This window comes from Trichosurus vulpecula, chromosome 5, assembly GCF_011100635.1.
Source record: "Trichosurus vulpecula isolate mTriVul1 chromosome 5, mTriVul1.pri, whole genome shotgun sequence".
Classification (NCBI taxonomy): Eukaryota; Metazoa; Chordata; class Mammalia; order Diprotodontia; family Phalangeridae; genus Trichosurus; species Trichosurus vulpecula.
In genome coordinates, this window is record NC_050577.1 from 172,658,672 (window position 1) to 172,730,760 (window position 72,089).

At 36.1% G+C, this 72,089-nt stretch overlaps 1 pseudogene; it reads left to right on the plus strand.

Moving 5' to 3' along the window:
• The first annotated feature begins 38,914 nt into the window (after positions 1–38,914).
• LOC118849624 lies at positions 38,915–39,407 on the plus strand (annotated as a pseudogene).
• Positions 39,408–72,089: the final 32,682 nt, after the last annotated feature.

Below are 72,089 nucleotides of genomic sequence, written 5' to 3' on the forward strand. Positions count from 1 at the left end.
TGCTCACGTATTCAGGGCGCTAGGGCCCCCTCCGCCCGGCTTCTGGTCTGGATCGTCCACGCCGCTCAGGCTGGGCTCTGCTCCATTCCGTTCCCAGCTCCCAGCTCCCAGCTCCCAGCTCCCAGCTCCGTGTGGAATAGAGCTCACCCAGAGACCATCCGGGCTGTCCTGGGCTGGAGCCCTGCTTCCCTCTGCTGTTCTGTGGGTTCTGCCATTCTAGAATTGGTTCAGAGCCATTTTTATAGGTTTTTGGAGGGACTCGGGTACGGAGCTCACTCTAGTCCGTGCTTACCAGCCGCCATCTTGGCTCCGCCCTCCAATCTAATTTTTGTAAGGTAGTATTTTCTTCAGTGGTCTTTTGGACCTCCTTTTCCATTTGGCTAATTCTGCCTTTCAAGGCATTCTTCTCCTCTTTGGCTTTTTGGAGCTCTTTTGCCATTCGAGTTAGTCTATTTTTTTTAAGGTGTTATTTTCTTCAGTATTTTTTGGGTCTCCTTTAGCAAGCCATTCACTTGTTTTTCATGGTTTTCTCACATCATTCTCATTTCTCTTCCCAATTTTTCCTCTCCCTCTCTAACTTGCTTTTCCAAATCCTTTCTGAGCTCTTCCATGGCCTGAGACCAGTTCATGTTTTTCTTAGAGGCTTTTGATGTAGGTGTTTTGACTTTGTTGACTTCTTCCGGTTGTATGTTTTGGTCCTCTTTGTCACCAAAAAAAGATTCTGAAGTCTGAGTCTAAATTTGAGTCTGTTTTCGCTGCCTGTTCATGTTACTAGCCAACTTACTTGACCCTTGAGTTTTTCGTCAGCATATGACTGCTTGCAGAGTATAGAGTACTTTGTCCCAAGTTTAAGGGGCTGTGCTGTTGTTTTCAGAGTTATTTCTACACAGCAAGCTCTGCCACACCAGTGCTACTCCTCCCCCAATAACTGCCAACCTGGAAGGGACTCAGTTCTAAGATAGCTTTGTACTCCTTCTCAGATAAGCCACTTAATTCCTCCCACCAGGTGGGCCTGGGGCTGGAAGCACCTGCAGCTGTAGCTCTGTAAGAATCCTCAGAGCTGCACCACCCCTGCTGCCTCCCGGGTGGTGGCCGAGCCATGAACTCTTTTCACTCTGTCCCCCGCAGCTTTTCCCACTAACCTTCTCTGTTGTCTTTGGTGTTTGTGGGTTGAGAAGTCTGGTAACTGCCACAGCTCACTGATTCAGGGTGTTAGGGCCTGTTCTGCCCGGCTCCTAGTCTGTTTGGTCTGGGCGGGGCTCACCCTGGGCTCTGCTCTGCTCCCAGGTCCCTGCGATAGACCTTACCCTGTGACCATCCAGGCTTTCCTGGGCTGGAGCCCTGCTTCCCTCTGCCATTTCGTGGGTTCTGCAGTCCTAGAATTTGTTCAGAGCCATTTTTTAGGTGTTTGGAGGGACCTGGGGATAGGGGGAGCTCACACAAGTCCCTGCTTTCCAGCGCCATCTTGGCTCTGCTCCGCTATCAAATTATTTTACTGTGACAGAACAACATGTGCACATTTTTCAGTTAAAAGTTCTGACAAGCATTTAAAAAAAAACTGACTTTAAACCTTGCTGTAACTAACCCCATAAGATTACTTTGAATTGAAGATCACTGCTTACAGATACTATCACTTTCAACATTCCTCATTTCCTCTTCATATCTGGCATTGGTCATCCCTCCTTTCGCAGTAGTTCATCATTTTCAATTTAAATACCTTCTTTTTTTCTATCTCCTGTTGTCTGTGACTGGTTTTTCCATTACTAGTATTTTTTTTTTCTGAGTTATTTCAAGTTTTAGTTTAAATACATTTGTCTTTATATATCTTCAGTGTATGTCAATATCCTTTCAAGTTTATTTTATTGATCAAAATTTATTAATCTTGTTGAAATTTTAGTATAATTATTTAGTATATAAATTCAGTCCTGTCTATATATCCAAGAGCACTTTATGAATATATATATGTTCATATATACATATATATGTGTGTGCGTATGTATGGATATATATTTTTTTCTTTCCCTTCTCCATTATTCCTAAGAATGAAAGGACTCAGGAGAACAAAAAGAATAATTGCTAATTAGTTAGCTGATTAACTAGAGTAAGATTATTTTTTTCTTGTTTTTCTTTTATTTTCCTCTGAACATGTCTTTCCTCTTAGCTTCTCTAGTTCTATTAATGACAACAACTTTTCTCCCTCTTAAATCTATAACCAGGGTTTGGCAATTGGGGTTTCTTCTCAGAGTCCTGAAATTCAGAGAGCACTGGGTCCATTTAAATTCTTCAGTAGCCAAGAGACAACTACACCTTGCCCTTAGCATGAATAACTAAAAATAGGATGCTATTATATGATATGCATGGCCCACTCCCAGGTGCTATGTCCCAAGTAACCAGTTCAGCCAGTGTGTATCACTTTCCCTACTACCTGCCCCCACCATATCTTAAGGTATCCTTTGCCTTGCCTGTGTTTCATCCTGCTCCAGGTTAAAAAAATTGCTGCCTTTGACTCTACACAATGTCACCCAAGATCAAAAGTTCTCTTATCTTCAACTCTTCCCTCTCTTTTCCTGTGCTTTTCTTTTTGCCTCTGAAATTTCTTTTATTGCCCTTGTTCTCTCTCCTTGGATTGATGCCACTCTAGTCCAGGGTCTCAAATCCCTTTTGCCTGCATTATGGTGGTAACTTCCTTCTTATTTACTAGCTTCCTTCAGTCAGTCCCCTCTTCATACCATTGTTAAAGTCTTTTTTTATTTTAGGGTTTTGATTATCCTTCCCAAAAATCCTACATCTCTTATAGCACCTAAAGCATTGTTTTCCATATGTTGGATATACAGCATTCAAACTCTACTTCAGAGAGCACAATGGGTATGGGCTGGCCATTTTCTTCCAATGTCAAACATGTTTACCTAAAAAAACTATTTTATGGAGAACTCACACAAGGAAGGCACTCACATGGAGGTCAGCAGAAGTAATACAAAGACACTCTAAAGGTCTCTGAAGGACTTTGGTATTAAATACAAAACATGGGAGATACTAGCACAGGATCATCCAGCATGATATGCCTGCATTAAAAAAGGTGCTCTCCTGTATGAGCGAAGCAATATTGCAGTAGCTCAAAAGAAACATGAGAGGTAAAAATTTAGAAATATTTCCATTCCAAATGTTCACACAGGCTATTTGTGCTCCACCTATAACATAGCTTTCTTAGCTCATATTGATCTTATCAGTTACTTTGGGATATATTTTACATTGACTTCAACATGACATTATTTTGGTCCTCTTCAAGTACGAAGGATAACAACCAACTATATCAGTAAGTTGAGTTTTATTAAATATCTCTATTATTCATAAGGTTATTTAAATATTTTTGAAGTTAACCATTTTGTAAATCTAGATTCTCTAATTCTATGAGTTAGAAAGACTGATTTTTTTTAAGAAAAATTGAAAAAGTAAGAAGAAAGGAACTGGTTTGCCTATCTTGTTTATTTGTTCTTTGTAATGCATTTCATTTCCAAATGTTTATTGATCAGTAAGTAATCCATACTATATCAAAGCACTCTTTTTGATGGAAACACAAAGAGGAATTTCAAGATGGGGGGACCTCATCCATTTTCAAGGAGCTGCTCCCACTCAATCTCATTGTGCTAGCGCAAGAAGATGAAACCACAAAAATAATCACAGAAATTCAGATTTCAAAGGGACTTCAAAAGAAGTCAAGTTTGAGAACAAATCACCAGAAGGATCAAGTATACCTGAGAAGTGGATGTTGTTTTGTTTTTCTCTTCTCTTTTTTTTCTTAAAGCCCTCAAGTGAAGGGAAACACATTATCTATTGAGGTAGACCATTTACTTTTATGCAACTTGAATTGTAGAGAAGTATTTTTTTCTTAGCTCAAACTGAAATTTATTTCTTTGAACTATGGTTCTGGACAATTTTAACCCCCAAAATCCTTCAAATATTTAGGATCATTGAATAAAATCATAAATTATTTAGGTAGAAATGACTTTAAAGGCCACCTAGTCAAAGCCTTTTATTTTGCAGGCAAAGAAACTGAGGCCAAAAGCGGTTAAGTAACTTGCCCAAAGTCACAATTGTAATAAGTAGAATATAATAATAATAAGACTTTCACTGTCCAGATTGTATTCTTCTTAGAAGAGAAAAGAGAAAATAAGAGCCTTTTCTCCATTGACAATTGTCCACTCTGAGCATATGTAGATTTCCTGTTGTTGTTCAGTCATTTTCTGGTTGTATCTGACTCTTCATGACTCCATTTGGGGTTTTCTTAGTAAAGATACTGGAGAGGTTTGCCATTTCTTTCTCCAGTTCATTTTGCAGATGAGGAACTGATGCAAACAGGGTTAAATGACTTGCCTATGGTAACATAGGTAGTGTCTGAAGCTGGATTTGAATTCACAAAGTTGAGTCTTCCTGACTCCAGGACCAGTGCTCTATCTACTTCATCAATTTCTTCATCAGTCAAATTCACAGAATTTGTGAGTTGAAAGGAAGATCAGAAGCCAATTTTTACAAACACGTATTTAAAGTTGAAAGAGTTTTTGGCTGTCCTTTGTTATTCTCAATAGACTTTGTTCATTTTGAGCTTTACTTTTCCTGATAATAAACTTATAGCTTCATGCAAAAATTTATTCATTTTCTCTTCCTTTCTTTCCTTTCATGGTCTGTGCATGGCTTTAAAAATAAGTAAGTTGGTTGGTTAGTTACCTGAGTGACACCCACATTAGTTTCTTTAGAAAATGTCCTTTTTTCATCTTCATCAGAATTTCATCTTCAGAAAGTCATTCTTGAGAGTTTCTATCACTTCCTTAATTTATTCCCCCTATGGAAAGTTACTTCATATAATCTTTCCTTCTTGCTCTGAACATTTCATAACTGTTCTTCTGAAGTCTAAGGCACATGTGTGAGTATTCCCAACTTTTCTCCCCTTCTCTACCACAAATTCTGACGTTCAGTTCTCTCTCTATTAAAAGGTTCCTATCATCTCTAGTCCCAGCATGTTCTTTCTTGTTAGCTAAAATGAGATCTTGAATATAATTTTAATTATATTTATTTTCCTTTCCTTCCTTTTTTCTTTTATTCCTTTCCTTTTCCTTCCTTTTTCTTCCTTTCTATTCCATTCTTAGTGAGGTGGCTTCCTTTACTCTTCATCATGGATCCCTTGAAGTGAAGGTAGAGTTCTAACAATCAAGTACATGGAGGAGGAGGAAATTAAGATGAAGAGGCACTGAGGGTAAAGTCAAAGAATTTAAGAGATGAGTCAGCACCTCTTATACTCCTAAAGAAACAGTATAGTAAGGTGGAAAGTATGCTGAATGTGGAGTCAGATGATATGGCTTCTAATTTTAGCTCCATTACTCACTATTTCCGTTATCTTAGGTAAATAATTTCACTTGTAGGGCCAATAGTTTCTTAATAAGTAAAAAGAAAAAAAAAGTTGGATTAAATGAAATTTGAGGTCTCTTTCACATCAACATCTCATTTCTATGATTCGCCTTGCCCAGCCCCATTTGAGAATGTCCGCTGAACAACTGGATCAGATTCCAAGATCACCTCAGATATGAAATTGTCTGTTGAATGGCTTCCTGACAAGATTATTTTATGAGTTATCTATATGTTTAGGTCAATATCCTTAATCATTGTCTAGGAAAAAAATGAAAAAAAATTCAAATGGCAAAACAACTTTTTGTAATCTCAGAACCAATATGTTATTCTGGGGCATGCATATGCTACTAAAGAAGGGTTCCCTGGGCGTACAACAGAAAGGTTGAAAGGCAGATTTCCTTAGATATTTCAGAAAAGAATGCTCATTGTTTGAATCAGAGAGTTACAATGAGTTTATATTAGATTGGATCAAGTATAAAAGAGCAAAAAAGCAATAACAGCCAAAAGCACAAAAACCCCACCTTCGTTGCAAAAGCTTATCTCAGTGCTTATTTAGAGTTAATATTGGAAAGAGTAGCTTCTGTGTTTTGCTGAAAGGTTCCAGAAAAACAACCAGAGAAAAATATCAGCTTCTCTGAGTTATATTAGACAAGGAGCACATATTGCTTTTGAAATCACAGAGGAGCTGAAGCATGTTCTTCCATGTCAGAGAAGATGGGTGTTTATAATTCATCTTGAAGAGGTTATCATCACATCTGTGCAGAGGTAGGGGGACTATAGTTTTTCTACACTACCAGTAATATCAGACATAATTGATGTATTAATTTGACTGAATTGCTTTTTAAATTTTTAATAAGGTAAAACTCTTAGTATGGTAGAGGAAAATGATTAAAAACGATATCGATAACACTTTTAAGTGTTCTAGTCAAATGAATATTCTTAAATGTTCTAGTCAAATGAAAACTCAAGTCTATTTGTCTATAGCAGGAGAGAGTTCTGGGGAAATTGGAACGATGGTAGGTCATGGACCTAGACCTTGAAGGTGCCTCAGATGCCATCAAAACCAATCTCCTCATTTTATAGAGGAGAAAAATAAGGACCAGAGAGATTAAGTGATCTGTCTAAGGTCATTAGGTAATCAATGAACTGAGCTCCTCTAACTCCAAAGCCAGGTAGACCTCTTTTCATGGTACCCAAAGATGTGGGTGAAAGAATCCCCTTACACAATCAAGGCAGCTTAGAAAGACTACTTACTGTTTTATCCTGTGTTAGAGTGGAAAGGGTTAACACTTGGAACAACATTGAGGCCTTATATAACCAGGATGCTGTTATAGCAAATGAGGTAATACCATCTTGCTGAGACAGGGTAAAGAGGTGGCTTAGAAAGGATGAACTCAAGCTGGAGCCAAATCTAAATTAATTAACTTCAGCCACACTGAAATTCTATTGTGGGAAAGCAATGGCTGGGACCAGAACTGCAAAATGTCATGCAGGCAAAAGAGTAAAATAATTAATATATATCTTGCTGTGATGCTGATATCTAAAGCCGTAACGTTTCCTAACCCAGGGTCAAATATAAGTTACAATTAGTTGCAACTTTTTAAGAGCTTTGCAGGTTAGAAAATCAATTCAAAAATTCATCCTTAGGCATTGAAAGTAGGAAACTGTTCCTGCTTCATTTTGAATCACCCACTCACCAATAAATTCAAAAGCATAACATAGTGCTGGAAAAGCCAGTTGTATCCTATTTTCTACAATTCTTACCATTAGGTCAAAAAATTGGTCTTCCTTCTTTCAGAATTTTTGTTTTGTATGAAGAAACCTTCAAGTGCTAAGAATATACTAATTACAAGAGTCACAAACATGAAAAACACAGAGATGCCATCAAGGGGCTTCCTATATTCTAGGAGGGATATGACATGTACAGAGATCAATTGAATTCCAGGAGTAAAGGAAAGATCTCAGCAAAATGCTATAAAAATTTTAAAGAGAGATTTTTGGCTAGATATAAAATTAATGATGTGGAGAGAACTGAAATACAGAGAAATGCTTAGATGGAATGATAAAAGAAAAAAACAAAAAACCATACTGGACATGCTGTCCCCATTGTTGCAAGAAAATATTGTATCACAAAGCCACATTTAGTTCTGTCTACAAAGCAATGTAGGACTGTAGACAGTAAGTCCTTTATGTAATGGCTGCAGATAGCTACCATAATGAAAGTCCACATGCAGGTGAACAAAGGTAGGCGTATTCATCTCAAAGAAAAGTGGAAGAAGCTGGGTTATAGAAATACTTCGTATTTTATACTGCTTTAAGTTTTGGGGAAAAAACTTTTTTCATAGCAACTCTATGATAGAAATAGTGCAAGAACTCTTTTCTCCAGATAACTACCTAAAAACTCCAAGACTAAAGATAAAATCCAATATGTGGCTTTTAAAAGCCTTCATAACAGGACTTTTTTCTCTCTTCTTATACTTTACTCCCTTTCCAAATCTGCAGCACTGATTTTCTTTTTGTTCCACACAAACATGACTCCTTCTCTGGACTCCCTTCCTTTTTACTGGCTCTTCCTTATGCCTGAAATGCTGTCCCTACATTTCCTAGTTTTCCTGACTTCATTCGAGATTCAATTCAAACACTACATTCTGTAAGCGCCTTTCCTTCCACCCCACAATGCTAATGATTTACCTTTGAGATTACTCCTCATTTACAAAGTCACGTAACATATATTTACATAGTTGTTTCCATGTATTGGACCATAAATCCCCATTCATGTCTGAAACATTTTGAAAATTGATCCCACAACTTCAAAATGGTTACCTTGTGGTTTGATCTGTGTATACTTGGTCTATTCTAGCAGAACTTCATATTATTTTCTGACTTGCTATCATTTCCACTCTGATAGATCTGGGGGAAACAAATTACACAGCACATTTCTCAAAATGTTCATTGTATGATCTAGCTTAAAAGGTCCTTGATTATGCTTTCTGAAAATATGTTTTCCTTTTACACTGTTTGCCTATTTTTGAAGTGATCCTGCTCATAATCTTGTCATCCTCCACAAGGTTTTGCAAATGAGTTAGAATGTACCCCTTAATAGAATGTACCTGTGCCTGGCATTTATAAGAGATTAATAAATGCTTGCTAACTGACTGACAACCACTGTTATCAGCAGACCTGTTCCACCATAGTTTCATGTGACTTGAAGTCTGTATTGGGTTGATCAGTCTCCTTGCTGATCTGACAGTCTGCTATCTGATAATGATTCCACGTTCCCTTCTTGTTGCTACTATGTGCATCTACATTAAACACTATGCTGTGGACTTTTTGTCTCAAAGTTTCTGGATTTATTTGTCATCCTCAACTAATGTGCTATATCTTTCCATTAAGGGAAAATGTTGTGTTCTGACAATCATCTTTAAAGTAGATCCCAGAGGATTTCAAATATAGCTTCTTTGGTAAAACAGAGCCTTCACATACGTACACATGGAACTTCAAGTTGGGGGTCTGGAGTTTAAAAAAAAATCTCAAAAGCTTTTATTTCTAAGAGGAGATTCTATCTATCCTCAAAGCCTTGGCTACAATAATCATTTCATTCCAGGACAGAACTATGAGGAAATAGAAAAGAAATAGATAACTAGTACCTATAGACTTAAAACCATTATTTTTGTTAAGTTCTTGCTCCCTAAAGATAGGGCCTCTGTTAGAAGCTTTAGGCTCAGGGTCAGAAATGCCTTCTAGTTTTCTGTTTAATGTTAGACAGGTAAATATTATACATATATTCAGCGATGTTTTAGACACTACCTTTCCACAGGGCAAAGGCTCCCTTGACTTTGAGAGTTTCAAATATTCTCAGTCCCATCATTCTTTTGATCTCCTATGCACATGAATTGATGTGTGCATACTTGCCTTCATATCCTTTTTCTCCGTAGCTATCATTTCCACTCCCTCGTACAGCATATCTGAGAAAATGTGTTCTTACAGTACAAATGTTTAAATGTTCATTGTATGATCTAGCTTAACAAGGTCCTAGACAATGCTTTCTGAAAATGTATTTTTCCCTTTACCACTTTTTGCTTGTTTTTGAAGTGATCCTGCTCATAATTTTTCCTCATCCTCCACAAGGTTTTTCAAATGAGTTGGTATTCTAAACTGATGATGTCTGTCATGTCTTTTTGATAAAGAGATAATTGTTGACTGTTTAAGTTGGTTTCTGGACTGTGAGGGCCTCTTTGTTTTGTGGTAAGGGCTTTAAATAGATTAAGCTTTTTTGGAAACATTCATTGTCCATGCTTGTATCTTGCTATTTTATTATCTCTCATTGTGTGTTTTTTTTAAATAGGCAAACTTTTAAGTTCTTATAACTTCATGTTGTATATTCTTATCTTAATTTTTTCCCAGTTTGTGGTTAATTCTCTCTTTTCTCTAAAGACTCCATTGTCTACACACAGACAAAATCTATCTTCAAATGCAGTGTCTAAAATGGGACCCAGTACTCCATATGTGGCCTGACTAGGGCAGCGTGCAGGGCTGTTGTTATATACCTTTTCCTGGATGATATGTATACTAAAAACACTTTATTCATTTTTGGTCACAACATGCTGTTGATTCATATTGAACCTGTTGTACACAACACCCACCCCCATTTCTTTTTTTAAGTGAATTTGGTCTAGACATATGTCTCCTATCCTATATTTGTAGTATTATTTTTAAAAATCTAACTTAAGGACATTTTATTTTTCCTTATCAAATATGGTCCATCTTTCCAGCTTGTGGATGCCAAAATGATGATAATTTGTATTATCATTGTAAACCACTTTGTGCTTTACAAAGTGATTTGAATGCATTCTTCTAATTAATACTTATAACAACCACATAAGATAGATGGTAAATAATTATAATCCCATATTGACAAATGTTGGTTGAGTGACTTGCCTAGGATCACAGTATTATTGAGTGGTAATCTTGAGTAGAGTTAAATAAACGAAGGCCTTCTGAATCTAGATCCAATGTTCTTCTCCATTACAGCAGCTGCCTCAGACTCAAGGCACCCAGACAAATCTCCTGAGTATGGCCTACAACAGATGCAAATGTAATGGCAAAATGTTTAACAAAATAAATGAAGACAATGCAACAGAGATAATGTTTTGCTATTTTCTAAGTCAATATGCACTGAGAAGTGATCTGTTTACATGACTGCCTTACAGCATACTATAGATCCCACTTTTATTTTATATGTATGATTTTTTAAATTTTGCAAATAAATTATCTTAAATTATTATTTCATATTCTACCATTTCATAAATTGTTTTATAAATATTGCCTTCATTTAATAAATATTTTAATTCCCACTCTCATGTTGATGAATGTAATAAACATGCTAATTATGTATTTATCCACATCATTGATAACAAGTCCAAGAACAGTTGTCAATTAATCAATAAACATTTACAAAGTGGCACTGAATCTTAAAGAATCTTGAAATCTTCCTCCAGCTGGAGATTGGACATTCTGTTTGATATTTCAACCAGTTTCAAATCCAGCTAATTATATTGACATCTAGTCCACATTTCTCCATAATTTCCACAAAGATATCATGAGAGACCTTGTCAAAAGCCTTGCTGAAATTCACATTTTCATATCCACAATATTTCTGCATGTCCTAGAAATCTAATAACTCTGCCCATAAAGGAGATGTGATTATACTGGCATAGCTTCATCTTAATAAACCTAGGCTAGAGCACACTGCTCACTGCTTGTTTGTTTTCTCTAAGTGCTTATAAAGAATCTCATTAATTGTCAATTCGAGAAGTTTGCCAGGTCTTGACATCAAATTCACTGGCCTGTATAGTTACAATGAGTGAGCGTATTACTCCTTTTGAAAATTTCTCTGAACCTCAATCTGTGAAATAGGAATAGAATATAATAATTCTTGGCCCTACCTCTCAGAAATATTGTGATGAAAACATTTTGTCACTGTAATGGAAGCTACCATTAATTACATACAGTCTTCATATTGGAATACAATGGGATGTGAATGTTATTATTTTATCTAGTTCAAAATTGACTCAAGTTTCAAAGAAATACAGATTCTCAAATTTCAGAATGGTACAACCAATAACTGAACAATAATTTTCTTGACCACTCTAGATGTCTTCAAGCAGAGGCCTCTTTCTGGATTTGAAAGTGGGGATTCTTGTTGTGTATGTTTTAGACTAGAAGACTACTGAGATTCTTTCCAACTCTTTAAGTTCTTTGATTCTGAGATCCTCTGAAAAATTCTCACACCATAGTCAATCACAATCTTTCCTTGATCAAGTCCAGCGAGAGGTCATCTAGCTAATTAGTCAGATGGCTAATTAACTGGGCTAATTAGTATAGTAAATAATTAGTAAATTATCTCCAACAGATCATTTGTTCTTTAACTACATGGCCTCCGTATTAAAAACTGGTATTTTGTCACAAGCACCCAGAGCAAGTATTTGTCAGAGACTGTCTTCCATTGGAAACCAAAGAAGAGTTGATTATGACAATATAACAGTTTAATGGAAGAATTGAAATATTTAGGTTAAAAGCTAGTTAATGTGTTGATGTAACTGAAACTCATTTATCCAGACTGATACTCCCAGAGTGTTACTGCTGTCTCCCTTAATAGACTGAGCACATGTGTCTTTTCAGTCACTGAGGAAGAAAAAAATTATGAAAGGATTGTAATTATAAATGAGTTATAGAACATTTTAAAATAATATCAAAATCATTTTATAAATTGTAATTGATTTCTAAAACTTATCACTGTCATCTAAACTACTACAGACCATGAAATAAATGACCCATGTGTTGGGGTTGATTTGTAAATATGAAGGGGACAGTCATGCATTTATTTTACTTGGAAGTGATTACATGACTATTTCCTCAATATAAAATTGTGGCATATTAGCTATATGGACAAAAAAAGGGCACAATGAAGAGAATAAGAAAGGGGGGAGTGAAGACAAAGGTGAAGTGCAAAACTGTGATGAGTTATGTTCTTAATGAAGCAACACATTTTCATAACTCAAAAGTTTTACTTATTTTTACACAATATGGGGGTATCTAAAAGGATGGCACATTATGAACAGAATGTATTTTGGTGGGGTTTGGGCTTAGTCAGGACAATCTGTCTTAAGTGGGTCCTGAAAATGTCAAAACCACCAGAATTTCTTAATTCGGTCAAGTACCAAGTCTAATAAGGACTACAGAGTGAAGCAGGAAAAATCTACCAAAGCAAATGTATTTCTGAGTGTAATGCTGTTTGGCTAAATTTGAAAGTTAAATTCAGTCAAAATAGTAAGTTGTCTAACCCTATTTAAATGTCACCTTCTTTAATATATATATATACACGTATATATATATATATATATATATATATATATATATATATATTCCAGTGTAAATTTAATTCCCCATCTCCCACCAGAAAATATACTTAACAATAACAATCAAAGATCAGAGATTTAGACCTAGAAATGACCCCTTAGAGTTCATATAATTCAATATATTATCTTATAGATGAAGAAACTGAGGCCCAGAGAAGTTAAGTGAATTGCTCAGTGGTCAAATAGTAACGTCCACTATGAGGAGGAAAATGATGAATACAGACAATCATTGATTTATATGAACTGATACATAATGAAGAAAGTAAAACCAGGAAAAGAACATATATAATGACTACAACAATGTAAATTGAAAGAACAACCCTACAGCTGAAACTGAGTTCTGTAAAATTAAAATTAAAGCTAATCCCCAAAAAAGAGATAGAGTAAGGCAACTCCCGCCCCCAACAGATAATGTCAGATGTTTATGATGTTTTGGATAGTTTTGCTGTTTTTTTAAGTCTTTTTTAAACAAAGTTTAGCTCTCTAGAAGGGGAGGAGTGAAGGAATACAAAAGAGATTGTAGGAGATATAAACACCAAAAAAGTTTACTTACAGAAGAAATAATATACACAAATTAGCAATGATGACATCTAGCTTCTTTCTAGATAAACCTATTCTTCTTGTGAAGCAAGTACGCAGTTGATTTTATTTTGCTGGAGGAGTATGGGGGTTATGAAATGTTTGAGCCCACTCAATTCCTGGTGAACTAGAGAAAAACCCTGATCCCTGTGCCCCATAAGTCTGGTTCTGCATATCAAGCAACATGACAGAGTGAAAAGTACATGTGACTTGAAGTACAGAACTCAGGGTTTGAATCCAACTCCAGGAGTTACTTATCCAAAGAATGATGACAAATTGACACTCATAGTGAAATTGCTCAATCTATGCTTGGAAACCAGAATAAAGGAAATTCTCTGGATTGGTGAATTGAGAATGTAATGTTTCTGATTTTCACCAAGTACCTTGGCATAAATTGTGACTTTATGTTCCTTGGTACCATCTCCATGTTTCCTGCTTTTCACTACCTTCTAATGAGGTTGTTACCTACCCTGCAGGCCATATACTCTTTAAAAGAAAGATTGGTGGTCCTTAAAGAAAGAATTTAGAGACAAATTAAAGCCTTAAAAGGAATCTACTACTGATATATTTGGAAAATTTTAAAGTAAAAAAAAAAGAGTGGAGCTTTGGCAAGAATAGTTCATTTTATATCCAGAACAAGTACTTATAGACTCAATTGGGAGGTATGCCTACAAACTTTTCCCTGACTGCAGAGGTTATCTTGCAAAATCTATGATGAAAATGTGGAATTAATTTTCCCTGTTTCTCTGAGTACTTGTTATTAGTCATAGAACTGGAACTGAGATTACACTGGAGTTTTTCTTAGCCAATCAGACAAATGAAAGAATAGTTTTCCCCATTGGAGTATTTTGGAGGAAATTCTTGAGAAAATATCATTGTCATTTAATGAATCGAGATATTAAGCCATATTTATTATTGGAGACAATGTGTATTTAAATATTAGATTTTAAAATATAAAAATAAATGAAAGTCTTTCTGAGTGTGGTAGAATACATGTACCTATAATACCTACTAAAAGAAGCAGAGGTTGGTAGATTACTTGAACTTAGAAGTTCTAAGATGGAATAGGCTAAGCCCATCAAATATCCATACTAAGTCCAGCACCACTATAGTGAGACATTGGAAGCAGGGTACCATCAGGTTGCCTAAGGAGACAGAAATGACTGTGGATCATAAAATAGAGCAGGTCAAACTTCCATGTCAATCAGTAATGGAATCAGGTAAGTGGCTACTACACTTCTAGATGAGATAGGAAGAACAGATCTCAAAAACAAACAAAAATAAGAACATTAAAATTCCTGTGTCATTCCCATCCTCCCCTTTTGTCAAAGTTACTTTTCTAAGAGAAGTTTCAGTAGCACTGATCTTTACCAGTTCTCCATTTCATGTGTGTGTGTGTTTGTGTGTGTATTTCTTTTTTTTTTTTCCGTAGCCTATATACTCTGGCTTTCTGAGTGAGGTAGGCTACATCTCTCCCTATGAGTTCTAGGGTTTACTGAGGGTTACTATATCTCTTCTCTAGTTCCATTAGCTCTTGCTGCCACCAGTTACATCTCCCCCACTTCCCTCCCCTCCCCACCCATATACACATACACACCTAGTGCTAGGGCCTAGTGGCTAGCACTGTAGTATAATTTGGCCAATTAAGATCAATTAGATTTTGCAAAAAGTATTTTTATTTAAACATATGGCCATAACAAATATACAATCATTTACCTCACACTTATAGAGCATCTCCTACCTTAGTGGTGCCAAATGAAAATGAAAACCTCTTAATCTAATTAGGGCAGCAGTGTTTTAGGCCTCAGATAAGATATTGGATACTTCTGCTCCATTCTTCATCGTCTTAGTCTCTGGAGGAGGATTCTCAAAGTTTAACTCAGTTTCTACATTGATTGGAACCATCAAGTTCATATGTAGATGTAGCCTCTCTGTTGAGTTTCTTTCTCAGTTTTCATTGTCCTGGTGTTCCAGATGTTAATCCAAAAAAAAGAAAGAAAGAAGGAAAAGAAATCACTCCATGTTCCTTGAGACATTGATACGGGACAGTTTGGAATGCCAGGATGCTGAGGTGCTCTCCAGACCATTTAAAATCAAAAGGTCATGGAGACTCCATTATCTTTTATTCAAAAGGCAAAAGAATAAACGTAGAGACAAATTACATATGTGAGGGCAAAATGGCCGCGGATCAGACAAAGTCACAAGGCTTCCAGTCTTCTATCATATGCAATAAGCAGATTAAAACAAAGTTTTTCAAGATTCACCAACATATTCTCAACATTTTTCATCACCATGTTTTCAACATCTGTCTTGTGGAGAGTAGTTGTTTGTTTTTTAAACCTTTTGATTTCTTTCTGGATTGTTCTAGCTATATGTAAGTCGACTAGAGAACAGAAAGAAATATATAGATCATTCCTTCCTCACTCATCAAATATCTCTTAAATGTCTCATGAAAAATGGGCTCTGATATCAGTGTTAATACCAGACACCCTGTGATTCATGCTTGGTACTCCTGGTTTAGATGTCAGCTTCTAAGTGTATGTTTACTATTCCTATAAACTATGTGACTCTTCTTAGGCAACTAAATGCTTTCCAAGAGAAATTTAAATAGTGATACATAAAATTTAGGAGCTCAAAGACCTGAGTATAAGTATAGCCAGTAATTCCCTTTGTCACTTTGGTCAAATCACTAAACATCTCTGAACTTTGATTTTCTTATCTATAAATGAAAGAGACCTCATGGCTTCTTAAGGGTCTTCCTGTTTATAAATCTATTATTCTATGAGTATAGGTTTTCTGAATAGAAAGGGGAATAAGAGATCAATTTGACATGAAATGTTACTATCATTGTGTCCTTAAATACTATCAACTCATTTCCCTAAATTTAAAGATGAAAAAATGAGATAAAAAGGAACAAGAAACCTGCCCAAGATACAAACTGAGATTATAATTTTCATTTTACCGTATTTTCTTTTTTAAATCTTGAACTGATTTTTCTCCTGATCTCCAACATAATTCTGGGGCTCCATAGCTCTTTAATTCCCTGTACCAGCATCAGAATCACAACTTCAGAATTGGAGGGGGATTCAGAGGCTTTCAAGTTCAGCTAATATCCACAACATGCTCAGCAAGTGGCCATTGAGCCTTTGATCGAAGATAATATATATATAAAATTATTTACATATCCTTAAAGCACTCTATAAAGGCTAGCATTATTACCAAATGAAAATTGGCTATGAAATATGAAACAAAATCAAGTAATTTACCTTTAATTTCAAAGTTGTCCCTACTGTCTTTCTACAATTGCAACTCAATCAAGTTGAAATGAAGAAACTGGTTAGGTCAAATTGTTGTGTCTTGTTCAAATAATTAAACTATGAGACAAAGAACATGGAGGCTCAATTCTATGACCCAAACCATCATTCTGCTGTCTCTGAAGAAAAGAAATGACAAAAGTTCATAGTCCACTATCTAAATTACTAATAGACCCAACATTTATATTGTGCTATAGAATAAAATGGCTTCCTGAACTTCCAGATTATAATTTTGTGCATATGTTTGTGGTATGTCCTCAAGTTTGCCTGTCTACACTGAACAAATTACATGGATATTTTTTGAAATTTTCCATATTTTCTACTATGCAAATGTGACTTTTGTCTAATGAAGAAATAGAACACAAATATTTAAATGGACTTTTGTAATTCCTTTGCAGAATTTTTTTCTGACATTTTTGTTATGATAAGTCCCAAGAAATTCTAGGCACATATAGCATATTCTGATTCTATAATGAGATTTTTCTGAAATAAATTATTTAACAAAAAGGTAAAATAGCAGAGTTAGAGATTATTTTCTTCTTTCCTTAATGAAAAACAGAAGTCTGCTCCTACTACTCATTGAAACTTCTTTTTCTTTGTAATTATTAAAGTAAGCTTCCAAACATTTCCATTCAGTCATTGCTGTGGTTTGAAAGCACACACACATCATCTCTCTCATATGTACTCAACAAATTACAGAAAGCATTCTCCCTTGACTATCCTCTTCATCTGAATAAAATGTCTTACCGAAGAATCAAAAGCAATAGGGAATCAAGAGAGCCTCCTAAGGGGTGGTATTATTCATTATAAAGCTTTTTGTTGTGATGGTGTTCAGGCCTTCTTCTGAACTTGGACTTGCTCTTACTTTACTGAAACCATATACCAACAACAGTGAGATGGCTGATATGGAAGAGGCTAAAAAGTTCAGTCTGTTGGGACAGGGATTCATTTCAGCCCATCAGTGTCCGTTAGTCTACTAAGTGGTGACATAATCCCAAATTCGCATTCCCAAGAGATTGGCTCTCAGGCTTTCTCCTGTTTGCTGACCTTACCACAAAAGAATGTCAGTTTCTGCAGTAATTGAGGAAAAAGGTTTTCAGGTCAGATTATCATTTCTGAAATGAATCGCTTAACATGTAGAAGAGTGTCAGATCTTAGCTTAAACTTCTGATCATGAATTGTCTTATTTTCAAGTAAATAAATACATGAATAAGGACATGCCTCTTTGCTTTGGATGTTATATAGGGCAGATTTATACATTTGGTTTCCATCTGATGTGTATTTTTTTTTGTCCCCATAGGCTGTAGTATGGGGGGAAAATAGTACTGGGAAGTGACATATGAAATTTAAGTTTATTTTCTTGTTTAAAATTAAACTGTTCTGCTGTTTTCCCATAAAGTCTAAAATTTTTAGAATGTTACTTTTACTTTAAATCTTACATATATCATGATTGAGTTTACTACATTGTGATATTAAACAGTGATTATTAGCCATATTAAATGTTGCCTATATTCAATGAATGTCACTAAGCCTAAAGGAACATATGAAGTAAATGCAAGCTATAGTATTAGAATCTAAGCAGTAACGGCAAAAAGCTCACAAGGTTCACCTATGAGGATGAAACTAGCTCAGGTTTGACAATGTCTCTCAAATATTTGGGGTGGGGCAAAAACTCAAAGCACATTTCATTACATGCCTTGTTTCAAGATAAACTTAGTCTGTATGTTTTTCATAAATTTACACTAAATTCATTGAACTGACATGGGGGGCAGTTATTTCATGTCCAAGAAGGTTTTGAGCCGTTGTTACATCACTAATATCTATGTGTATATATGCAATCATTTAACTGTTTCATATGGGTACATGTCTTGCTAAGGGGCAAGAACTGTCAGAGACTGTAACTCTCTTTTCTTTTTCTTTTTTCTTGGAGGAAACAAAGAAGTAGGACAGGGAAGAGATAATAAAAGAGGCAGGAAAAAAATCAATCACATTGAGTGGACAACTTTAAGGATTTTACTGAAGGAAGTAAGAGATTGAAAAGTAGCAGGTTGAAGGGGAGAAAATGCAGGACTTGGCATAGGTAAGACCTGGCTTGGAGTCCTATCTCTGATATCTCCTAGATAGGAAAATCACTTGTTCCATCTGTGCCTCAGTTCCCTTATCTATAAAATGAGAAGGTTGGACTTAATGATCTCAAATGTCTCTTATGATCCTATATGTCTCTTTTTCTATCATTCCTTCTTTTCTCTCCCCCTTTCCCTCTGTGACTCCTACTCTTATATTATTGTTCCCATTTACACATGTGGAAGTTGAGGCTATAAAGGTAAAGTGATTTGCTCAAGATCACAAAGCTTATTTGTCCAGAGCAGAATAACAACAATAGTAATAAATAGTGAATAATTGCTAACATACATGTAGCACTTACTATATGCCAGGCATTGTGCTAAATGCTTTAAAACTATTATCTCATTTGATAGTCACAACAACCCTGCAAGGTAGGTGCTATTATTATCCACATTTTAGAGATGAGGAAACTGAGGAAAACAGAGGTGAAGTGACTTGCCCAGGGTTGTCCAGATAGTAAATGTCTGAGACTGGATTTGAACTCCATGAATCTTCCTGACTCCAAGTCAGTGCTCTATCCACTGAGCCACTTAGCTGCCCATAGCTCAAAGTTTAGCACTCTTTCCATTATTAAACATTAATTTTAATTTACTAGGAGAGAGTATAATGCTTCCATCCTTAAACTTTTTCCATCCACAAAACCCATGAAATAATGTCAAGACCTTGTGTGAGGGAGGGTAGTATAGTGGGAGAAACACTGGAGTGAGAGGCAATGGCAGGTTAGAGGCAACTGTTTTGTTGTCAGCTTAACTGTCTCAACATTCACCTCCAGCCAACTTTAAAATAATCAGATCAAATCAAATTTTGGAGATATCCAAAATATCCAAAATGAGATAATTTTTTCCAGCCAAAGAAAACTTAGGAGGTCAGAAGGAGAAATTGACGATAGCAGGGTGGAGGCCTGTCTGCAGCCATGGCAGTGAGAGCAGGCCCAGCCCAGCAGCCCCACAGGCAGCAGCAGCTTTAGGAGCTCTCAGCTCAGAGAAGGTAAGGGGGTATAATTTTAATGGAATAGGAAGATCTTTCCCATCCATAAATAGGCCTATGTGACCTGCTTTGAGCCTGAATCACTTGGAGCCCATGGAGGGAGGAGCTTGCCAAAAGGGTGGAGCAGTAAGGGTGGAGCAGGGAACCAGAGAAAAGCAGAGCTTAGAGAGAGTGAGGCAGAGTGGAGGCAGAGCAGCTAGCTTGAGTGAGAGAGAGAGGAATTTTGCCTAAGGGAGTTTGTTTGTGGGGAGACCTAACTTAAAGAATGCTTAAGAGTCAGTGCTCCCTGGATTGGTGATATGTACAAACTTTCTTGTTACTATAGTAAATCTTGCTTTCTGGCATCTGAATAAATATCTTGGTTTTGCCTGTGAGGAAGGGAGTTCATTATATTTTGTGACTTAACCCTGGAAGTATGCCTGCATATTCATAGCAGCTGCTGTGGGGATCACACTGGCATCATAGGGGACAGAAATCTAATCAGAGGGAGATAACAGGTGAAGCTTTGCTGACACTGGGTACACTCAGAATTGATGGACAACTCTATTGTCCATACATAGCTCCAGAGAGGAAAGGAGCACCAAGGGTCATTCACAAGGGAGAAGTAACCCTGGTCCCAGTTCTCAGGTAGACAGAATTAGTGCTTGTGGCTGCAGGAAACCAGGGGTCCTTCCCGGGGAAAAATCAGAGTGCATAACAGGACATCAATAACCACACCTCTCCTAGGATCACAACACCTCAAAAGCACCAAAAACTTGCAGAACTCCAGAACTAGCTCTGAAAACAGCAGCACAAAAAGCCTGACACTTGGGACAGTGCCTCCCAATCCCCAGGTGAGCAGAGCCCAACTTTAACATGAAGCTTAAAGTCAAGAAATAGACTGAAATAATGAGCAGACAACCAAAAAATGCCCTCAAAAAGCTGCTACAATAACAGGGAAATCTAAAACATAAATTCAGAAGAAGAAAACAAAGTGAAAACAACTAAAAACAAAACCTCAAAGAAAAATACTAATTAGACCCAAGCCCAATAAGAAATCTTGGAAAAGTTAAAGAAAGAGATGAGTGGTATAGGAAAAATTGGGGGAAAAAAATGGGATTGATACAAGAAAGTTACACAAAGAAAACTAACATCTTGGTAGAAGAGGCTCAAAATATCCACTGAAGAGAAGAACTCTTTAAAAAGGAGAATAGGCTAATTGGGTGGGGGGGGGGGAGGGGCAGAAAGTGTGGGCAGGCACAAAAATTCACTGAAGAATAGAATTACTTAAAAACCAAAATTGGCCAAATGGAAAAAGAAAAAAAAATCCTTGAAGGAAAAAAAATAAAAATTAGAATTTAAAAAAAATTAGAATTGGACAAATGACTCCATGAGACATCAATAAACAATTTAAAAATGTCAATAGAATGGAAAAAAAAGAAGACAATGAGAAATATCTCTGAGGAAAAAACAACTGACCTAGAAAATAGATCAAGGAGAGATTATTTCGAATTATTGGATTACCTGAAAGCAATGATGAAAGGAAGAGCCTAGACATCATATTTCAAGAAATTATCAAGAAAAACTACCCCATTATCATAGATCCATAGAGTCAAGTCAAATTTGAAAGAAGATATTGATGACCTCCTAAAAAAAGCCCCAAATGAAAATTCCCTGGAATTTCATAGCCAAATTCAAGAATTCCCAGGTCAAAGAGAAAACTCTTCAATCAGGAAGAAAAAACACAGCCACAGTTAGGATCACATAAGATTTAGCAGCTTCCATGTTAAAGAAGCAGAGGCCTTGGAATATGATATACCAGAAGACTATAGTAGAGCTAGTAACAATCAAGAATTACCTACTCAGTGTACTTTTTGAAAGAGAAACATTTGAAACATAAAGACACACACAGAGTTAAAATTAAGGGTTAGAGCAGAATTTAATATGATTCAGCTGAACTAAAATAGATAGAGATATATAAGGGTAGCAATAATGGTCTCAGACAAAGCAAAAACAAGAACAGATTTAATTAAAAGTGATTATCAGGAAAACTACATTTTGTTAAAATATATGACAGACAATAACGTAATATTAAAAATTTACAGCAAATTCTCTGATAAAGGCCTCATTTCTCAAATTTACATTGAGTATAAAACTAAATCAAAGTTATAAAAAAAGAGTCCCTCCCTGATTGATTAATGATCAAGGAATATAAGCAGACATTTTACAGAAGAAAAAGTCAAATTATCTATTGTCATGTGAATAACTGCTCTAAATCACAACTGATTACAGAAAGGCAAGTTAAAATAACTCTGAGGTACCACCTCACACCTATCAGACATGACAAGTGCTGTAGGGGATAAAGGAAAAATAGGTACACTTAGTGAACTGGTCCAACTATTCTGGAGAACAATTTGGAACTAGGCACAACTGTGCATAGCCTTTGACCCAACAATACATCCACTATGTTTGTATCTCAAAGAAATCAAAGAAAAAGGAAGAGAATCTATAAGTACAATAATATTTAGAATAGCTCTTTTTGAGGTGGCAAAGAAATGAAAATCAAGAGAACACTCATCAATTAGAGAATGGCTGAATAAGTTGTCATTGTGATGGAATACTATTGTGCTATAAGAAATTCTGAAGGAAGTGGTTTCAGTAAAACAAGTCAAGATCTATATGAACTGATACAAAATAAAGCAAGAAGCAGGAGATTGTTAATAGTGTAATGATAATCAACTGTGAAAGACCTGGCTACTTTGATCAATATAGTGATCCAAGACAATTGCCAATGTCTCATGATGAAAAGAGTACTGTCCACCTCCAGAGAGAAAGCAGATGAACTCTGAGCCTAAACTGAAGTATAATTTTCTCTTTTTATCTTTCTCACTTTTAAAAATAATATTGCTAATATGGAAATATATTTTGCATGATTTCAATGCATAATTAATATCACATTTCTTGACTTCTCACTAGGTTGAGGAGGAGGTGGTTGAGGAAGATAGGGAATTTGAAACTCAAAATCTAAAAAGAAAATGTAAATAAATAAAATTTAAAGGGAGAGAGAAAGAATCAATAGAACCCCGGTTTAAATCTCATTTTTCCCTGCATTTGGCCTAGGTAACCTTGTCTAAATCACTTAATAAAAACAACAATAACAACAACAGCAATAATAGTAATAATAATATTTCTATATATGTAATCTTGGGCAAGTCATTTAGCTTGCAAGCCATTTATAAAATGAACAATGGACTAGAAAGCTTCTAAGATCTCATTTAGCTCTAAATTCATAATTCCATGATAAAATTGCAATGCATTTGCAAAAGGAATAGATTTCTAGCATAAATTATACTGTATTATTTCTTTGTATGCATGGAAACATGGCATGGTACAAACAGGAATTTTGAAATTCCATTGTATTTCCCAATCCCATTCCATATCAACTGGTTTGGAAGGCATGCTGGAAACCTAATGACCCATGAACTCTCAAAAGATTTATGGAAGCTCTGTTATAGCTTGAGCTAAAAATAAGGCAAGAACGCAACTTTTCCCTATATCTTTATACCCTTTGAGACTGAAGCTACACCTCCTGGAATAAAGCTTCAGGATTTTTTAAATGATAAAAACATATTTCATTAGCATTTTATATGGGATATAATCTGAAGGAATTTTTGCTGTTGTTCATTGTGGTTTGTGGCATTATTATTATTTTTAAATCTGTGTAACAGAACATTTTCATAAGTCTGTTTTTCCTTATTTATCTCCATTGGTTAGTTCAGAGGTACTCATAAAGCCAAGGTTGGGTTTCAATTTCATATCGATCAACAACTTTATTCTTTCCTAATAATAGATTGAATCATAGATTCTGGTTTGTTGTCTAATTAATGTATACTAATTCTTGTGAAAGTAGAGTATATGAGAATGTTGGTGGATCAGAACAGAATCATCTTCTTTGTCCTGAGGGTAGAGCATCAACCCACATACTTCAGTTAGTGAGTGAAAACGAATGTCTTTATTACTTATAGAAAAGGAAGGAAAAGCTGTAGCTAAAAATTCCTTCAGCTGCTGGAAGAATGTTTCCAAATTTAACAATACCTCAATCAATGTTCAAACTGACCTATACTATCATGGATTACAAAGTTCCCTCCAAAAATAAAAATGGTGGTGAAACCAAAACTATGTATCCAGGCTGATTTTGGTCTATATCTTTCTATGTGTTCACCACAGAGGGGCTACCCCATATTGTGAAGGACTTTGTCACTTTCTGCAGAAATCTCATAAATTCCACTGGAGCAATCTGGCTTACTACTTGTCATTCTTCACTCTTAAAATAGATTGGACTAGATATCTTCTAAGATTCCATAAATCTGTTAAATATGAGACCCTAGCTCTGAGGAGAGGTCGAGGTTGGAATCTTGGGAATTGTATGTTTAAAGACGAAAATAAAGAATATCACCAGGGAGAGAGAATAGAAAGAGAAAATAAGGGGTCAAGTAAAGAATCTTGGGGAAGATCCATATTTAAAGTGTTTTAGAAGAAGGAAAAGTCAGGAAAAAAAAGAGACAGAAGACAGATTAGAGAAATAATAGAGAAATGTTAACTTGAAATACTTATTAAGCACTTACTATGTATACAAACTATGTAAAGATATTGGACATGGTCCTTATTTTAGACAGGTCCCAAAGATACAAAGATAACGAAATAATCCCTTCTCACAGGGACCTTACGTTCCACTTAGGGAAATAATTTGTATAGGGATAATTAAATTATATGCAAAACTATATATAAAAATTAGGTACAGAGTAAATACAAAATATTTTTTTTCCAGAGAAAGCACTAACAATTTAGTGAGGGGATCATGAAAAGTCTTATGTAGGAGATAGCCCTTGAACTTGGAATTGATTCGGTCCTAGGAATCTCAGATGGACTTCAAGTGAGAACGTTCTGCTCATAGAAGATGTGTGTGTTTTCTCCCCGCATTTATGAATACATTGTGCAATTTTAATTGTTTTTCCTTTTTAATAAGGTCTATTGTGTTTAGAATTTTCCTAATATTGAGCCAACTCTCCATTCCTATTATAAGTCAACCTCATCACATATTTTCATATTTTGCATCAATTTTGATAATATGTCATTGAATATTTTCATTGATATTATTTTATCATTCCTTGAGTTAAATATAAGTAGCCTATTATTCTCGTAGGAGTTTCATAAGATTTATTTTTTATTCTATTTTTCAAAATAATAACATAATGTTTTGATTATTCTTTCAGGAAATCTAGAAATATGGCAGCTGGTTTCAACCTAGAGCAATTTAGCTAAGACATATTGAATTTGTGAGTCATGGGGCCCCAAGCATCCTGCAAAACTCCTGAGTGTAACACAAACCAAATTCAAATATAATTCAACAAACTGAATCTGAAAATACAACATAGATAATAAATGATAAATAAACTAACAGTTTGTAGTTTTCTAAGTCAATGTGTTGCTGCAACAATCTATTTCTATTTGAGTTTGACACCACTGTCCTAGATCATACACACATACCCCCAGAAAAGGTCTAAAAATGAAACAAAAGGAACAATGAGGAAAGAAACCAAGAAGAAAGAGATAAAAGATACAGCACCCAATACAGAATTGGCTGAAAAGATTGCTAGAATGCCACAAAATTGTAAGACTATGGACAAGCTTAGGCAACCAGAAACCAGAGCAGATACCTAAAGCAAAAAATAAGAACATACAAAGTACTCAGGTAGCATAACACTCAGTGCCCACATAGCTCAGTGCTATCTGCCAGAGGCTCAGCTGGAGACAGGACCCAATCAGTGTCCAGGAAGCATAATGCCTGGCCTTCCAGATGTCTCAAAGTAAGTGAAGCAGGAGACAAGGCCAGGTCTGTGCCAAGGCATCGCAGAACATGGCACCCAGGCATCTCAGTGTCTAGTAATCAGCCAGCCCCATCTAAGGCACAAAAGAGAGCTAGATCTGCTCTCATTCATCTCAGTGCCCATGCCCAGGGCCAGACCAAGGTAATGCAGAATCCAGACAACTCAGCCTATGCCAGAGCAACATCAGGGCAAAAAACAAGATGGTACCTGGGAAGCAAAGCATCTAGAGTTTCCCAGTGTGATTAATAATATCTAGGTGATATCTTTAAGTCTCAAACTGAGGACTGAAAACCAACTAATGTACGGAACTATGAACAAAGGGGACAGAGAAAGATCTAAAGCAAAACCCAAAATTGAGTCACCAGGACACTAAGCCAAAACCCAGTAATTCAGAACTTAATCTTAGGTACCACATGCAGAATCAAGCAGGGCATGCTCATACCATCCAGAAGTACAGAAGCAAGCAGAGTCTAAACCAGACACAAAACCTGATTCTGAAAGTTGTAGGTATGCATAAAAGTAGATGACTGCAATATTGAAAACAATGAATAATTACCTTGCACTAAGAGAAGCCCAAGATGTAAACTCACAATAAAAAAGCAGATCTTTAAGAAATCAAAACAATATCTCCGCCACAATATAAACAAGAATACTGGAGAGAAATGAAAGAATGGATATAAACTACAGTGTTAAATCAAATGGTAGCCAGACAAACAAATGGCAAGAAGAAGTATTAGCTTAGAAGAAACTTGAACCCAGTAAGCCTTGTCCAAGAGTGTAAGGAACTCCTTAAAACTAAGAACAGGCCAAACATGAAGCAATAATTCCATAGGACAGAAAGAAAATAAAAAGAAAATGTAAAGTATGCACTATCAAAAACAATTGATGTGGCAAATAGGTTGATAAATGATTTAAAATTATTTGAATACTTGAAATTATAGATTAACAAACCTAGATACCACATTTCAAGGAATAATAATGAAAAAATGCCCAAATTATCACAAGTGGAACAAAGTAGGAAAAAAGAGAATAATATGTAAGTCATCTTTTGAAATTAATTCTAAAATGAAAATATCTAGGGATATCATAGGCACAATTCAGAACTTCCATCTTAAAGAGAAAAATGCTTCAAGAAACCCAAAAATAGAATTCAAGTACCAAGCAGCCATAATCAGGATGACACACATCTTGAAAGTTGGCACTATAAAAAATACAGGCTCCTGGAAGACAATATTCCAAAAGGCATAATGCTAAAGGATTACAACCAACAATAACATACCCAGCAAAGCTAAGTACTTTCCTATAAAGAGTAATCAGACCTTAAACAAAATTCTGAGGACTTACGATCATTCCTGATGTAAAGACAAGAACTGAGCAAAATCTTTGAATTACAAATGCAGCAGTCAAAAGAAACAAGGAAAAATAAGTATATTTGACCAAATAAAATGGACTGCATGAGGATGAATTGTTTACATTCTACTATGGGAAATAAAAACAAGACTACTCTCAGAACTCTAATGTCATACAGGACCATAGAAAAAGTTGAATAAGATTGAGAGAGTGCCCTGAAGCTGGTTCTGTTCCATTTTGATTATCTTAGTGTTACAGTACGGCAATAATTACAATATAGATGATAATTGTCAAAATGCCTATGTAGTTCTGCATCACAAGTATACAGGACTCTTCACATAGAAGGTCATTTATTCAGACATCAGAGAAACATATCCCACAAGTCATTAATCCAGTCAGTCCACTTCATCATAACAGCAAGGAACCCAAAACATTCAATACACAATATAACAACCTGGAGCCTTACCATCCCAAAACCTCTCTGACCCCCTGATGAGGTCTTCCCCAAAACAAACTCACAGTAGAGCTATGTCAGCCTGTTCAGTTCCAACAATCACAAAGATGGCCATTAGCAGCCATAACATCTCTCTCTCTCTCTCTCTCTCTCTCTCTCTCTCTCTCTCTTCTCTGTCTCTGTCTCTCTCCTCTGTCTCTCTCTCCTCTCTCTCTCTCTCTCCCTCTCCTCCCAACCCTCTCTGCATTTTCCTGTGACATAACTTCCTTTTCCTGTCAGGAAGCTCCTCATACCATGTAACTTAGGCTTCCTGTGATGTAAGCAGGTCACAAAGCCTATTAATGGGTGGGAAATATCTTCAAATCTAATTGCTACTACACTTAACACAAAAAGGAAAATGGGAAGAATGGAGAAATAGATTGTGGAGGAAAAGAGGAGGAAAAAGAAGGAACTCACTGTTTCCCAGAGATGCTTGTGATAAGGATTATAGGAACATGGAGAAAAGAGTTAGATTAATAATGGGCATCCTATAAACCTTATTTTCATTTGAAATAGACAAAGGACATTGAACACACTGACACAGAGTCCCACAAACATAAAAAGTGTGGTGTAGAAATATATTAGTTGGTTGTTGTTTTTTGTTCTCAAAGAGGACCAAAATGACATCACTATGCTAGAGTCAAGTTATATAGTGTGTCTGACTGTGGCTGATCAGACCAATACAAGCTCAGAATACTCTATCACAGGTTGGGAACAAATAGTCCATATGAACATTTGGGGTAGATTCTCTAAATTTGTGCATCTCACATTTCTTTTTCAATTCTACTTTGCTCATAGAGCACAGCACCTTCTCTGATGAGGGCAGGCCATGCTGAACATTCTTGTGCCAGTGTTTCCCATGTCACACAATCAATTCCAAAATTCTTAAGAGAAACCCTGAGAGTGTCCTCATATTGCTTCTTCTGACCATCAAATGAGTACTTGGCTTGTGTGTTTTCCATAAAATAGTTTTGTTTGTCTTTTTAGGCAAGCAGATGTTAAGCATTCAAACATTGTGGTCAACCCATCACAGTTGTGCTCTCTGCAGTAGAGTTTGAATGTTTGACAGTTTAGTTGGACAAAGCACCTCACTGTCTGGTATCATATTTTGCCAGATGATCTCCAGAATCTTCCTAAGACAATTCAAATGGAAGTGATTCAATTTCCCGGCATGGCACTGGTATACTGCCCAGGTTTCACAGGCATAAAAAAATGAGGTCAGCACAATGATGAATCTCAACAGGAAAATACCAGGGTACAAGGAGCAGAGAGGGGAGGGAACAGCAGGGAGGGTCAAATAAAGGATGGCAGGACAGCAAGAAGTGAAGGATGCTGGTCAGAAAGGGAAAAAAAAGGACATGGAGGGACAAAGAGGAGAAGGAAGGAAGGAAAGATGTAAATAAGTAATTAAGGGAGGAAAGAAAAAAGGGACAGATGGAGAGAGAAATGGGAAAGAAGGAGGAAGAGAGGAGCAGAAGGAGGAAGGGAAACAAAGGAATGAAGGAAGAAGGAGGGAAAGGAGAAAGGGAAGAAGGAAGGAAGGAGGAGAGGGAGGAAAAGAGGGAGGGGCAGGAAAGATGGGAAATAGGAAGGATGGCAGGAATGAGGGGAAAGAGGGAGGGAGAAAGGAAGAGGAGGTAGGTAAGGAAGGAGGGAGGCAATAAGGAAACAAGGAAATGAGAAGGGAGGAAGACAGGAAAGAAGGAAGGAAGAGAGTGAGGGAAGTAGAAGGAAGTGGAGAAGAATGAAGGGAGAAAAGGAGGAAGGAGTAAAGACCCATGATCAGGACAAGGCAAGGAAAACAGAATAGGTGGAATACATTAGAAGCAGATTGCATCAATTTTAGGTTTCTAGTGAGCAAACTCACCCCCTCCCCTTTTTTGTAGTAGGGCAAAGACAAAAAGGGAGAAAAAAATACAAAATCACAGGATAGAGGGAAATACCAACAATTAACTTCTGTACCTATGAAACTAATAGGACAAAGTCAAGTTTAAAATGCAAAAATGCAAATGAAAAGCAAATGATTAGAAAAGATTATCCAAAAATATATTGTTTTAAAGAAGAATAAATAAATAATAAAGATTCGCAAGGAGTTAAAATTATGCGATGCAATAAAATTCATTATGCTTTTGGTGAATTAAAACAATTTGAAATAGTAATTATGATTTCAGACAACACAAAGTAAAATGTATAAAACAATGAGATAAATAGGAAACGGAATATTAAAAGAATATCTAGATTCCTTAGCTGAGTGTCAAAAAATAATTTTCAAAAATCATAAATGAATCCTAAAAAGAAAAAACAAACAAACAAACCTTTTCTTATGGATTAACAAGTGAACTTTCTCAAACTTTGAAAGAATAACCAATTCCACTATTGCGTAGATCCTTTTTTCAAAAAGAAGAAGCTTCCCCATCTCCTTCTATAATACAAATATATTCTTGATATCTAAAAGGAAAGATAGAGAACTCTTAAAGCAATTTACCTAATGAATATCAATGCAAAAATGTTAAATAATGTTAAATGATACTTTAGCAAATATATTACAATATCATATTAGATTATGCACTACAATCAAATTGGATTAATAACAGCAACGACCAGTTGATTTAACATAAGGAAAATTATGATCATAATAGACCTTGTTTATAGCAAAATTAATTTTAAAAACATATAATTGTTCAAATATAAGTTGAAAAAGTTTTGACAGAATTCTACATTTATTTCTCCTAAAAAAATATAAGGCACAAGAATAAAGTGACTTTAATATGATAGGTACTATGTAACAAAAGACCAAAAGTGCCAAAGTTATATGTAGTAAAGAAATACCAAAGTACTTTGCAGTAAGATGAGGGTTAAAACAAGAATGTCCATTACAAACACTACTATTTAACATAGTGCTTGAAATGTTAGGTATAACCATGACAAGAAAAATTAATTGAAGGAGTAAACATAGATAAATAAAAAGCTAAAGCTTTTTATACAGGGTATGTTGTTTCACCTAGACAACCCCAAAACATCAACTAAAATTAATTGAGCCAATAACTTCAGCAAAATTACAAGATATAAAATAAATCTGCATATTTCATAATCGACTCTAGATATTACAAAAAAGTAGCTATAAAAGAAAGTGAATTTCCATATGAAACAACTGGAATACACGAGATATTGGGGAGTCTATGTACTAGGACACAAAAAGGAATTACATAAATACCACTACAAAATTCCATTTATAGTAATAACACTGACATATAACTAGAGAAACATTAATTGCTCAAGGATATGCAATGCTAATATAATATAAATGGTAATACTATCTAAACTAATTTAATTATCCAGTAATATACTAATATAAGTACCAAGGGATTACTTTCTAGAAATAAGATAAAAATAACCAAAAGTGTCAGAAATTTAAGTGAAACAATGAAAAAGTAGGAAAGATCTCGAACTACACTTAAAAGCAGTAATTCATCAAAAGAAAAATGTGGTACTGCTTCAAAAATAGAAAGGAAAACCAGTAGAATAAATTATGTATTCAGTATATTTAAGAAAATAAAGACAGCATAGTATACAATAAACCCAAAGACTCAAGCTACTGTGGTGAGGATTAACCATTCTACCAAAACTTCTGTGAAAACTGGAAAATAACCCTCATACAAATTAGGTATATACCAATATCTCAGGCCATATTCAAAGACAAGACCTAAATGGAAACATGACATTAACATAAAAGGTGAAATCAAAAAGTACATGAGAAAATAAAAGAAAATGACCATTCAGAATTATGAACTGAAGAGTTTTTGGTCAAACTCGTTAAAATGAATGATTTTGATCTCACAAAATGTCAAAATTTTTTAGACAAATAAAACTTATGAAATTAAAATTATATGAGAACCAACTAATTGGGGAAAAAAGTTTCTCTGATAAGGATCTCATGTACTAGATATATAGGGAATTGATCAAAATTTATAAAAATTAATGACATTAACCAAGTAATAAATAGTCAAGGACTATAATGAGGAAATTTTTGAAGGAAGAAATATAAGCTGTCAATAAATGTAAAATATTTCTAAATCACTAATAATTGGAGAAATAAAAATGAAAGCAACTCCGAGGTTCCACCTTACACCTGTCAGATTGACAAAGATGATCAAAAAATCAATGACAATGTTGGAGTGGCTATAGAAAAGCTGATACACTAAAACACTTTATTTGAATCTATGTTCTGCTGAAATGGTTTATGTATTCTGGAAAGTAATCTAGAATTATGTCCTCAAATTCACTAAACTATGTGCAACTTTTGACCCATTGCTACCATTACCAGGGCTTTATGTCAAATAAATCAAAAAAAGAAGAAAAGGACCCATATACATATTTTAAAAAATCCTCCTCTCTAGATTGAGCTGGAAAAGGAAATGGCAAACCACTCCAGTATCTTTGCCAAGAGTCAGATATGACTGAACAACAACAACGATATTCAATTAGGCAATGGCTAAGCAAATTGGTATATATGAATATAATGACTATAACAAAATATTATTGTTTATCATCATCTTCATTGCTGTTTATTATTATACTAATCTCCTTGGATAAGGGATCAAATAAATAAGATAATAAGCCATAGAATTTCTTAGAGCCACTTCTACTTGATAATTTGGTCAAAGGTCACCTGGGTTTCCCAAAGTTTGGATACATACTGGTGAAGTTATGAGTCCGTTCCTTTCAATTACAATGCAATCAAATCTTTCTTCTAACACATACTGGATGTGTGACCCTCAGCAAGTCATTTTAATATGAAGTTAGAGAGTAGTTGTTGGCCTGATATTGTTAGGGAGAATGTCTTCACTAAGGAGTTTCCCATACCAAAGACATCAGAGACCCCATCCAGAAAAATAAGAGAAAGAACCGAACAACAAATTGGAGAGTAGGATGGAGAAAGAGCTTGGAACACTTGGGTGTGGTTGGAAGGACTCTCCATCCTAGGATGCTAATAGGAAGTCTGGTGGCCTTGTAACTCACGTTTTTCCTAATGATTAAAAGGGCACTAGGTTGCATCAAATTCATTCATGTTTCCAATAAAGAAATCCAAAATTACAAGGATAAATGTTCCAGAGAAACTGTGATGATAAGATTTGTGTTAGAGGAGTAATTTGCTAACTTAAATAGTCTGACAGAGCAAGTTGTAATAAAGTCTCCCCTTTTAAAAAATAGGTCGTTCAAAAATAAGGGAATAAGACATCTCTGGAGGCAGCAGATGCCCAGATGGAGGAAGATATAATCATCTAAGTGTTTCAACGTAAAATATCAAATAAAACAAAGCATAAACTTAATGTAGGCTCAGCTTTTTTAAGTCTTTCCATGTCTGAGTGGTTGTTACAGGACTATGTAGAGGGCTCACATGGGCTGTTCACTATTTGCTTTCAAACTCCTCTTCTGCTAACTAACCCAAAGGGCAAGTAACTTGAAAAAGAGGAACCAAGAGTGAAATTTGGAATAAGAAGGTCTCTAATCACATGCATTTTTACAAGCAGGGAATTTTACTTCAAATATAAAGGTTTATGAGGCTATTTCCTGGCAATTTGGAGATCTTTGCCCTACAGTGAGGAGACATTATGCTCTTACTATGTTGTGCTAGATACTAATTTATTTTAATGCAAATTTGCTTTATCCTTCCAGTTTGTTGACTACTCCTTTTTGAATGAATTGCTAACTTAAACTTTAAAGAAGGATTAAGCTTTCAAGATATTTACTGAACAGAGACATAGGCATTATGTTATTCTATTGCTCCTTATCTGTTATCTGGGAGGAAGGACATCCCCCTCCCAGGGAAACAAAGACAAACAAAATAAGTCTGCGTGTGTGTGTGTGTGTGTGTGTGTGTGTGTGTGTGTGTGTGTGTCTGAAGATGTCCCTTGTTACTTTTTGAGTTAAAATGCCTTTTTTCCCCTTTTATTCAGCTTTAGATTTCTGATTTAAAACTGTCACTTAAATGGAAACAATAACTAAGTTAAGGTATGATGTTTTCAATATTGTAGTTATTAGGCACACAAAACACCTTCTCTACTTCTCCCTTTTGTACTTTTCCTACTTCCTTTTGCACTTCTGAAATATGGTGAAAGCAGAGAAGGAAGATTAACCAGTTAACAAATGTACATTCATTTTTATTTGGTGCTTCTAGCAATAAATAACAATATTATTGGACTGAAGGCCTCCTTGGACCCCACCACACCAAAAGCAAGATTTCTGTGAAAATAAGAATAAATTCCACCCTTTCATGGACAAACTCTCCTTTTGGGTGGTCTTTCCTTCTGTGTCCACATGGCACAAAGAGAGTAAAATGCTTCTTAGAGACATAAAGATTATGAGGTTTCCCCCACCCCCTATAAATGTGGAGACTCTCTTAGCTGTTCTAAAGAAACAGGGGCTGATAAGTATGCCTTAGAGTGGGGTAATGCAAAATCACATATTTTCTTTAAAGTTTTGTATCCCTGATGATCCTAGGACCATCTAAGAATCGAAAGGGATCATCCACTCAAACCTCCTTCCCAGGGTCAAAATCTCTTCTGTAGCTGACTTTCTAAATGCCTCTCATTCTCATTATCCCCAAATATATGAAGGAAAGAAGCTGAGTGGGATGATCCCCAATTAATCAATTAAAAAGCATATATTAAGTACTTATTGCCAGGCACTGTGGTATGTAGTAAGGATGCAAAGACAAAAAGGATACAGTCCCTGCTATCACAGAGTTTACAGCCTATTGTGGGAGGCAACATGTATATAGAAAAGTGAAAAATAAATATAAGATAATTTGGGGGTAAGAGGAAAGCAGATGCCAAAAAAACAGTAAGAAAAAGAAACAACCTCTCTTTTCAAGAATAGTGCTGTCTGGGGGGAACATTGTATGTATATGTGTGTGTGTGTGTATGTATATGTATATGCATATGTATATATATATATATATATATATATATGTATATACAGAGTAAATATGAAATAAAAACAGAATTGTTCAACATAAAGAACTGAGGGAGGATAGGTTTTAGCAGTTGTGGGAATTAGGAAAGGCTTCTTATAGAATAGGAATTCTTTAACTTTTTGGTGCAATGGATGCCTTTGGCACTCTGGACCCCTTTTCAAAATTTTTTAATTAACTATAGGAAATGCTAAACTTCAGATAGAAGCTAAAGAAAATAAAGGTGCATTTTTTCCCCATCAATTTTCATAAAATCCCTGAAATCTACTCACAGAGTTCTTGGGGGACTAGGGACCTCAGGTTAAGGAAATTTGTCATAACACTGGCACTTGGGCTGCTTTATGAAGGAAGAGAAAGACATCTCTAGGAGTCTGTTTAATCTGGAGGCCAAGTGTCCAAGAAAAAAATTAGTAAAAAGTTTTTAAAATCCAATTTGGGGGAGGAGGATAACAATTACATGTAACTAATAAGCAATTAGTTAATTCAGTTAATTCAATTAGGTTCAATTCAAATTCTAATAATTTCCTGATATGGTTGAAATTCTTATGTTAAGCAAAGAGAATACAAAGTTGGGGATGGGGTGGGCAAGGATTCCTGCCTTCTAGGAGTTTACAATTCAGGAAGGGGGAAGAGGCAAGAGGGATTTCATAAAGTACTAAATCATGTTGACTATGTAAATACCCAAATTAACTACAAAGGACCTATGAGGGAAGATGCTATCTGCATCCATGGAAAGAACAGATAAACAGAAGCATATATAGAATGATTTTACATGTATACATATACATACATACATATTTGTAACTAATGGTAGCCATCTCTAGGGTGGGAAAGTGGAGAAAAAGGGGAAAAAAGAAAGTTACATTATAATTTTATTATATATGTAAAAAGAAAAGCAAATTGTACATAATAGATTTGCAGTTTCATGTGCAATCATCTTTTTTTTTTCTATTCTTCTATGTTATGGTAATGCTTGTTTTATTTCTGCATTGATTTTCACAAAAGTTTGAATTACAAATTTTTTCCCCATTTCTACTCTCCCCCCACTCCAAAATGGCGCATATTCTGGTTGCCCCATTCCCCAGTCAGCCCTCCCATCTGTCACCCCACTCCCCTCCCATCCCCCTTTCCCTTCTCTTGTAGGGCAAGATAAATTTCTATGCCCCATTGCCTGTGTATCTTATTTCCTAGTTGCATGCAAAAACATTTTTGTTGTTGTTGTTGTTTTTGAACATCTGTTTTTAAAACTTTGAGTTCCAAATTCTCTCCCCTCTTCCCTCCCCACCCACCCTCCTTAAGAAGGCAAGCAATTTAACATAGGCCACATGCACATCATTATGTAAGACCCTTCCGCAATACTCATGTTGTGAAAGATTAACTATGTTTTGTTCCTTCCTAACCTATCCCCCTTTATTGAATTTTCTCCCTTGACCCTGTCCCTTTTCAAAAGTGTTTGTTTGTGATTACCTCCTCCCCCCATCTGCTCTCCCTTTTATCATCCCCCCTTTATTATCGTCTTCTTCCTTCTTTACTGTGGGGTAAGATATCCAATTGAGTGTATATGGTATTCCCTCCTCAGGTCAAATCCAATGAGAGCAAGATTTACTCATTCCCCCTCACCTGCCCCCTCTTCCCTTCTTACAGAACCACTTTTTCTTGCCACTTTTATGCGAGATAATTTATCCCATTCTATCTCTCCCTTTCTCCCTCTCTCAATATATTCCTCTCTTATCCCTTAGTTGATTTTATTTTTTTAGATATCATCCCTTCATATTCAACTCACCCTGTGCCCTTTGTGTGTGTGTGTGTGTGTGTGTGTGTGTGTGTGTGTGTGTGTGTATATATATATATATATATATATATATATATATATATATATATATACATATTCCTTTCAGCTACTATGATATTGAGGTCTCATGAATCATACCTATCATCTTTCTATGTAGGAATGTACACAAAACAGTTCAACTTTAGTAAGTTCATTATGAATTCTCTTTCTTGTTTATCTTTTCATGCTTCTCTTGATTGTTGTGTTTGAAAGTCAAATTTTCTATTCAGCTCTGGTCTTTTCACTGAGAAAGCTTGAAAATCCTCTGTTTTATTGAAAATCCATATTTTGCCTTGGAGCATGATACTCAGTTTTGCTGGGTAGGTGATTCTTGGTTTTAATCCTAGCTCCATTGACCTCCAGAATACCATATTCCAAGCCCGTCAGTCCCTTAATGTGGAAGCTGCCAGATCTTGTGTTATCCTAATTATTTTTCCACAATATTCAAATTGTTTCTTTCTGGCTGCTTGCAGTATTTTCTCCTTGACCTGGGAGCTCTAGAATTTGGCAACAATGTTCCTAGGAGTTTTCTTTTTGGGATCTAGTTGAGGAGGCAATCTGTGGATTCTTTCAATTTCTATTTTACCCTCTGGCTCTGGAATATCAGGGCAATTCTCCTTGATAATTTCTTGAAAGATGATATCTAGGCTCTTTTTTTGATCATGGCTTTCAGGTAGTCCAATAATTTTTAAATTATCTCTCCTGGATCTATTTTCTTGGTCAGTGGTTTTTCCAATGTGATATTTCACATTGTCTTCCATTTTTTCATTCCTTTGGTTCTGTTTTATAATATATTTATTTCCCATCAAGTCACTAGCTTCCACTAGCTCTAATCTAATTTTTAAGGTAGTATTTTCTTCAGTGGTCTTTTGGACCTCCTTTTCCATTTGGCTAATACTGCCTTTCAAGGCATTCTTCTCCTCATTGGCTTTTTGGAGCTCTTTTGCCATTTGAGTTAGTCTGCTTTTAAAGTGTTCTTTTCTTCAATATTTTTTTCAGTATTTTTTTGGCAAGTCATTGACTTGTTTTTCATGGTTTTCTTGCATCATTCTCATTTCTCATCCCAATTTTTCCTCTACTTCTCTAACTTGTTTTTCCAACTCTTTTGGGAGCTCTTCCATGGCCTGAGACCAGTTCATGTTTTTCTTGGAGGCTTTTGGTGTAGGCTCTTCCACTTTGTTGACTTCTTCAGGCCATATGTTTTGGTCTTCTTTGTCACCAAAGAAAGATTCCAAAGTCTAAGACTGAATCTGGGTGCGTTTTCGCTGCCTGGCCATGTTCCCAGCCAACTTACCTGACCCTTGAGTTTTTCGTCGGAGTATGACTGCTTGTGGAGGAAAGAGTACTTTGTTCCAAGCTTGAGGGGATGCGCCATTGATTTCAGAGCTATTTCTATATAGTCTGCTCTGCCACCCCAGCACTCCTCCTTCCTCAGGAACCTCCAACCCGGACCTGATGCAAATCTTCAACAGGCTCTTCACTCCTGCTCTGATCTGCCACTTAATTCCTCCCACCACATGGGCCTGGGTCTGGAAGTAACTGCAGCTGTAGTTCTGTAGCTGTACCTCCCCCGCTGCCCCCAGGGCGGTGGCCAAACCACGAACTCTGTCCCCCGCAGCTTTTCCCACTAACCTTCTCTGTTGTCTTTGGTGTTTGTGGGTTGAAAAGTCTGGTAACTGCCACAGTTCACTGATTCTGGGTGGTAGCGCCTGTTCTGCCTGGCTCCTGGTCTGGCTGGTCCTGCTGCCCTGGTCCTGCTGCCTCCCATGCTGAGCTCCGCTCCCCTCTACTCCATGTGTGATAGACCTCATCCAGCGACCATCCAGGCTGTCCTGGGCTGGATCCCTGCTTCCCTCTGATATTTTGTAGGTTCTGCAGTTCTATAATTTGTTCAGAGCCATGTTTTATAGGTTTTTGGAAGGATGTGGTGGGGAGCTCAAGCAAGTCCCTGCTTTCCAGCTGCCATCTTGGCTCCACCCCCAGAGGTGCTGTTTTATTTCTTAAGTTCAAAATGAAATACATAAAATAAAAAAAAAATGAAATGAATATGATCCAAGTTAGAATACAACTATGTACTGAAGAGATGTCAGACAGAATACCATGAGAGTGTAGAAGGTATTCAAGTATTTTATGTGGAGGTGACACCGGAACTGGACTTTAAAGGAATAGAGATAGTTCAATCAGCAAAATGTTGGGGGCGCATGTTCCATTTAAGGCTTGGAGGCAGATTCAGCCTCCTAGATATCACTGAGACTTGGTGAGATGTGCCTTATTATAGTATCTAGAAATATAAACTTGTACTTTTAATCACAAGTAATCAATTCAATAAGAAGGGTTCTGTATCACATGTCTGCAAAAAATTATACAAACCAGAGAGGGAAAGCAGAGTGGAAAACATTCCAGTGATTATCAGTAGAAGGAAAAACAGATGGGATATTGTGATGGATGTATACTATGGAGGATCAGGCCAGAAGAAGATTCATGCAGCTGGCAGGATATAGTGGAGAGGAGGACCTCAACTATTCGGATATCAGCTAGAGCTTATTCTTTGTTAAAAAGAAAAGCAGTTGGCTTTGCACTCTGGGTTGGTGTAGCCATGGCGGCCTGTGTCCTCTCTGCCTGTGTCTGCCCACAGCCTTGGTGCTGCTGACCAAAGCCCAGGGCCCTGCGCTCGCCTTGGTCTGTCCGTTTGGCTTGGTTCCATGCGAGGCGGTGGCAGGGCGGAGGAGGAGGACGGCAGCAGCAGTCCCTGCCTCTGCACACATGCAGGTTTCAGGGATATTCCTACAGTTGAGCTGCCAATATAGTGACTGCCCACTCTGACACTGGACAGCATTATGGACTGTGTCCTCTATGTGTTGAAACTATATGAGAAGATTGATCCAGAAAAGCTTTCAGCATCTTCCCACTTCATGAAAGTCCTGGGCTTGGATAGTTTGGACCAAGTAAAAATTATAATGGCCATGGAAGATGAATTTGGGTTTGAAATTCCTGACATAGATGGTGAAAAGTTAATGTGTCCACAAGAGTCCATAGATTATATTGCAGATAAGAAAGATGTTTACCATTAAAGTCTTTTTCTTTTAAATCAAAGAAATTGGATGATATCAGCGAGTGTCTGAACGTGAGACCATATTTTGAGACCGCTGCTGCTTTTGTCAGAGTATTTCTGTTGGAATTGTATTTAAGTTGTCTAAATGTGTTGGCCTTTAAAAAATAAAAATATAAAATAAAAAAGAGCAGTTAATATAACACTAATTTCCTAATTTTAATGATAATTTCAATCTTCAAAAAATATGAAGCTACAAAGGGATACTGCTGTTGGGGACCTGATTAAGACCATTGTGTTTGTCCTTCATTTACAAAGATGACTATGACATCAGGGAAATGATGTCATGACTTGCAATTGACTTGGATTTGAGTGAGGAAAGGCTGTGCACAGTCACCAGCCTCACTTTCTCCTCCAGAGCCAACTGGGTCCAGTGGCCAGATATTCACCAGGAGGACTGGAGATGGATGGCCCAGGATGCAATGGGAGACCTTGGCCCTTTTAAGCTAAGGCCTTACCTGATTAAACCATTAAGGGGAAACTGGCTGTTCACCAGCACCTTATATAGAATCTTAGAGTTCAAGAGAGATGGGAAGAATAAAGATGCATAAAGCCTGATGCTACACTTGAAAATAAAAGATTTCAAGGAGTTCAGAGAAAGTGTGTATAGGAATCTAAGATTTGCAATGGAAGCCAGCATAAAAAATATTACAAGAATGGAATTCTGATGACACAAATAGAAATGATCATGAAGAAGAAAAATGGGAACTGTATAGAGAGACCAATGTAGTCATACAGAAAAATCATCAACTAATGTAGATTTTAAATTCTGTGTTTTAAATTTGAGTTGCAGGAAGGCATCATTAAATTTGTAGATAACACAAAGCTCAGAATGGTAGTTAAATGGATTAGATGTTAGAAAAAGGATGCCAAAAAATTCTTGGTATGGTAGAATAGTAGACTAAAACTAACAAGAGTTTAAGATAGTGATAAATGTGAAGTGGGAAATGGGGTAGATGTGGCAGTTCATGTGAAAAAGACTCGTGATTTTTTGGGGGTTGTCCCTATACTAGGCAACAAGATAATAGTGTAACCAAAAGAACAAATGTGGACAGAGGCTACATTTGTAGTCATGTCTAAGGTGAGGAAAGTCATAATTTCACTATGTGGCATTTTTTTCTGGTGAGATCATACTTTAAATACTCCATTTAGTCTTGGGCACCAGATTTTTGAAGGGCATATTGATAAGCAGGATTTTGTACAGAGGAGAATGACAAGGATAGCAATGTACTCAGAATAACTTATAGAAGCACAGATTAAAGGAATGAGGATAGCCTAGCCTAGAGCATAGAAGATTTAGGGAAGTTAATATAACATTTTTAAACTAATAATAATAGCAGTTAATATGTATAGAGTGCTTCCTATATGCTTTAAAATCATTTCCTTTGATCATCACAATGCTGGGAAGTGCCATTATTATCCCCATTTTACAGCTGAGGAAACCAAGGCAAGCAGAAGTTAAATAACTTATTCAAAGTCACACAATTAGTTAAGTGTTTGAAGTCAGATTTGAGCTCAAGTCTTCCCAATTCATGACCTATGTACCACCTCTCTGCCTCAATATCTGAAAATATCTGAAAGATTGTCATGTGGAAGAGATTTGTTAGCTATGGGGAGGAGGTTTGGAGAGACAGGATTATGACCAACTGATTCATATTGTAAGAGGCTCAGAAACTTTCAGTGGCTCCATATTTATCTCTGGCAACATACAAGCTCTTGAAATTTAAAGCCCTCCATAGTCAGTTTCGAAGTTACTTTTCAAGCTTCATGGCATGATATACTTTTTCCCTTGTCCTCATGCCTTATGATCTTGGCCAGGGTTGGGGAAAATGAAGTTTGGATTCAGTTAAGGGGCTGCACTTGAGGACCTAGAGGGCTACATGTGGCCTCAAGACCATAGGTTCCATACTCCTGAATTCTAGGCAAACTGTGCTATCAGTGATTCCCTGACCTCTACATGCTGCCTTCCACTTTTACACTGGCTTTCACACTGGCTTTCACACATATTTCCAATTCCCTTGTTCTTTATATCCAATTTTCACAATCTTCTTCAAAGTTACAGTTCAGGTGCCACCACTTCTATGTAGACGTTCCTGATTCCCTCTGACCCCCTCTAGCTGAAAGTGTTATCTCCTTTTTACAAATTAGCTGAGAGATGTGTCTGGGTGATGCTAGGGAGTCACTACATTAGGCTCCTGGTCAGGTAGGCCAGATTTAAGTGGACAAGTTTAGCCACAGGTGTTAATGACAAATGTGATCATATCTGGAAGGTGCTATCTTTAAAAGGATACAAGACCTCTGCTAGCAATGGGTGTCCTTCCTTCCCGTCTTACATAAGGCTTGGATTCCCGTCCCCTGAGCAAGCTCTGTAGGTTTAACATTTTTTAAAAATATACCTCTCACAGTACTTTTTGCCTTGCCATTCTCCTGGGAAAAGGCTTTTGTGTGTAACAGGGCTGATGCCCCAATCACTTCACTTTTCTAGGCCTGGGGGAAGCCATGTCACCTCCCTCCTATTTCCATTGTCTTCCAGCTTTTTTTGGGGGGGTAGGGTGTCCTTCTGATGTCTCTATAGCTGAAAACTCTCTTGCAAAACTACTCCCTAATTCTCTTCTCCAAGTGGAAAAAAAATACAACTCCCACAGTCTTCAGTGATTTAGGCCCCTATATCATGAGAGCCAGAACAAATGTCGCCAGAAGAAATGTCACCTTTATATCATGCTTTACACCTATTATTCCCCTTTTTAGACTATCTTACTTATCTATGTACACAGATAAACATATATAGATCTGTGTAGATCTTGCCTCATTAGAATATTACCATTTTGAGAGCAGGTACTGGAATTATATTTGTTTCTATTGCTCCAGCATCTAACAAAGTATCTGACACCTTTTGGTAACTAGTTAAATGCTTGTTGTATGTTAAATTTATGTGTCTTATTAATTTGAGGGGTAGGGTCCAGATCTGTGACTTCATTGGTATCGGGACCCCTCAGATGAGGGGAACTCCCTCTGCCAAGGTAGATTGATGCTTTCTCTGAAACTTATTGTCTCAGAGAATTGCTTAGATTATGTTGAAGTTAAATAACTTTCCCAAGGCACACAGTTAGTATTAGTAAGAGGCATAACTTGAACCCAGCTCTTCCTGTCTCCATGGCCAGCTCCCTTCCAACTACCTCACTGCCTGTCTATTTACACATAACTCATATTTATACTACACCGTAAGGTTTACAAAGTTATTTCTTGATAACAATTCTGTGAAGTAGGTAAAATAACTAATAATTTTCTCCAGTTTAGTGTTGAATTCATTGAAGCTGGGGAAGTTTGTTATTTCTCCAGTGTCTCTCAGTACAGATATCTTGATTCCAAATCCAGTATTCTTTCCATAATACTTTGTTGCCTATAATAAATAAAAGAGTGAATAAACAAAGGGAGGAAATGGTAATCCTGACTACATTTATTGCATACAGTGTGGAGTTTTCTCAATTATGCACCTGCCATTTTCATTCTCAACATATATTGTATATATTGAAATGGTTGAATAATTCTATTTGAAGTAGAATGATTGCATGATGGGAGAGGAGGGTCATTGCTTTGTGTGTGAGGAGTGTAGGTGTGGATGTGGATGTGGGCATATGAGAGAGAGAGAGAGAAATGCAAAGAAACAGAAATACCGATAGAGACAGAGCCAAAATAAGAGAGAAAAAGAGAGACTAGAGATCAACACAGTGACAGAAATACAGAAAGGTAGTTGTTCTGGGTCCAGATGAATTTTCCTTCATGTAAGAAAACTTCATACTAATGCAGACTGAAGGCTGATCTAAAATTCGAGAGTTGTAATTTTAATTTCTCTAAAAATACCTAACTACTTTTTATGAGCGGCACTTAAGGCCCTTGCTCCAACTCCCCCAATAGAGCAGTCAAACTGCTAATGTCAGCCCTCGGGGTCCAGTACCTCTCATTTCAAATAAGATTTATTCTTTACTGTGTCTCTATGACACAGCGGTGAGAGTTTCTCAGTCATCTCAAATCTAGATTTGATACATAAACATCTTCCTACACAAATTAACTTTAACTTCTAAGAATCAAATTTCTATTTGCAAATACCTAAGAAGTATGAATCACTTTAGGATTCGCCCACTTAACTGTACAGACCCTGAAGACTTCAAAATATTAACACTCAAGCAATAACAAGTCACTTTCACATTTTTCAAGAGATACTGAAACAACTAAAGGGAGTTTACCCAACATTTCCTTTCTAATTTCAGTATGAATAAAATCAGCCATACATAAAGGTTGTCATCTAAGCCTCAGTAGAAAATTCTAATTGGCTTCCCATGTGAAATAATATTTTAAACTGCAACCAGTAAGCACTAATCATTACTTTATTATAATGTGCAGTTTCCATAATCTTTCAAATGGACCCACTGTAAGAAGCAAGTCTACCCTCCACAGGGAAAGAGGCACAAATTCACTTTGATAACTGGTAACTAAGGTAACTTTTTAATGTAATAATTTTATTTCTCCATCTGTGTTTAGTTTGGCTTCTTTAGCTACTGTAAATGCTGTTGTAATAGCTTTCACATTCTTATTGGAGAAACCAGTTTATTTTGGAAGAGGTTTTTTTTGTGACATCAGATATCTTTGATTCAGGGGCAATGATACCTCATGGTCTCAATGTATTAAAGCACATAAAAACACATAAGGGTTTTGCAGATGGGGTAACTCATGAGCAGTATGAGTAGTGTTTTGTATGGCTTCTCAGCTAGAAGATATAAGCCAGAATCCTAGAATCCTTAATCTAAACCATCTATACTGAGTCCTGGAGACCATGCCTCTCTCATATATTTCCTTCTTGATATATAGAAGTTAGATCTAGAAGAGAAGTCTTCTGGAGCCATAGGCAGGAAACTGATCAAATTTCCAGCGTGAGCAGTTACAACTTAGAAATAGAAAATGCTGAAAATAGGGGCTTGATTTCTTGTTTTGTTTATTTCTAAGCATAAGAAGGCATAGATAATGCAGCTCAAACTCAAATTTGTTGGTTGTGCTTCCCCCCAGGGAGGAGGTCCTTAGACATTTATCAGCCTACCTATCCTTAAAAGAAAACCTAGATCTCCTTTTTCTCTACATGTTGAAACTGCAGCATTTAGGAAATTTTAATTTCCCAGGGTTAAGACAGGTGGTAACACGGTTGCATTTCAGTGATGTCTTACTCTTTGAGACCCCATTTGGGATTTTCTTGGCAGAGATACTGGACTAGTTTGCCATTTCGTTCTCAAGCTCATTTTACACATGAGGAAACTGAAGCAAACAAGTTTAAGTGATTTCCGCATATAGCTAATAAATGTCTGAGGCCAAATTTGAACTCAGGAAGAGGAGGTTTCCTGACTACAGGCCCAGCACTCTATCTACTGCATCACCTAGCTGCTCCAGTAAGTAGCACAATCAGAGGTTAGATCTAGATCCTGACTTCAGGGCCTGTATTCATGCCACTATAAAACACTGCATCTCTAGAATCATAGAGTACCAACTATAAATCATTTTACAGATTAGGAAATAACAGATTAGTAAATTTCATAAATGAGAAGTTAATTCATGTGCTCAAGGTCACAAACCTAATTATGGAATTAGAGTTAGAATCTACATCTTCCTAGTCCAAATTTAGCATGATTTTTTTATGATGCCTGCATATGATGGTGAAAATTCAATAGGCCTAGTTATTTGTTTACCATAAGAAAAGCTAGAGTTTCCTTTGATTTACCTATTCGGCAAAATGTTGAGGGGACCAAATGAGTATCAGCCCATGGAAAGCAAATGCTTTCTGGTATCAGATCTACCTGCATGTTGGCTGCCCAAGTTTTCATCTATGGTACAACCAGAGGAAATTGGAAAACTTCTTTCTCAAAATTTTTATTCATTGAAATCACTTGGCTTACCTGGAAGTGTTTGTTTTTGGCACAAATAGAACCTTTAATTTGGTTGGAAGATCAAGAACCAAAACTTTTGCTCTATTGATTGGCTGGTGAAATGTTCAATTTGCATTAAAATGATCCCTACAACCACTGGATAGGAACTTTTAGTGAGAATTTGCTTAATTCTTCCCAGTCAGGGCCAAAGTTCTTTGTATATGGATATCATATTATTAGTAAAGACAAGCCAATCGGTGCCTTAAACTAAAGCAATGGATGTGTATTTGTTTCATCCAATACATATTTGTAAGTGTTCAGTGATGCACAAAGTTGGGGTGCAATAAATTCTTACTGAATGAATTAATAACATTTACGTATGATAGCATTTTAATTTTTATGAGTGCACAAGAGAGTATTTTCCAATCAGGATTTCTGACTTTGTTACCAGTAGCTCTAGTATTACTATAGGTTATATATATATATATATGTATATATATATATATATATGTATATATGTATATGTATATGAGATTCATGTTTTAAAAAGTGGCTAGAATTTACATAAAAAATTAAAGCCATGGCTGGTATCAGTTATGTATCTGGAAGGCTAAAAAAAATCATTATGTGACCTGAAATCCCTCTCATCATCATTAACAAATGTTGTAATTCTAATAGATGATATAAAACAGAATTCATGCACTAAGGTTTTGTTTGTTTTTTACCTTGCTAAATGTACTACAGCTTCCTTCACCATACTCAACTAAAGATGGTTTTAGCCAAAGCAAAGGAATTAGAAGTGAATTATGATAAACATTTTTGTTCAAAACTGAGTTTTAGCTATAAAAAGCGCAGACTTATTGGGGAGATCACAGTTGGCATCAAATGTTTAAAGAGAGAACGTGTGGAAGGACTATTAGGCTTAATCTGAGTGATGCTGGAAGGCAGTCCTTCGACCAATGGATGAAAGCTATATAGAAGTTGATTATAGTTCAATTAAGTAAGAACTTATCAAGCCTTTGGACTACTTGAAGATGGGATGCATTACCTCATGAGCTAATGGGTTCTTTATAACAAAAGATGGTTAAAGAAACTGGTTGAAAACTTTTCAGGAATTCTGTAGCAGGAATATAGGTAGTTAATTGTACTAAATGGCTTCTAAAGATTTTAAAATCAAAATTTCTCTCTATGAAGTGAAATCTGGGCCTTACCATGTCTGCTTCAAATGATATATTTCCTTCAAACCTAAAAATCATCTTATTTGTATTTATGTACTTCTGTGTTACAACAAAACTTTTTCCCCCCAGTAAGGGGTTGTTTTACAGACCAAATCATGTCACGTACCTTGAAGCCAGAGAGTGTCTCATGATGATCCAAGTCTAGTATTTCATAATTAATCTATAACACAGGAATTAGCTCTTTTGCCCAACATGAACCTTGGGAGGGGTTTCCCTACATTTCATTTTTTTGAAGTTTATTATTTCAGAAGCAAAGAGAAAAAGCTCTGGTTCTTATAGGAAGTAAAATAATCAGGAAAGAACATCATATGCATAGGACTAGAATCTAATATATAATATTCTTAAATACTTAAAATAAATTCTTAAAATAATTGCCATGATTCATTTAATTCTGAGTTTAGAATACACTGTAATCTGTGATGATCCGCCTCCCTAAAAGAAATGATGGTGGCAGAAACCACTTTGTAAGATGGAGAAAGGCTTCCCAAATGCCTTATGGAATCTAGAAAAGACAAAATATAGAATCGTGAAGTAACCATAACAAAGAAGGCTCTTGAAGGATCTCAGGCAAATAAATCAATAAGAATTCATTAAGTAACTACTATAAGCCAGTGATTGTTTTAGGTGCAGAGAAATGCAAAGACAAAAAATCAGATAGTCTCCGACCTCAAGGAGCTTACATTATGGTGAGAAAAGAAAAGAGGCTGGGAAAAGTATTTTAAGTTCTAGTGGTAAAGAGGAAACTGGTACTATTATTGATTCCTGAGAGTGAATACAGCTTAAAAGAATTGCTATAAATAGGTCTATCTGACACCCACATAAGGACATATACCTCCCATCTAATGTTTCTCTTCACAGATTTTATGCGTAATTTGAGAACATCAGTAATAACACTATATTAACTGATGTTAAACTCTACCAATAAACTATGCAACTTTGTTATATATGCCTGAACCATGCTTAAAATATAATAAGCCATAAACTCACAGAACAAAGAGAGAGAGAGAGAGAGAGAGAGAGAGAGAGAGAGAGAGAGAGAAACTAACACTTTTCTACCTAGGAAAATTTTCTGGCAAACATAAGATGGAGGTGAGTGGGTGGGGAAGTGGTAAGCAGATGAGTATGTATTATGGAGCAAAATTTATTAAAGGTTATTTAAGTATTTAAGTATTGCTGTTGATGTTCAATCATTCCGTCATGTCCAACTCTTTGTGAGACCATGTATCATAGCCCACCAATGCTGTTCATGGGGTTTTCTTGGCAAAGATACTGGAGTGGTTTGCCACTCCACTAGATTAGGGCAAACAGGGTTAAGTGACTTGCCCAGGATCACACAGCGAATAAGTGTCTGAGGCCAGATTTGAACTCAGGTTTTCCTGTCTCCCGGCCCAGCACTCTATCCACTAAACCACCTAGCTGCCCTGTTATGCATGTATGATAACAAGCTAATATTCACTGAAGGATGTTGTTTCAATACCTCACATGTTGCGTTATCTTGAATCTTATAAATGGATTAGTAGGCAAGGAAAGAATGTGGACAATAACTACCAATATAGGAGATGCAATATGAAATACATGAAAGAATTACTGAACAAGACTATTATATTTATCAAGATAATATGTTAATCTGACAAAGTGTCAAATTTTGTAGTACAGAATACATACAAGAAATGCTGAGATAGAAGAGTTTGATTTGTCTAGAGTTATCAGATAAGATCTCATGTGGGAGATAGATTTGCTTTGATCCTTAAGGCATACATAGTATATGAATTAAGAGAAGCAGGCAAAGGAATGAGAAAAAGTGAAGATATTGGCATGAACATGATATGAAGTGGGGATAGTAAAGTACTATGAAGAGGAGCTTAATCAATCAGCAGGTCAACTGAACATATTGTATTTGTACAAATTCATCATAGAATAGTGTACACTTAAAGAACTAGGTGATTGGGTCAGATATTTAGACATAGAATGGAATATGTCATATCCAACCTTCACATTTTACAGATGAAGAAAATGAATCCTTTGGTTTAACTGGTCTGCTCAAGATCACATAATTACTAAGTGAGAGAAATGAGTTTTTAACCATCTTCTCATTCTAACCCCAGGGTAATCTCCCCTCAACCCTCATTGTACCATCTTCCCTCAAAAGCTTTTTAAAAAATCCAACATAGGATCAAAATTCTAAAAGCCAAGGAACTAAATGTTAAAGGGGAAATAGTCAGATGTGTTTCCTGAATACCCACTGTGCCCAAAAGTAACTTCAGAACCATGGGGAAACACAAAGAAAATTGGAGGCATGGTTCTTATCTTTTCATTTACCATCTAAATCTATATATCTTTATCTATTTTTCCATTTGCAGTAACAATACCTATTAGATTAAAAGCCCTCTGTTTCAGAGACTAACCCTCCCTTGTGACTCCCTAGCACAGTACTGTCTTTACAAGTAGGCACTAAATAAACCCTTGTTTAACTTTAGAAAGAAAAATGCCAAATACATTATTCCATTTAACCTAGTAGATAAAGACCAAGTTTGAAATCAGCAGTGACATATTACATTTCTGAATGATTCTCTCTGAATCCTTGAATAAATCACTTAATCTCTCTGTTTGTGTCTCAGTTCCATCATCTTTCACACAGAGCTAATTCTGCACAAGCTCTATCTACCTCATAGGGAGGTCTGAATTTAATTAAGGAAGACCTGAAAAGTTCTTTGAAGTCTTTGAAGAAAAGTGGTGTGGGATTTCATAGAATTTTAGAAGCAAGGCCAGAAGAGACTTCAGAGGCCATCCAGTTCAACTGTCACATGATATATATGTGGAAACTGAGGCCCAGAAAAACTAAATGGCCTTCATGATTCCAGGAGTCACCACTGTTGTTGCTGGGAATTGAAAGTAGGCATTCTGATTCCAGAGACTGTGCTGCCATACCTCTAAAATATGTATTGGGAATCAATTTTTCTTTAGCCATCATAAAGGTAAGCACAGACTTCCTAAAGCAAACTGGGTGCCTAGTGGTAAAATATTATAAATAAAAGGGATTTTGAAAAGTCTTTGCGGCAGAATCATCTCAAGTAGTTAACCATATCAGCACCTCTATATGCTGCAACCTTTTTAAAGTCACTAAATACCATCAAACAATAATTAAAGGATTAAAGAGCATTTGTACCTCATCAGTTCCCAAATTATCCTCACTATGCTGATGATTCTCAGATCTATTTATCCATCCCTAACCTCTCCTCTGACCTTCAGTCTCATCTCAAAGTGCTGATTAGACATTGCTAAATGGATGTCCTGTGGTCATCTTAAACTGAACTCATTAACACTCCTCCCTTCCAAACTTCCCAGTTGCTGCCAAGGGTATCGCCATCTTCCCAGTAGCTCAGCTTCACAACCTAGGTGTCATTCTCATCTCCTTTCTCTTTATCACTCCCCTCCCCATGGCCAATCAGTTGCCAAGGTTTCTGAATTTTAAATTTTACCTTTGTAACATCTCTCATGTATTTCTCCTCTCCTCTTACACTGCCACCAACTTGGTACAGGCCCTAAACACCTCATGCTTGATCTACTATAGTAGTCTACTTTTCACACGTTTCTCCCCACCCCAGACTATCCTACACTTAACTGTCAAAGTCATCTTCCTCAACTGCAGATTTGACCATATCACTCCTCAACACATGTGTGCGTGCACACATATACACATACACAGACACACAGACACACAGACACATACACACACAAAACTCCAGTGCGTCCATATCACTCCAGTATCAAATATAAAATCCTCTGTTTGGAGTTCAAAACTTTTAATAATCTGCCTTTGTTCACATTTCCAGTCTTTTTGCACCTTATGCCCCACCTTTGCCCCATACTTTCCATCCAGTGACACTGAGCTCTGTGGTATTACTTGAACAAGACTCTCCCTTCCCTGACTCCAGACATTTTCACTGGCTGTCTTCCATGAATGAAAAGCTCTCCCAATTCATCTCTGCCCCATGGAATATCTGGCTTCTTTCTAGTCAACAGCTAAAACTCCACTTTCTATAGAAAGCATTCCCTGATCCCTCTTAATTCTAGGGACTTCCTTCTGTTGGTTATTCCAATGTATCCTATATATTCTTTATTTGTACATAGTTATTTCCTCTTTTATAGAGTAGTTTATCATTTCCTTCTCCAGCTCATTTTACAGATGAGGAAACTGAGGCAAACAATGAGTTGGCCAGGGATACACAGCTAGTAAATGTTTGAGGCCAGATTTGAACTCAAGAAGATGAGTCTTCCTGCCTCCAGGCCTGGCATCTAGTTTCCTGCTCTAAGTACTATCAAGCTCTAAATAGATGGTTATAATATTCTACATGTGAAAGAAGTCTTAGAGCTCACAACAGAATCATGGAATTTCAAAGTAGGATAGGATCTGGGAATTATTTTGGTATAACCTAAAACTAGTAATCCCTTCTAACTGTATCCCAAAGAGAACATAAAAATGGGGAAAAGGATGCACATGTACAAAAATATTTATAGCAACTCTTTGTGTGGTGGCAAAAAATTGGAAACTGAGGGGAAGCCCATCAATTGGGGAATGATGGAACAAGTTGTGGTATATGAAGGTAATAGAATGCTATAAGAAATGATGAACAAGTGAACTTCAGAAAAACCTGGAAAGAATTATATGAACTGATGCTGAGAGAAGTGAGCAGAACCAGGAGAACGTTGTACACAGTAACAGCCACAGCATGTGATGAATGATTTTGATAGACTTAGCCCTTCTCAGCAATGCAAGGACCTAAAAAAATTCCAAAGGACTCCTGATGGAAAATGCCATCCGTATCCAAAGAAAGTACTATGGGTTGGAGTGCAAAGTGAAGCACACTACTTTCTTCTTTGTTTTGTTTTGTTTTTCTTTCTCATGGCTTCTCCCATTCATTATAATTCTTCTATGCAGCATGATTAATGTGAAAATGTGTTTAATAGGAAGAGTCCATAGCAGATGGCATGCTGTCTTGGGGAGGGAGGGGGAGAAAATTTAAAACTTCTGGAAGTGAATGTTGAAAACTAAAAATAAATTAATTAATTAATTTTAAAAAAACATAATAATCCCTTCTTCACCATTCCCAGCAACTGGTTATCCTGACTCGATTAGAAGACCTCTAGTGATAGGGAACTCGCTACATTCCCAGACTTCCCATGGCACCTTTAAATAGCTTTATTAGAAGTTTAAGCATGAAATATATCACCAAATGTTTCATGAAATAATTCTAGTGTATCACAACTCTTAGGGACATAAAGCTCTTGCCCATACAAATAATCTTTTCTGGTTTTAAATTTTAATTATATTTTAATCACACAACCAACATATATGTGGTCAGGGAGGCAGTGTGGTACAGTAAGTGGCATTTCATGCTTCTGTGCAGCTTGTAGAAAAGGAAGAAGTGATCAAAAGAGTAAGCAATATGTTATCCAAAACAGGCCACACCAGACTATTTTCGGACAGGCATAATATATTATGGATTCATCAAACATCAAATTCCACTCAAATCTTCTTCAGGCTAAGAGTTGCCTAGTTACACCTCCCTATTTTGTACATATAAAGTTGAATTTTTGAACTCTGGCATCTCTTCACATGTTTCCTTTTTATGTCATCTTATTAATTTTAGACCAAAATTCTTGTCTATAAAAACTGAGTCTCATTGAATCAAATCACTGTATGATGCTTTAGCTGTCCTTTCTAGTGGGATTTACAAGTTTGAAAAGATTGGTCCCCCTGTTTTTATAAAAGTTATTGATAAAACAGTGTTCCGTGACACAGCACAGATAAGCACAGATCTTAAGCTTATAGACGTAGAGCTGAGAGAGACCTTAGAAACCAACCTGCTTATTTTATAGATGATGAAACTGAGGCACATTCCACTAGAGACCAACTTTTTCAGTCAACGCTAAACCAGATACAACAGGTCCAGCCATCCAATCAGTTCTGAGCTTACCTAACTCAACTATAATCTGGAATATTTGCATCTTGTCCAAAAGGAAAGTGGAAGAAACTTTGTCAAGTAGTTGCTAAAACACAGATAACTTATAGACTCATTCCCATAACTTGCCAGTATAGTAACATACTCAGTCCAAGTCTTCACAGTCCATTTTGAGTTTTCTTGGAAAAGATAAGGGAGTGGTTTCTCAATTCCTTTTCCAGCTCATTTTTACATATGAGGCAACTGAGGCAAATAGGATTAAGTGACTTGTCCAGAGTCACACAAGTAGTGCATGTCTGAGGCCATATTTGAACTTAGATCTTCCTGACTCCAGGCCTGGCACTCTATCTACTATGCCACCTTGCTGCCTTGTATAGTAACATGGAAGTGTCTATCGTGTGCAAAGTACTGTTTTTTTCTCTCATTAACTGGTAAGGATGTGGGGAAGTCATCTTTGGAAAGGAATACCAGATATGAGGCCTGCCTCCCTTATTGGAAACATAAATGAGCAGTTTTCTTTAAATGTAATGATTGCTCTTCTTATAGCTAAAAACACTCATGCAAGTCTTTTGTGAGTCTTACCTTCAAGTAAATAAACCTAGTTTTGTTTTGTTTTTTTAGCCCATCTCCACAGGTCTTACCTCCTATCCTTTCATCAGTGCCCTTGCCTTCTTTTGTGTCTTTTCCAAGTTGTTTGCATCATATTTTGTCCAAACTGACCATATTAGTGTGATAAGATGGTAATAAGAAAAGGCAGTGAATATGGAGTCAGCTCTGGGTTTTGGATACATAAATGTTTATTTGTGTATTTATGTATGATTTGAATGATGAGAAAGAAGTAACAAAGAAATCAATGCAGCAAAATAATTTGATTTAAAAGTGGCTTTTAGATCACATTACAGGAAATAAATCTAACAATTTTTTGTTTGTTTTATAAATACACACTCATTTCTCACCTAGAATCCCTCAAATACAGCTTGATTTCTGACAATGAATGTTTCTTCTATCAATGTGGAAAACTCCGTAGGGATAAGCTGATTGAGTATGTGGGTCTAAGGGGGTAGGGGTTGAAACTGTCAGTAGGATCTCATTTGGATCCCTGATCCAGATTGGAAAATAAGTCCACTTCTTCTGTTGAATGATGAAAGTTCAAATCTAATAGTTGAAATTCTGAAATTTTATTTTTTAAGAAGAAGAAAGATGAGGTGAGTTGGAATAAACCTTTTGTGTTTCTGGACTGACAAAAGAAATATCTGCTAAAATTGTCCCAGGTTGCTTTAGTTGCTGAACTTGGGGAAAGATATATTTTGCCAATAATTAGTAAAGCTGGTATATATTCTTTCATGATCACATTCAACCTTTAACTACTGACACAATTCCCTTTGATAAATTTAAGTTTCTACATGGAAAGAAAGAAAGGAAGGAAGGAAGGAAGGGAGGGAGGAAGGAAGGAAGAAAAGGAAGGAGGGAGAGAGGGGGAGAGCGAGCGAGAGAGAGAGAGAGAGAGAGAGAGAGAGAGAGAGAGAGAGAGAGAGAGAGAGAGAGAGAAAAGAAAGAACGAAAAAGACAAAACAGAAAGACAAAAAAGAATGAAGGAAAGAGAGGAAGGAAAGAGAAGATTCAAAAACTAGTTTACCTGAAAGATCACCTACATCACATATTATTTGAATTGGGCTAAATGAGCTGGGGAAGGAAATGGCAAACTACTCCCGTATCTTTTTCAAGAAAACCCCAAGTGGAGTCATGAAGAATCAGACACAATTGAAATGATGGAAAAACAGCAAACTTTGTACCAATTAACATTTAAGGAATTATTGTACTTGAAATTCCTGTATCTCTATCACATGAAATCAAAGTTTATCTCCATTATTCTTTGATAATGCATAATGATTTAATTAAAAACAACAATTTGACATTTAACTGTATGGTTTAGGGTTTTTCTGATGGGTGTTTTTTTATGTATGTATATGTACACTTTCATAGGAAGAGTTGCAATAGGTGACTTTCAAAATTTATTTACTGTATGATATTTCATTAAGGATACTATTTCACTTGATTTAATTAGGGAATTTAAGTTTTTGTTGTTGTTTTGTTTTTGTTTTTTAATAACTAAAATTTATTTTATTTTCAGTCCCAAATTCTCTCCCTTACCTCTCCCTCCCCATCCACTGAGAACAAAAGAAAACAAAAACCCTTACAAATAGAGAGAGAGAGAGAGAGAGAGAGAGAGAGAGAGAGAGAGAAGGAGAGAGTGAGAGAGAGAGAGAAAAGAAAGAAAGAAAAAGACAAAACAGAAAGACAAAAAAGAATGAAGGAAAGAGAGGAAGGAAAGAGAAGATTCAAAAACTAGTTTACCTGAAAGATCACCTACATCACATATTATTTGAATTGGACTAAATGAGCTGGGGAAGGAAATGGCAAACTACTCCAGTATCTTTTCCGAGACAACCCCAAATGGAGTCATGAAGAGTCAGACACAATTGAAATGACAGAAAAACAGCAAACTTTGTACCAATTGACATTTAAAGAATTATTGTACTTGAAATTCCTGTATCTCTATCACATGAAATCAAAGTTTATCTCCATTATTCTTTGATAATGCATAATGATTTAATTAAAAACAACCATTTGACATTTAACTGTGTGGTTTAGGGTTTTTCTGATGAGTGTTTTTATACGTATGCGTATGTGCACTTTCATAGGAAGAGTTGCAATAGGTGACTTTCAAAATTTATTTACTATATTATATTTCATTAAGGATTCTATTTCACTTGATTTATTTAGGGAATTTAAGTTTTGTTGTTGTTGTTGTTGTTGTTGTTTTTCAATAACCAAAATTTATTTTATTTTCAGTCCCAAATTCTCTCCCTTACCTCTCCCTCCCCCATCCACTGAGAAGGGAAGAAAACAAAAGCCCTTACAGAGAGAGAGAGAGAGAGAGAGAGACAGAGAGAGAGAGAGAGAGAGAGAGAGAGAGAGAGAGAGAGAGAGAGAGAGACTCAAGCAATTTCCTTCATTAGTCATGTCCAAAGTTAGAAAGAGAAGAAAAGACATTTCTCTTAGCATCAAGTCTGGCTGTTCTCTAGATGCATGGATAATTTTTTAAAACTATACTCAGGAACCAGAATTATGAACGTTTTCATGTTTCATAAAATTTTTATAAACTCTACTCTTAAAAATTACAGAATATTATTCAAGTAAATGCTGAAAAAAATGTCCGTAAGTTTAAAATGTCCCTATCTAAAAGATTCATCAACTCTACTCAGTCATTTGACTACAAACTCCAAGTATGTACACAGTACCATGCCTCTCTTACCTTCCTCCCTCTCCAACCCCAGCACAGAGTACAGTGAATGTTTGGTAGGTACTTGATGAATATTGATTGATTTATTAATTTGAAAGTTATGATAACTTTGGTAATAGCTGGCCTACAATGTGCCTTTGATACATTTAACAACAGCAAAAGAAGTATTTATTAAGCAAATCAACAATTCAATTTAAGAGAATAAAGAATTTTGAAATAACACTGAATATTTCATTTGTACCCATCTACTTATAAATCAGAGACAACATTGATATAAATATCTATTTCATATTAATATTTGTATTTGTTTAGGATAGCAGTTCTCTTTAACCAACATATTATCAGTTTATTTCTATTTGTCATGAGGACCTACATGCAGACATACAGATATGTCGTTATTTTGGTGGTCTAGGCCTGTGATTTAACTAGTGTAGAGAACCGTATCGACTATACTACATCACTTCTCAAAAACAATAATAGTGTGCTTTTAGAAGTATATATAGAAAACTACATCTTTTCTATTAGAACCTGTAAGTTCAGTCATGTAGGGAAATAAGAGTAAGGAACACCACCTCTGTCAATGTAAATAAGCATCTATTCTGCAATTTATAGTCCTAGAGAATTGCCTGAGGTCGCAAGTGGTTAAATAATTTACACAGTGTCATATAGTATATGTCAGAGAGAGGAACGTGAACCCCGGTTTTCTTGACTCCAAAGCTCTGTTCAGTACTTCCTGATTCCATCCACTACTTAATTAGGCAGAGTGTTACTATGTAAAGAACAATGCATTTGGAGTCTAAAGACTCAGGTTCAAATTCTGCCTTTTCACTTACTACCTGTGTGTCCTTGGTCAAATCACTTAACCTCACCAGTTTAGTCTCCTCATCTGCAAATTGAATGGGGTGGACTTACCAAGCCTCTTCTAAGTTCAATTCTAGCAATAAATCTTTGATCTTGTTATCTATAGTACCTCTCATTTCATTAATATTTGTCACTAATTTAAAATAATTTCAATTTCAAAAAGTTAGGACAAGTAGTAATCCAAAGCAACAAGCAGTGATTAAACACCTACTGTGTACAAAGCCTTGAATTAGGTGCTGGGGTTGAAAACAAACAAAAAAACTATGAAAAACAGTTTCTTCCTTCAAGGGCCTTAATACATGAGGGCATATAACATGAAAACAGATACATTTGCAACATATGCTCCAACTTCTACTTCCATCAGTAGGTTGGATCCCCAGAAGGCAACTGACTACTTCTCTCCTAAGAGTTCTAAGTTCTAACCCTGAGGAATGGGGCTTTTTAGTAGAGTTGCTCATGAACCCCAACCAATGTGTTGACTACCAATCAATTAGATTTTAGAAAGGTGTATTTACTAAGTAGCATGTCTGGTAGGGAGAATTAGTTCAAAGACAATCCTCCCAATATCTGATAAACACGCTCCCATAGTGTGACATGAGGCTAATGAGAAAGAAAAAAAAGGGTCTTAAGTTTTTAAAACCCATGTATCAGAAGGGTAACTCAGTTATTAGTTATTAGAAGTTGTTTTTTGTTTTGTGGTTGTTGTTGTTTGTTGATTGGTTTTGTTTTGTTTTGCTTTGTTTTTTCCCCTTCGTGGAGTTCTCAAGAATTTCCTCTTAGGTATAGCTCACCACTGAGTTCTGATTAAAGCATCCCAGAGTTTTTCCTTAGAGTTTCTAGTTTGTCCTCAGTGAATCCTTCAGCTCCCAAAGTAGATTATGACCCATTATTGCCCTGAGGACACTGTTATTAATATGACAAGTTGAGGTTTATGAAACCTTCATAAGGTTATCCTTTGGTCAGCAGGGGTTAGGGGGGGAAACTTTCCCCAGGTAATATTTCTTGAACTTCAATTAAACTAAATTGCTGCTGAAATGACCATATTAAAATGTTGTTTTCTATGGACAAACACATAGACATGACTTATTTTTTCAACCAATCCTTGCATAGGGACTCTGTGATCATCTGATTTTATCTAATGATCCAAGTACTTCATCTCTCCCAAACTTATTAAGAGCTTGTTCACACCAAATTTAAATTTTTGATTATTTTAAGTCAGATTGATTTAATTCATTATCAGAAATGCAAATACATAAATTACATTGCAGTAAGATGGTCCTTTGTAATTTTGTGATTCTATGATAACTTCTGTGATGACTGGAATTAAATGACTAGAATGACTGTCTATAGAGATTTATCAGGATCTACAGATAGTTTGTTTAGCTAATAGTTACATTTACTTTCACAATATTCAATTTAAATGTCCCCAGTGACTTTTAGACTCTAAAAGAGTCACCTGCAAAGCCATTTCTGTTAGTAGTAAAAAAAAATTGTTTTGATAACAGTCAGAGTCACAGACAAAGATCATAATTTAGCAAAATAAAGCAACTTATGTAACTGAACAATCTCGAAGGTCGCATGCAGCGTCAATATCTGATTGGAACAGGGCCAGGCCATTGAAAAGAGTGGGCATGAGCCCTTCTGAAGCTTAATATGGAGGTGTGTATTCTGATGCCTACAGTAGTTAATAGTCACTTCTTTTACAAGATCTGTTTTCACTTTGCCCAGAAGTAACACTTCAGCTTCCAATATTACATTGGATGAGATTGTAGTTACCAGTGGCACCAGCATTATCAGCATTATTTCTAAATGCAATCTGACAACATAATAATACCAATTGATTTGTGTTACCTGGAGGTGATGATACCTGTAGGTTTTAGTTAAATAATGTTTGTCTCAACCCAGTAAAAAACATTTATTTTCTGAAAAATAAAGTAAATCTCTGTTTAGCCTTTACAATGGAAACAAAACAAAGGAAATAAATGAGGAACAATAAGAGGGCTTTAATATAATGCAGGACTTATGGAAATAATCTAGTTTCCATGTGATGCTGTTGAATCTGCCACATTTTTGGCCTCAAGTCAAATGATAATTCACAGCAGATAATTCAAGCATCACCTTAGGCAGGCTTGTCACATTGGATATTTCACAGAAAACAGTGGCCAAAGCAGCTGCTTAAGGGGATTATAACTTTTGCTGGCTGTGAATCCCTAAGGGCAACAAACACTCCTGAAAGGGACTGTACAGTGTAGATTGTGAAAACCTCTTTGCTATCAGCTTTTCTTTGGTGAATGTCTTGTTATCAGTAAATGGGCTCAGCAGTTATAATTCTTCATTAGCTGTATTGCAGCAAAATATTTAAAGGTACTTATGGACTTGTGAGGAGCAAAAATGGTGAAAGAGTCATAGATCCCACAAGCAAGTCAATCGTAGGTCCAGGACTAAAACAGGATTCTAGAAATGCTACTAAACCTTAGAGCCAGCAGAGCTTGGAGTCCAAAAGACCTCAGTTCAAATCCTGCCTTGGACACTTAATAGTCCTGTGACCTAGGGCAAAACACTGAACTTCTCTTAGCCTCAATTTTCTCCTCTATAAAATGGGGATAATAACACTTCACATGGTTGTTGGGAAGATCCAACGATATATAGGTAAATTGTTTTGCAACCTTAAAGGTCAACATATATGTGAATTATCAGCCTGCATTCCACCTCTTGCATTTACTTCTTTAAAATTCTGTGCCTTGGGGCAGCTAGGTGGTACAGTGGATAGAGCACCAGCATATCAAGAGGACCTGAATTCAAATCTGGTCTCGTACACTCACTAGCTGTGTGACCCTGGGCAAGTCACCCCAATTGCCTCAAAAACAAAATGTTGTACTTTGAAAAATATACTTTTAGATGGGAGAGTCAATGGATTTGTGATTCTTTGGTTGAAGCAAACCCCTCTGTATCAAAGTAAGTAACTTGTAGCCTTAAGAGGACTGCCTAGAGCAATGAGAAATTAAGTGACTTCTCCAATATCATATAGCAGATTCAGAGGTGGGCCTTGAACCTAGGCCTTCCTGGCTTTGAGGCCATGTACCTATTATGATATTCTGCTTCTAATGCATATTTAACTATTTCATAATATTTACATTGATATGATGATTAAAGAGTGAATTGTGATATTATTCTGAAAGATTTTTATATAAAAGAGGGATTAGACTTGTAATGCTTGTCTTCTTAGCAGAGGCAGGTTGGAGCATTGAGTAGATGATATGGAAGCAGATTCAGAATATATCTAGGGTAAATAAGCAAAAATTTCCTAAGAAATGGAATGTAGTGATTCAAGAAGGTTTGTGCTCTCCCCCACCAAAAGTCTTTAAGTAAAGTCTGAATGCCCATTAATTGGATAGTTCATAGAGGGAATACTTAAACAAGTATGAATTAGATTCTGTGGATTCTTAGGTACTTTCACACTTTGAGAATTGGTGATTCTTCAAAGGGGAAATTGATGAAAATAGTAGGGATCGTAGTAGAAATGACCTACTAGAACCAGGAGAACATTGTACACAGTAACAGCCACAGTGTGAAATGACTGAGTTTGATAGACTTAGTCCTTCTCAGCAATTCAAGGACCTAAAACAATGCAAAGGACTCATGATGGAAAATGCCATCCACATCCAGAGAAAGAACTATGGAGTCTGAATGCAGAACAAACCATACTATTTTCTTTTTTTTGTTTTGTTTTGTTTTTTTCTTCCTCATGGTTTCTCCCATTCATTATAATTCTTCTATACACCATGAGTAATTTGAAATATGTTTAATAAGAATGCATATGTAGAGCTTATATCAGATTGCAGGCCACTTTGAGAAGGGAGGAGAGAGAGAGGGGAGAAAATTTAAAACTTATGGAAGTTAATGTTTAAAACTAAAAGTAAATAAATTAACTAATTAAAAAAAGAAATGACCTGCTACCGCTGTCTTGCCAAGTCTGGCCAAATTGTGGTCATGCTCAGAGTATTTAGATGAACTCCAAAATGGCCATTTGAGCTGAGGAACAGAAGAGGAAGCAGAAGGAAGTAGGATATGAATGTTTGTGTTTGCTCCCACACCCAAACTAGAAACTGGTTTCTGTTGGATTATAAGAGGACAAGCTGATAACACTTATCAGATGAAACACAGCAAGGATACTGATTTTTTTCCTAGTATCTCTCAGACTAGAACCTGATTCATAATAATCCTAATAGATTCCTGATTTAGAGGTTACTCACCTGAATAACCGTTCTTTCCAGTGTGGCCAGCCAGTTTCTCAGTGTGGAAGGTACTGAGTGAAGTAAGAATGCAGACTTGAGGAGTGGAAGTGATTATGATATGAAAGCTATGGAAGCTTATCTTTCTGATCCTCAAAGTGAAGATAATTGGAAACTGGCAGGGGTAACTCTTTTGACATCAGAAATGACCTCATTTAAAACAAGCAAGAGAACAAAATATCAGAATAAAGAAACTGGCCTTCAGACATGTTTGCCAACTGACTCCTGATTGTAGATGGTCTAACTAGCCAAACTACTATATTTTACTTTTAAGTCATTAGGTTTCAAGCACTGGGGAGAACTCAGACTTCTTTCCAATAGAATATGCAATGGAAAGTGAGAGCCATTAAAATTATAATACAGAGAAATAGGCAACTATCTGAATTTTAAAACTCTCCCCTGTTTAGGACAAATGACAAATGGGTTACTGTTTGACAAAAATTGAGTCACATTTAATATCAAGCTTGAATTATATGAAGTTTGGCAATTGTATGGGTTTCCAAAGTACTTTCTGAAAAAAGGTTAGTAGTGAATTGATGTGTTTTCTGGCTTGATGGGTTAATGCACTAGATGGCACTAATGCATGCCTTTTATGTATTATAAAAACAAAATTTCATGTAGGAAAGGAAAGCACTTTATACTTGAAATGTTTTTTAATCAGGTATTTTAGAAAAGTTCTTTGATATGTTATTTTTATTTTCTCATTACCATGTTCAGATCATCAGAAAAAAGAATTAATTATACCCACTTTGATATTAAGTGAATTTCAAATTGAAAATAAATAATTCCAAGAATTTTTTTAAACCCAAAGAAACTAATTTACTGGAGGCTAGATGCAAAATTATTCTAACATGTAAGGATTAAGGAGCTCAATACAAGTGAAAAGTTCTGTACCAATTACATGGCTTTTCCATGAACTTTGTTTATCCAAAACATTAAAGTATAGGAAAATAAATTCTTCAAATTTCCTGAGTAAAACATAACCTGCAATGTATATTAAATTGTAGACCTTGCAATATTCTCTCCTCAAGGTTATTAGACTAAAAATTTTCCATAACTGAAAAAATATATACTTCCCTTAAAGAGCAAAGATGAGATAAGAAAGATCATCCTCTCTCCAGAAATATGGAGCTATGAATTAAGTTGGGACAGGTAGGTGGCATAGTGGATGGGGTAGGGTGCCTGGAAATCAGGAGGATTCATCTTCCTGAGTGCAAATCTGGCCTCAGACCTTTTCTAGCTATGTGACTCTGGCAAGTCATTTAACCCTGTTTGTCTCAGTTGCTCATCTATAAAATGAGCTGGAGAAGGAAATGCAAACCACTCCAGTATATTTACCAAGAAGACCCTAAATAGTGTTACAAAGACTCAGACACAAGCTATACAATGGAAGAACCAAATCAATTAAGTTGAATGGCTTTGAGAGACAAGGTTCACTATTTTCTTCATTCCATAAAAGGAAGATCCAGTCACTGATATCTTAAGTGCATGCTCATTGTTTCTTTGCCTGAAATATTTAAAATGTTAAAAACTCAAATAATTCCTATTAAGAGTCAATATTTTGATAGACTTATTAAATATATGACATTTTCCAGAAACATATAAAAATAGCAAAGTGAGTCAATCCTCAACTTCTGTGATGCCTTTGTTTATGTCGTTACTGCTGTTACTATTCACAAGATAGGGAGTAGAGAGGGTGGGGCTTATGTATGTCTGCAAGGTAGAGGGACAGGGATTTGAACCTATGATTTTATCAATGTATGGAACTTTTGTGATATGGAAACTCTTTCTACTCATGTTAGTGAGTTTGCACTCTCCACTGCAGGTGGTGCAATGGATACTGTGTGGGGCCTGAAATCAGGAAGACTCATCTTCTTGAGTTCAAATCTGGCCTCAGATACTTGTTAGCTGTGTGACCCAGGACAAAATCACTTAACCTTATTTCTCAGTTTCTTCATTTGAAAAATATGCAGGGGAAGGAAATGACAAAACTTGCCAGTATCTTTGCCAAGAAAATCCAAATGGGATCATGAAGAGAGCACAACTGAATCACTAAAAAACAACAGCTAGGGCACATAGAAGTTAAGAGAGTTTCCCTTTGTTACAAGGCCTGCTTCAAGATTTAAACTCAGGTCTTCCTGACTATAAACCCAATCTTTCTCCATTAAATTCAGCTTTCTTACTTTCATCTTTTCCTGTCCTAATGCCTCATTTCTCCCCACTCCTTCCAGGAAATCTGTTTAGATGGACATTTCCTATTTTTTATCTCCTTTATCCCTATGGCTTTTCCTTACCCATCATCGCATGGCAATTGGTAAGCCTTATTTTGTTTTTATGAATGAATTTGGTCCTGTTGACTTTACTCATGTCTTTACTTGTGATCAAAATGTATGTGGCAAAAGTGGATGGCTTTCTATTGCTTCTTATATTACACAAATTATGTAAGCTAGAAGTCTCCAGGAGTTCTAGGAGTCTATCAAGCTACAATTTAGTTTTATGAATGATTCCATAACTCTCCAACAAAGGGGAAGCTTCAAATTTGGACTTGGATTTTTCTTGGATATTGTTTTTTTTGTCAATATGTCCCACAGGCCATTGTGGGGATACTCTAGTTATCTTAGGTTCTTTTTTTTCTGGGAGTAGGGAGACTAACCTATTGTTTTGTTTTTCACTTTCATCACTTGTTTCTTTCCTTCTCTTGTACACTGTAGAATAGACCATGGTCTGATAGCCTTTGCTAAGTATGAGCAGGGGGCATGGGTGGTTATATGGTCTAAAGAATGTTAATCCTAACAGCAATGGAGAAAAGTTCAAGGGTTAAAAATGGCTGTTTCAAAGTTTTTAGGTTGTTTAATTTTGTTTTCCATACTGTGATGTATAAAGAAGATTTGACTTTAAAAGATATGTGTTCAGATCTAGGCTGTGTTTGTTACTAGTTGTGTTTCCTTGGAGCAGCCACTCCATCTCTGTAGATTTCATTTCTAAAATGAGGATATGTTATGTCACTGGCAATATTTGTTTTCAGCATAAACCCTTGACTACAGCAACCATAAAACAAGAATTAATGTATCAAATCTAAGTAATTATGTCAACAAGAATTTATCTTAATTAAAGCAGAAATAATAAAGGAAGAAGTTGAAATGACTGCATATTACATAAAACAACAGAAATCAAAGTCAAAAGCCAAATCTTCTAAAGTTCCTACTTAACCAAACCATTGCATTTCTTCCTTACGAATGGAAAGGGGACAAAATTGGGATGAGTGAAGATCCAAAGATAGAGGGAAAGGGGCTTCTGTATCTGAGAGAAAAGGATCTACAAGCTTAGATGTGAATTAGTCTTCTGGAAAAATTTATTTAGGAAAGGAAACCAGCCAGGTCACCAAACTACCTAGATCAAGGAAACTGTTAGCCTAGCCATGGTAAACAATACCTCCTGTACAGGAGGAAAAAAAAATATTATATATATATATATATATATATGGGGGTGGGGTGAAACACTGTAGAGGTAAATTCTGTATAAATTATGCAGAATAAAAGAACAAAGTAAAATACAAAAAGGGGAAGAGGAAAGTATTGAGTATAAACCATGTTCCTTAGCAGAGAAACAGATTACAAGACAGAAAAAAGTAAGATTTTTTTAAAAGCTACACTACAATGAATGGATATTTTATTTTAAAGAAAAATGAATCAAAATCTCTAATGTAAAAGAGATCAAGATAACAAATTTTGATTCTAGTGATCATAAAACAAAACAAAAAAATTTCAGAATTGTTCAAAAGACAAACAAAACATTTAAAAAAAGAGAATGAAATGGAAATCATGCCATAAATGATATTCATAAAGAGTAAATAAGATAAATTTAAGAATAAACAAGTTAGACCATGCTATTGAAGAGACCATCCAAAGGAATGGTGTTTATAAAAAAAAGAAAGATTGACAAAATTAGGGCTGAAAAGCACAGAAGTAGAAGAAAATTTGGAGAAAGAGTTAAAAAAGACAATAACTTTATAAGAACAAATGAATTTTGTGACCTAAAAAACTAGCATAGAAAATAAGGTAATTGTGTGTACACATACACACACGCAATCACACACAATCACAGGGTGAGTTGAATATGAAAGGATGATATCTAAAAAATATCTGGGAGAATTTGAAAGGGAGAAGTAGAAGGAGGTAAATTATATCACATGAAAAGGGCAAGAAGAAACTTACAATGGAGGGGAAGAGGAGGAATGTGAGAGGAAATGAGTGAACCTTACTCTCATCAGATTTGGTTTAAAGAGGGAATAACATACGTACTCAATTGGGTATGGAAACCTATCTTACCCTCCAGGAAATTAGGAGAGAATGATAGAAGGGACATCAAATGGGAGGAAGGTGTAATCAGAAATACTTTTGAGGAGAGACAGAGTCAATGGAGAGAATAGAACAAATGAGGGGTGGGATAGGATGGAGGGAAATATAGTTAGTCTTTCACAATATGACTATTACAGAAATGTTTTACATGACTACACAGGTATAATCTGTATCAAACTGATTGCCTTCTCAATTGAGGGTGAGTTGGGAGACAAGAAGAGACAGAATATGGAACTCAAAGTTGTAGAAACAAATGTTAAAAAGAGTTTTTACATGCAACTGCGAAATAAGATATGCAAACAATGATATATAGCAATCTATCTTGCCCTACAGGAAAATGGAAGGGAAGGAGATAATAGAGGGGAGGCATGTTAATGGGATGAAGCACATATTGGGGTAAGGGGTTATCAGAATGCTTGCTGTCTTGGGGTGGGCAGAAGGGAGAGATGGGGAGAAAATTTGGAACTCAAAATATTGTGGAAGTAAATGTTGAAAACTAAAAATTAATTCATTTTAAAAAAGAAAATAAGGTAATTTGATGATCATAAGTAACTTAGAAAAAATAATAAATCCCCAAAACCCAGAGAAATATGCTACAATAATCAATTCAAAAAAATTCCCCAAGAATTTTAAAACAAACAGTAAAAAAAAAATATTGAGAGAATCTACACATCACCATTAGAGAAGAAAAAAAGCATGAAAAATTGAATTACTATTCCCCGAACTAAAACCAAGCATCCTACCTTACAAATGGATCAATATGAACATGTATAGGGGGAGGGACATTTCTGAAATGGGGAAGGTAAAGGGAAGATATTGAAGGAAAACTTTCACATCTGGTGCAGATGTAAGAAGAAAGCAGAAAAAAATTCAGTCTTTTGTCAAGCATGAGAGACTGTGGAAATTAGGGCCAAAAGCAGGGGAGGGGAAGAACTTGGTCATCTGTAGAAACATGATTGAAACACAGTTCCATGAGGTAGGAGAGCTAGGGGCCTCAAAATGTATTTTATTTAGACTAAATGATCACCTAAGGAGATCACCTACATTGGAAGGAAAATTTTAATACCCATTTTAAAAATAGAATGGATAAAAAAATTTCGACACCATACTGCCCACAAGAAACAAGTAAAAATAAAGATATGCACAAAGTGAAAATAAGAGACTGAAAAAAAATAACATTCATGTTGTAATTCATTAATGATACAAGTAGAAATAATCTCACCTTGACAAAGACATCAAAAGTCAAGTAATAGACTGGGGAAATGAGCAAACAGCATAAAAATCAGACTATAGAATCTTACTTTGGTGACAAAGAAGATAAAAACATACAACCAGAAGAAGTCAACAAAGTCAAAGTTCTGACATCCAAAGCCTCCAGGAAATATATGAATTGATCACATCATGGAAGAAGGAGTGTGAAAATCAGGTAAGAGGAGTAGAGGAAAAATTGGGAATAGAAACAAGACTGGTGCAAGAAAATCATGAAAAATGAGTCAACAGCTTGTGAAAGAAGACCCCAAAAATAGTGAAGATAATAACACCTTAAAAACAGGCTAACCCAAATGGCAAAAAGGTCCAAAAAGCCAATGAGGAGAAGAATGCCTTAAAAAGCAGAATTGACCAAATGGAAAAAGGGGGTCCAAAAGCTCCCTGAAGAAAATAATTCCCTAAAACTTTAAATGGCGCAAATGGAAGCTAACGACTTTATAAGAAATAAAGAAATTACAAAACAGAACCAAAACAATGAAAGAAAAAAGAAGACAATGTGAAATATCTCATTGGAAAAACCACTGACCTGGAGAAAAGATCCAGGAAAGAGCACTTAAAAATTATTGGACTACCTGAAAGCCATGATCAAAAAAAGGGCCTAAACATCATCTTTCAAGAAATTATCAAGGAAAACTGCCCTGACATTCTAGAACCAGACAGTAAAATAGAAATCGAAAGAATCTACTCATCACCTCTTGAAAAAGGTGCTGAAAGGAAAACTCTTAGGAATATTGTAGTCAAATTCCAGAGTTCCCAGGTCAAGGAGAAAGCCTTGCAAGCAGCCAGAAAGAAACAATTTGAGTATTGTGGAAACACCATCAGGTAACACAAGATGTAGCTGCTTCTACATTAAGGGATCAAAGGGCTTGGAATATGATATTCCAGAGGTCAAAGGAGCTAGGATTAAAACCAAGAATCACCTACCCAGAAAAACTGAGTATAATCCTTCAGGGGAAAGAATGGATATTCAATGAAATAGAGGACCTTCAAACATTCTTGATGAAAAGACCAGAGCTGAACAGAAAATTTTACTTTCAAATATAAGAATCAAGAGAAGCATGAAAAGGTAAACAGGAAAGAGAAATCATAAGAGACTTCTTAAAATTGAACTGTTTACATTCCTACGTGAAAAATGATATTTGTAACTCATGAGACTTTTCTCAGCATTAGGTTAGTAGAAGAGAATACACACACACAAGTAGATGTATATATGTATGTATGTATATGCATATATATATATATTTGTATATTTATGTATATGTGTATATATACATGCACACACAGACACATATAGACAGAGGGCACAGGGTGAGTTGTATGAAAGGATGATAGCTAAAAATAAAATTAAAGGGTGAGAGAGGAATATATTGGGAGAAGGAGAAAGGGAGACATAGAATAGAGTAAATTATCTCACATAAAAGAGTCAAGAAAAAGCTGTTATAATGGAAGGGAAGAGGGTGGAAGTGAAAGGGAATGAGTCAACTTTACTCTCACTGGATCAGCTTTAAGGAGGGAATAACATACATACTCAATTGGGCATCTTACCCTATAGGAAAGCAGGGGGGAAGGGTATAAGGGCAAAGGTGGGGGAGAATAATAGAAAGGAGGGCAAATTGGGGGAACGGATAGTCAGAAGCAAACATTTTTGAAAAAGGACAGGGTCAAAAGAGAAAATAGAATAATAGGGGGTGGGATAGAATGGAGGGAAACATAGTCTTTCACAATATGACTATTATGGAAATGTTTTGAATAACTACACATGTATAACCTATATTGAACTGCTTGCCTTCTCAATTAGGGTGGGTGGGAAGGGAAGAATGGAGAGAATGTGGAACTCCAAGTTTTAAAAACAAATATTAAAAATTGCTTTTACATGTAACTGGGAAATAAGATATACAGGCAAAGGGGTATAGAAATCTATCTTGCCCTACAAGAAAGTAATGAAGAAGGGGATTAGGAGGTGGGGTGGGGTGATAGAAGGGAGGACATGCTGGGGGAAGGGGTAATCAGAATGCATGCCATCTTGGGGTGGGGAGTAGTGAGAGATGGGGAGAAAATTTGGAACTCAAAATCTTGTAGAAATGAGTGTTGAAAACTAAAAAGAAATAAAATAAATTTTTAAAAAGAGTTACTTAAGAGTTAGGCCAGAAGGTGGATACTTAAACAGGAAAACCTAAAAAGTGTTGTAATACTGTTGAATAGATATTGTTGCATTTCAAATTAGCTGTCATTTCATTTTAGCCCTTCTATTCTTCCTTCAACATAGCTGTTTTATGACAAACCAATCAAGAGATTGGTCTTATCCTTTGAAAGGTGGCCATCTTCTCCAAGAATCACTGGAATGCCAAAGACTGTTACTGAAGTGTAGCTAGAACCAAAAACATAGCCAGGATCTTCAGATCTTTCTTGGATGCAAAGGTTGCCTCCAAGACTGTATATGTCTAGCACACAATCGCTGTTTGGTCTGACCTAAATTCAGAAAAGAACAAGCGAAAAACAAAACAAAAACAAAAAACAGACAAGATATCAGATTCTGTCACACCAAATTGAGATGACTTGTTCCTGCTGCCAGGTGGAAACAATTTATATGGTGTCCTCCACCTACCTCTCCAATGACCATTTCAAAGGCTACTGATATACTTTGCAGCCAGGAAAAGAAGATACACCTGAGGGTGGGTTACTCCATTTTAAAATTCCACTTCCTACTTACTGGCCAATGACAAGATTGCTTTTTCATCCTCAAAATGTTGAGTCCTTCTGATCTGAGCCAGACCTGGCTAGTCAGAAGCAGCCAGGGATTTAGGCATCCTCAACATGCCTAAATGCTGAGCTTGTGTACATGTTGGCTGGAAGAAGGTAGGCCACCTCTACATATGTCCTGTTATAAGCTACAAAAATTCTAAAATGTCAAGCTTAATGAAAAATAGAGACTTCAAACAATCTGATTTCATAAAATGAAATTGAATAAGACATAAAAACTGCCAAAGTGGAGGGAGGGACCCTCTTGTCCAGATAGATTTATGAATGAATTCTTTTAAATATTTTAAGAATGATTAATACATATACTATGCTTGTTTTCAATCACTGAGAAAGAAAGCACTGTAACACATTCCCTTCTCACCACCTCAATTTCTAAACCCTTAAATTCCTTCACACTTTAGGTCAAGCATCATTCCCTCCCCATGTGATGCCTTTTTAATCCCCTCAGCTACTAGAGCCTCTCTTTCTCCAATTACTTTGTACTCAATTTTTTACCTACTTGTACAAGTACATATTGTCTTCTCTCAAGTATAGCCTCTGGGAAGACAAGGACTCTCTTTTTTTGTGTGTTCCCAGTTCCTAGCTCAGTGCTTGGCACATAGAATGCTTATTAATTGATTGATTCTATCTAGCTATCTATCAACATTAACTATGAACAATTTTGATTTATACAAACAATGCATTTTCACATTGCTTATCTTCCTTCAGATGTCATCTCCTCTCTGTAGGTTATTCATGAATAATTCTCTGATTTATTTGTACTCTGTCCTTCATCAGTTGTCTCTTAGGCACTTTGATTTCTCCCTTGGCTTCCTCATTTCTTCCTTGTAAAATGTTTAGCAGTGTCTAGCACATAATAGGTGCTTAATAAGTGCTATTTCCTCATTTCCTTCCTTCCTTCCTTTTTTCCTTCCTTCCTTTTTTCCTTCCTTCCTTCCTTCTTGCCTTCCTTCCTTCTTTCTTTCTTTCCTTACTTCCATCCTGCCTTCTTTTCTTCTTTCTTTCCTTCCATCCTGCCTTCCTTCTTCTTTCCTTCCTTTCTTCCTTCCTTTCATGAGCTCACAAGAATATAACCTCCTTTAAAGCAGGAATTACTTCATTTTTTGTCTTTCTATACTATGTTCAGCATAATGCCTGACACTTCACTAAATATCACTAAATATATTAAATTGAATAAAATCATGACTGAAGCAAATAACTTAATTTCAAAGGGACTGTTTATGTTTTTGCTTTTTTCCTGTTTTTTTTAACCTGACAATGAGAATAATAGTACTTATAATAATTACCTCATCTAGTTGTTGTGAATAAAGGTTTTTTCCTAAAATTCTGCATTCTAGGTCATATCGTATGTAACATACCTCTGTTACTTAGTCAATGTAATTTAATTGAACCAAATGATCAATTCAATTCTACATAGTAAGGACATTTTGGGGTTAGTTATAATGCAGTATTGTCTGACAGAACTACCCATCTCCAACAAAATTTTATAATCACTATAGGTCAAGGGTAAGAATGTGGGAAACATATTCTTTTAAAATAATGTATATATGATGAATTGTCATTCAGTAATGTGTGACATGTATATATATACATACACATGTGTGTGTATGTATATGTGTCTTTATGGGTGTATATGGACATATATACAGTGTGTGTATATGTGCGTATACATAGACAATGCATAGAGTGCCAGGGTAGAGTCAAGAAGACTCATCTTCCTGAGTTCAAATCTGGCCTTGGACATTTACCAGCTTGTGACCCTGAGCAAGTCATTTAACCCTGTTTTCCTCAGTTTCCTCATCTGTAAAATGAGCTGGAAAAGGAAATGACAAACCGTTCTTGTATCTTTGCCAAAAACAAAGCCAAATTGGGCCACAAAAAGTCAAACATGACTGAAAAATGACCAAACAACAACAATGTGTGATATATGTGAATATGTGTGTGGGGGTATATGTATGTATATATGTATGGATATATATATATGTATGTATGTATGTATATACATATATATCTCCAATGAATTGTCATTTAATAAGAGATAATTAGAAAATACTAATGGTCTACTACTATGGCATTGATATAATGCTGAGTTTCTAAAGGCTAAGCCCGTAGAGCAGGCTCTGCTAGGCTGGAAAGGCTTCTTTTCTATGAATGGAAGTATCTCCTGCAAGGACCAGTTGACCTAAGTTCATTCATCACCAAGTGATGATATTTTTTTTCAGTAAAGGAAATGCACTTAGACCACTGAAATTGTTGAAGAATGCTCCCGTTGATGAATCAAAGAACTGGAAAGTAGAAGCAGCTAGGTGGTACAGTGGATAGAGCACTGGACCTGGACTCAAGAAGACCTGAGTTCAGATCCTGCCTTCCTAACTAGGTGTTCCTGGGTAAGTCATTTAACCTCCTCCAGCTTTAGTTTCCTCAACTATAAAATGGTGAAAATAATAGCCTCTACCTCCCAAGGCGGTTGGTAGGATCAAATGAGATAATATTTTAAAGCACTTAGCATAGTGCCAGGCATATAGTAGGTGCTTAATAAATGCTTGTTCCTTTATCCTCCTTTCTCAAGTGATATTCCCAAAGCACAAGTCTGCCCATGTCATTTTCCTGTTCAATTAATTCCAGTGACTTCTTTTTACCTTTACGATAAAATACAAACTCCTTCATTTGACATTTTAAAGTCCTTCAAA